Source organism: Amaranthus tricolor, chromosome 10, assembly GCF_026212465.1.
Source record: "Amaranthus tricolor cultivar Red isolate AtriRed21 chromosome 10, ASM2621246v1, whole genome shotgun sequence".
Lineage (NCBI taxonomy): Eukaryota > Viridiplantae > Streptophyta > Magnoliopsida > Caryophyllales > Amaranthaceae > Amaranthus > Amaranthus tricolor.
The window spans coordinates 10,331,675-10,403,763 of record NC_080056.1 but is presented as its reverse complement, the minus strand read 5'-3'; the positions used below and the strand labels follow the sequence as shown (position 1 = coordinate 10,403,763).

The 72,089-nt window shown below is 36.4% G+C and overlaps 2 protein-coding genes across 3 annotated transcripts; both read right to left on the bottom strand.

Annotated features, from left to right (window-relative positions):
• Positions 1-87: 87 nt before the first annotated feature.
• On the bottom strand, positions 88-8,241 carry LOC130825440 (cellulose synthase-like protein D4). The gene is made up of 6 exons (XM_057690676.1): positions 7,690-8,241; positions 2,973-4,161; positions 2,493-2,900; positions 2,038-2,378; positions 975-1,537; positions 88-479 (listed from the first exon to the last, which is right to left on the bottom strand). Exons 1-6 carry the CDS (start codon positions 8,166-8,168, stop codon positions 88-90), a joined length of 3,372 nt encoding a protein of 1,123 aa, XP_057546659.1. The 5' UTR covers positions 8,169-8,241.
• A 35,778-nt stretch (positions 8,242-44,019) lies between these two features.
• On the bottom strand, positions 44,020-65,939 carry LOC130825439 (isocitrate dehydrogenase [NADP]-like). 2 transcript variants are annotated; one of them, XM_057690674.1, is made up of 16 exons: positions 65,663-65,923; positions 64,223-64,421; positions 57,113-57,156; positions 56,907-57,016; positions 56,416-56,453; positions 55,750-55,827; positions 54,545-54,598; positions 54,365-54,466; positions 54,083-54,174; positions 53,706-53,809; positions 53,549-53,617; positions 53,344-53,459; positions 53,222-53,256; positions 53,004-53,146; positions 52,816-52,938; positions 44,020-44,457 (listed from the first exon to the last, which is right to left on the bottom strand). In XM_057690674.1, exons 2-16 carry the CDS (start codon positions 64,269-64,271, stop codon positions 44,364-44,366), a joined length of 1,251 nt encoding a protein of 416 aa, XP_057546657.1. In that variant the 5' UTR covers positions 64,272-64,421; positions 65,663-65,923; the 3' UTR covers positions 44,020-44,363. The 2 variants fall into 2 exon arrangements, with proteins under 2 accessions (XP_057546657.1, XP_057546658.1); XM_057690675.1 differs by lacking the exon at positions 44,020-44,457 and having other exon boundaries at positions 53,004-53,136; positions 65,663-65,939.
• Between the last annotated feature and the right edge of the window lie 6,150 nt (positions 65,940-72,089).

Here is a 72,089-nt window from a genome sequence, read left to right as displayed (position 1 = left end):
GTTTGTACATAAAAAAAGTTCCTAATTTTATTGACCTAATTACTAAAAATTACAATAAAAAATTAATTATCATGTTTTAATTTAATGTCAAGGGAATTGAAAAGCTGCACTGGCTCCTGAACCAGAGGGAGGATTAATAGCAATGTAAAGTAAAGAGATTGTGATGGCAATCAATCCAGACCAAACAAACACAATTGTTGGAGTTTTTCTTCTTCTGCCCATCAATCCTTTAGCAAAAGGGTACAAATGAGCCAACACCCAAAAAGCAAAAAATGCACCACCCATAAATTTGCTCCATGAAGGTGTTGTGCTATATATGGTCTTAGCAAAACCATACATTATTGCTATAATGTTTACCATTGCTATCACTATTGGTGGAAGCATCAATGAACTCCATTTTACTAGGTAAAGCTCCGCAAATACATCATCTTCATCTTCTGATGCTGATTTTGAGGTTAATGTGAACGAAATTTCAATACCTACAACAAATCAAACCGAAATGTTAAGGCTTACACAATTGAAAATTTTAGGTCACATACTAAATTTGAGCAATCTCATACTGAATCTTAGGTCACATAGTATAGCTCGAGTCCTATATCTTCCTTATAGGTTAGATTCGGGCTGAACCAAGTTTGAGTATATCAGAATTGATCAAGTCACTATTGAAGATATTTGCCAAAGAACCAACTCAACTAAAATCTTAACGTTTGAGACCCAAGATATGTTAGACAGTATATCACACCCCCTTACACGAGAGCACTTTACGCTAGATAAGCTAGATATTCAACTGGAATTAAGAGGTGGATGAAAAAAATCATGAGCTTTTGTCATGTTAGTTTCTGTTAGCATGTCAAGGAACCAACTCAACCGAAAGATTAAATTGATGTTTAAGGCCTCAAGATATATTATATACTATATCAACATTGAGTCTCGTTCATCCTAAGCGTTAAAATTCTTATTGCATGAAAGAATACCTGCAATTACTTTTAGAAGCCCTTGAACAACAGCAGCAAGATGAGAACTAGTTCCACCAATGAGCCAAAACTGCTCATTTCTCCACCATTCCTCTAACTCAATCCCTGACCATTTAACCTCTAAAATAGCCAAAGCTATCAGACAGATGGTCATAATTAATAAGTAACACAAGAATGTAATACTAAGTGTCTGCACAATAAACTGGCCGGAGAAGAGTGAGAGTGCAGGAAGAAAACAGTACATGATGAGAAAAATAGAGGTGAAAGGGTATATTCCAACATTAATATACGCCATCCTTTGTAGGAGCTTTAAGTTGCGAGTAGCTAAGAAGGCGTTGTTTCTTGAGAAAAAGATTTCAACAGAACCTGTAGCCCATCGTAGTACCTGGTGTAGCCGATCAGTCAGGTTGATTGGAGCAGATCCACGAAAGGCATCTCGTTTTGTTATGCAGTAGACTGACCTCCATCCACGGTTGTGCATCCTATAGCCTGTTACTACATCTTCTGTAACTGAACCATAGATCCATCCAACTCTGTCTCCCCATTCTGTTTTGTCTTCATACCTGTGCAAAGTACAATAAGAGCAATTATATAGTCATACAATTAATTGGAATGATAACTATTTGGATCAATCAACCTAGAACTCACAACAATGCTTGAAATGATCTAAATGTTAAGTAATGGGCAAGGTAGCCCTGTAATAGCTGTGAGCTATGTAAGTAGTCCTTAGTTGTGGCTAGTTGTAGTTGTGTTGTGAATGTTAGAATGTTCAGTAAAAGTTGTGGTCATTGTAGCTGTTGAAATATAAAGTTTGGAAAAATTATAGTGAAATTTTAAAACTCTACTTTTGATTTTAAAACCTACAAGTTTTAACGTTTCGAAAAAAGCAAACCGCACCACTTATGATACTTAAAGTGCTACTAGACCAGACATTGAAATTTTTTCTAAAGTGGTATTTTAGACTATTGAACCACTAACAACTAAATTGTTATGCTAAACACGCCCATAATAATCCTAAAGTTTGGGATTGGTCTAAACTTATTAGAAAGGGATTAAACATTACCAACAAGAGATTACAGAGACAGCTTCAGCTACAATACTAGAGTCAAGGGGCTCGCGAGGGACTCGAAGAGCACCAGGAGGCCTTCCATATTTAACTGCAGGGTGATCAGCCAATGGCCGCCCTTGATACTCTGCAATGGGTATTGATTCTGACAGCATTGTCGAGTTGCCAAACCTCTTTGGCAGTAGATTCACATCCAGTTCCGTGTCAAGTTCTAACGTATTCAATGCTTGGGTTTCTATATCTTTGTCTTTGTTTACATCCTTTTCTGTATTTGGTGGGAAGAACCCATATAATGCAAATCTCCTGAACATTGTACCCGTTCCCACATAAACCGGACCCTAACATTGAGAGCTATGTTAGTGAAATTTAAAGCAATATATTCAATGTTTTAGATCATGTTCTCTTCACATTAATCTTGTTAATTATAACTTGTAATTGCCAAAGTTACAAACCTGGAGACCATCGAGAGCACGCATATTCCCATCAAAGAACACATTGTTTCGATTAGCATATCGATCAGAAGGATCAATGCCTTCAAATCTTTGAGGAAACTGAATGTAACAAATATCTTCACCCCCTCGATCAAGCATGAAGCACATGCCTTCTCGAATGGCCTTACAATTGTAAAAGTAGTGATCACAATCAAGATTAAGAATAAAAGGGCCATTTGAGAGGATGGCTGATGATCGCACCAATGCGTTCATGGCTCCGGCCTTCTTGTTGTGGTCATAGCCAGGCCGCTTTTCACGTGACACGTACACAAACATAGGGAGACGTACGTCGGTGTAAGAGTAGTCAATGAGTTGCTCCTCGTCCTGTGTCCCCATGATCGGATCTGGTGGTGGTGGCTTCAACATTACCTACATTTGTATGAATTAATGAGTATGTTCATAGAGATAGAGAGAGTTTGTTATTAATATTAGTGTCCATACCTGAAGGATTCCTGCATGGTCACCTCTACTATGATCACTAGCAGAGAAAACCCAAGTACCAGGCCAATGAGTTCCATCTGCCATCCAAGTTGCCTTTTGTGCTCGAAGAGGTTCAGCTCGATCTGTACCACTATCCCTCATCTGTTTCATCATCTTCATCTCCTCTCTCGCATTGAATGCATCAGATCGCCTTCTAATGGAATCTGGTAATCCATTAATCCGAACCTTAAATTCATCATATTCTCGCTCAATCTTCCTTCTATCCTTAACAAAATCGGGTTGCAACTTATTTTTAGTCGGATCACCCTTCAAAGCAAAATACGTCTCAGGATTCCTAGGTTCAATATCATGTTTTCTACAAAATGGGACCCATAATTCCGCAAAGCTAGCTGCTTCAGCCATTGCCTCAAAGGTTAAGAGGGCACCCCCATCATCGGACACATAGCATGCTAACTTCTCAACAGGATAATCAACAGCTAAGATTGAGAGGATTGTGTTAGCCGTCACAAGCGGAGGTTCTTTCTCCGGGTCAGCTGTCGAGACAAAAAGATCGACACCAGGTAGGTCAGACCGTCCAGTAGGATTCAATGGTGATGGTGATTCAAATTTTTCTTTAAGGGCATTGAGGTCAGTGGATCGGTTAATAGGACATAGTTTAGGAATGATGTCAAGTAACCAAGAAATAGCAAACCATATTTCGCATATTATCGATATAAGCCATAGCCATACGGCATCCTCATTAGGATGTTGTACACGCCATACTAAAAATAGGCATAGAAAAACTAAGCGTATCAATATTAGTAACCTGTAAGGACTAATAATACCACTAGGAATAGGAATAACCCTACTAAGAGGCTTAAAGGGCTTATCAGCAGCTTCAAGAACACCACTTATACCATCATCGTTACCATCATATGAATCCTCTGGAGGCCAATAAGCTGTTCCATGGCCATAAGTCCCTTGTGTTTCATTAAACAACCACTTATTATGGTCAAATTCACCACCTTTGTTTCGGCTTGTCATTCGACGATCTCCATTTCCCTTGTTTGGATCTGGTAATGGAAGGGCTCCACTAACGAAATCTGGTGTGTCGTCATCATAGTCTCCTAGTCTGTAGGGCTCCTTACATCCTGGGCATGCCCCACTGCTCTTTTGTGCATCGATAAAGCAATCATTACATATTGAAAATCTGCATGCATGATCAAAAATTATGTTGATTAAGTATATAGCACACTATGAGGCTACAACCATAAGGCAAAGCTATCTTATGACAAAGGCCAGTCATATCCCTTCAAAAATTAAGGAATAATATGAGTAGTGCCAGGTATTATTTCAAATTATTTTAGTTACATATTTGTAAAGAAACCAACTCGACCAAAAGTTTAAGCTGATGGTTGAGGCTCCATAATGATATGTTATATACTCTAATATATCCTCTCACATGATAACTCTTTGGTCTAAAAGTATGGATGCAACACATACTCTCTTCAGACCTAGTGTTGAATATTTCACTTTGAATGAGGGGTGGTTGAGTTTCGATCCCATGACCTCTTATTGTTGATATGACATAAGACGCACAAGTCATGAAGAGATCATATGTGTTACATTTCTTATGTGATAGGGTGTGATTAGGGATGCAGGCGGGGCGGGTCTAATAGGAGACCCGCCCCATCCCCGCCTCGTCGGGGCGGGGATGGGTCCCGGTTTGATGGGTCATGGGGCGGGTACGGGTATAAAATTCATACCCACTGCGGGGATGGGGATGGGGATGGGTTTTAGGTGATATCCGCCCCATCCCCGCCCCGCCCCGCCTCAAGAAATGTACAAATTTCGGGAATAGGAATACCCTAAATTATTTTTCAAATTTCTGAAAACCTTGAATTATTTTCAAATTTTTTTAAAAATTTTTAAAAACTCCGATTTATATTTTTTTAAAAAAAAAGTTTCAAAACCCTAAATACTTTGGGCCTTTGAAACCATCAATAGGGATGCTGGCCGTCAACCCGTCATTTGCTTCTTCTTCACTCTTCAGAATCTTCACTGCTGCACTGTTGAAACCCTCCAGAGCACTCCCATCTTCTTCTTCTTCTTGAAACACTCTCATCTTCTTCAATCTTGTTGCCGTCATCTTGAAACACTCAAGAGCACTCCCGTCATTGGGTAAGTTTCTTTCAGTTTTTGATTTTCATCGTCTCTGTCTTATTCCCCATTTTATGATTTTCATTTCAGTTTATTTTCTTGTTTATTTTATTAAGGTCCTTGTTTTTTTTTAATAGCCTATCAACCCTAGATGAGTGTGATTGAGGCCTGAAAAGCATTATGAACTGGGTGGATTATTTAGATCTTTTCTTCCGTGGTGATTTGGATTTAGATTAGAAGCCAACTTCATTGAGATGGGTGCGTATGATACTAGGGTTGCTATTTTAGTGAAGGTTATGTCTTTTTTTATTTTTTATGTTTGATGTGATCTGATGTATACTTGGTTTCTCTATTGTCTTGCAATCAATTGAAATGTTCTACTCGAGGGCTATGCCGACATTCATTGTGTCTATTCTTAACTCAGTCTTGAATTGGTTATCATTCTGAATGTTTTAAACATTTTCTTGGTGAGATGCTTCATTTATAGTATTATGTAGCAGATGCTTCATTCAAGTGTAATGCCTAAAGATTTTGACCTACGAGTTTTGGCATAGTGAAATGGGTTTGTAGAAATTTGTTGATTGTTAAACTTTGGTCTTAAGTTATATGCTTTATGAGGAAGATATTTCTTTATAAATAGAGGCATGGATGGTTTCTGCCATCCCATAATTATTTTTGAACGGAAGTAAGTGGCACATTTCGAAAAATATCATATTTTTTCCTTCCCTTTGACTTTAACAAACTTCAAAATTCAATGTGAGAGCTATTTGAGACAAGGATGTCAAACTTCAAGAGACAGAGATAGTACATATTATGAATTAATTGGAATCCTACTTGAAAATGACCTTTTGAGTACATTGGTTTGATGAAGCATTTTTTGGAATATCAAAAGCCAAAGTATATCTCTTTAACATTGATGCAATATTGAGAACTTGATCCACACCTATCATGATGGGTTTAGGGTCTTAAATGTGACCTTAATGGGTGTTAATCTAATTGTTAGACAATTCTTACTTGTTAGATAAATATGGCTTCAAACCCATCAACTACTGCAAGTTGTACTCCTATTAGCGTCGATGAGTATGAATATAAATATGTGGCACAGATGGGTATTAAGCGGCGATTTGACGGGTGGTGGGGCGGGTAAAATGGGTATTAGATGAGGATGGATACCCAGATGGGTGGCGGGGCGGGGATGGTATTAGGTACAAACCCATCGGGGCGGGGACGGGGAAAAAAATTATACCCGCCGCGGGGATGGGGATTGATTTACCGGATGGGGATGGGGATGGGGATGGTAACGCCAATACCCGCCCCGCCCCGTTTGCATCCCCAGGTGTGATAGAATATAAAATATATATTATGGAATATAACCATCAAAACTTTTGTTGTGTTGGTTCTTTTTAAGTGTGTCAAGTTTTTTATTAACTCATTAATAGCGTGATAAAAAATAAAAATATAAAATGGTTGGTCAGATGGAAATGAAACAAACAAAAGTTGTGTGCATTATTTACAAGTAATAACACTACAAAAAAACAATGTTTGGCAACAAAATAAGTCAAGCTTAAAAGTGGCATTTTTTATCATTAATATTGTTGTTCAAAATTTTTAAACGGTTGGTAATTATTTAAGATAATTTAAAACAAAAAGTAAAAATACTTATGCTACAAATTCTTAGTGGTCATTTTCTCTCTCTTGAAAGTAGGTGACAAAGACCTTTGGTCACCAAATGTGACTCTACTTTTTGCGACAAACATGGTTACAAAGCTTGTCACCAAAATGTTTTTGCTATTTTCTTTATAAGCATAGTCTCATATCTCTCTCAGCCATTTTCACATATAATTACATGAACTCGTTCGTCATATTTACATTCTCTTCCCAATCACTCCTCTATATTTACATTCAATGAAGCTTTCTCCATACTATTTTCTAATCTTTCCTATCTCAACATTACATTCAATTGAAGCATTCGCACACCCAATTAAAGAGCTCAAATAAATCAATCATCTACCTTGCTAGAACATAAATCACTAATTTTTCCCTTTTTTTCTCTCCCTTATTTTTTAATTGATTCTAAATAATTATTATCATAGAAATTCAGAAAAAAAAAGAAAAAAAAAGAAAAAAAGTTAAACATTTGAAATTTTAAATTCTGAAATTTGTGTTGAATATGCCTATAAAAGAGGGATAAAGCAAGAAATGGTGGTGGGTAGTTGGAACAATTTTTTTTTGTAATCCTTTTTCACATTTTTATTTTGTGATTTTTCCAAAAGTTTGTTATCTCTCATTTTTTCATCTCATGTTGATTTCTTGATTTCTTTTCATAATGGTTTTTATTTCATTCTTATGTATTTGATTTTGTTTAGATTGGTTTGGCTAGATATTGTTAATAACTTCATAGTTTTCCATTGTGTTGTTTGTATGTATGCTTTTATATCTTTATATATGCTTTTATTCAAATAATGGTTGTATTCAACGAATTATATCTTTATTTATGATTTATTAGAATGTTATTTATAAAAAAAAATTATTTGAATATTTTTTATTATTAATAAATAATAATAACAAATAATAATACCTGCATTCACAAGGGTACACCCGATTCCCTCGATCATCTTTCAAAGCAATCCCATCACAAACAGGCATTTGACAATAACCCGCTTTCCCACGAGCCACATTATAAGCTTGAATGGAGTCAGAATCTGTGACTTTATCCATAAGATGAGCCCTTGTTACGCTATTAAATCCTCCTGTGAATAACGAGTTCGAAACATACTGTTCTTCAGCCTTAGCTGCCACCGTGGAGGAGGTATCCATTGGTTGATGATCCGGTGTAGGAGGAATGTGAACTGTGTAATTCATATAATCCCCCGAAAATTCTCCAGACATGTCTAAGTCTTCCCTCGATAAGGTGACGTACCTACCACTCGATGTCCTCCTAGCAAACTTCACCCCTTGGGTGTTGCCACCTGAGAAAGTTTGAGTATTTTGGGACTCAATATTCCCTGAGCCTCCTTGACTCCGTGTATTTTTCTTTGAATGATCAGAAGATGCCATTATTTTATTATAATTTAATGTTTCTATAAATTTTGTGTAGTTATGTGTAATGACATAGAGGTTAATTATACCTTAGAACATAATGGCAATATATAATAATATGATTAAGTAATTAATTAACCTTCATGCTTGTTATTATTATTTTGTTGGAAAAATTATGGTTTTGGTGAATAGAAGAGAAGATAATGAATGATAGGTTTGCATGAAGAATGTTATTTTTAGCTTGTGCCTCCACTATTTTTTAGGAGACTAATTTGCATGCAAAAAATATTGAAGGCTGAGTTCATATTCTTAAACGTAAATCTAGGAATATTGTTGTTTTTCTTGAGCAATGTGTGAAGTCTTGGCAATATTGTAGTACTTTAATAATCCAAATTATAAGATAGCCGGACAATAAAAAGGGTCCTTTAATTTTGAATTTTGTTTTACAACTATATAATAACCGTGATATTATTATAAATTTTTTGCAAATTTAATTTAATATAAAGTTTAAGAAATAAATTTGTATATTAACACTAACTATATTTCACTTTTTCAATTTAAATGCATTGTAAAATATTTCACTTATAAAATAAGAAAATGGTTAATACCTTAATAATATAACAATATCTTATTTTTATAAAAATAATAGAAAATGAAGTAATTTTATAATAGAATATATATATTAAGGAATCTTTTTACAAATAGCTCAACTAGTAATAATATTTTTGGACAAACTAAATATCTAAAAACTTTATAATGTCCAAAAATTAAAAGCTACACAAAAATAATCAAAACTATCATCCACCAGAAAAACTTAAAAGAGATTTTGTTGGACAATTTAGAGTATATAAATACCTAGATTATATATATATACTACATATTAAGTATCTTAGTGGGACAATATGCAATATATAGCAAGTCCAAAATATGCCTAATAAATAAAAACGTAAATTGAAAAACAGTGGGAAAGTAGCGACTTGTCGCTTGCTTGTTGAAAGCAGGGTCTCAAAATGAGACAGAACCCAAAGTCGAGTTGACATTTAGGTGAATGCCAAGTTGGCTTTATTGGCGACGACTTGTAGCCTGTCTCCTGTCTTGTTTTTGCGGTTTTGTTAGTTTATTTCGTTAATGTTGTTTGTTATCAATCATCAATAATGTATGTTGACTATTTCTGGTGGTTAATAATGATGAATCATTATATTGATTCATTGATAAGCTTTGGTGAAACAACCTTTTGGTTCTTAGGCTTTGTTTGAGAAAACACACTTGTTTCATAAAAAGACATTGATTGACACTTTACTCTATAAATAGAGGGAGTGTGCAAAGGGCATTCAACCCATCATTCTTAAATATATTTTCTGAATTTATTTATGAACATACATTGTTAATGCTTCTCTTTTGCTTGTGGCGTATCAAGAGACTTATAAACTCTTTATACATTATCATAAGTTAATTATCCATCTACAACACGTGTCTTTATTTTTGTAATGTTCTTTGTGCTAGTAGATTGTTGTGTAGGTACATCTCATTGTGAATTTCATCATCATCCCAAGCACCTTTGTGGGAGAAATATCACAATAGGAAAGTGTATGAACGCCTCCTACAAATATCGAGTTTCCGAGCGACATTTATTGTTGCAACCTTATCTTCATGGTGTCTTGTTGCAACCTTATCTTCATTGTGTCCATTTTGGTGATCTATAAAGTAATGAGTTCCATTGCCATTCACAAAAGGGAAATACAAATCATTTTGTTTTATTGGTATTTGCATTATATTTTGAATAGATTTTACTCGATGGTAACTTTGAGCTTTACTTATTGAACGTTTAGCTTACGTGAACATATTATCATAGTGGATTACCATTAGGTCAACATACAAATATAAATATGACTAAAGTAGAGTAATTGAATTATTCCCATCTAAAATTTCTTTAAATGAAGACAATGTAATGAGGTAGATTATTGAAAGGTCAAGTTCAATTAATAACAAAAGAAGTTAGGAAATGATTATAAATAGGAAAAAATTACCTAGAATAATCCAACTTATTTCTAATTTCTCTATAAAGATCTCACCTATTGATCAAGCATGAATAATACGAACTTTAAAAGATATTTTCTTATAACATTATTTCCAATTAGGTGACCTACTACAGTTAGGGGTATTCATAACCGGGTACCCGAGATGTTGGTACCCGGTAACTCGGGTACTTGTTTTAGCGGCCCATGTCCCGACCCGATTTATACGGGTACCCGGATATCGAAGACCCGGATAAATCGTTATAAGTTCTTTAATTTTTTTTCCTACTTTGTTCTTTGTTTTCCAACATTTTAGTATAATACTTTCAAGTTTGAAGAGTGATTATTGATTCATCATCATCATCATCATACCCAGTGTATCCCGCTCATAGAAAACTATGGTTAGGTCTGAGGAGGGAAGAAAGACGGCAGCTCATATACATAAAGGATAGTGCGGTCAAAGAGTCCCTCGGCTCGAGAAAGGTCTTTAAATAGAGAGAAACCTGCAACTTACAAATAGAATAAAAAGAATAAAAAGAAACCTGCAACTAAAAATAAAGATAAAAGTAAAGAAGGAGGTAAATAGCGATAACTAAAGGCAATGAAAGATTACAAACGATGGGTAAAAGGTGCGGGTTTAGTAATCTAAAACGAGGATAAGGCGCTGCCAAATGCCCGCATCCCTGGTTAAGTCCTTGGATAACAAATGATAGAGTGATTATTGATTAACAGATGAAAATGAATAAATTAATTTGAAGAATAGTGTATATTTTTTGGTATTTTTGTTAATTACTAGTTGTGGGGCCGCGTGCGTACCCATCCCTGGTCAAGTTCTTGGATAACAAATGATAGAGTGATTATTGATTAACAGATGAAAATGAATAAATTAATTTGAAGAATAGTGTATATTTTTTGGTATTTTTGTTAATTATTAGTTGTGGGGTCGCATGCTACGCACGCGATCCCCTAAGTTACACTTTTGGATTTTATAATGTTATTTTATACACTCTTATTAACAATAATACGAATAAAAATATTGAAATGCCAATGTTCTGCAAAGCTGTACAACATCAAAATAAGGCATGAAAACACATTGAAGGCTTTATATGTTCAACCATAGAGCATAGCTAGGTTGTTCAAAAGAACTAACCAATTCAAATTCAAATGTAAATGTAAATGCTATAATATTATTGTAAACCATCAGCTTGTTCAGTTAAAAAATTTAGAAATATACCTTTAAACAAAAAATATAGTCATGTGCTGAAGCTAATTGAGAACATAGACGAATTATCTTAAATCTTTTATCGAATTTAAGTACGAAATAGGTTGGACATATATCATCATTAAGCATATTTATTGAAAGTCACTATCGATTCTGTTACCGATTTTATGGTTCAAAATTATTTTTTTATTTATCATTATTGTGTACTTTTATTGTAAGTCACCAACAAATCAACTTAGAGTTGCTCCAATGCTCTCAGTTTTTATACTGATGCTAGGGTGTAAAATTGATATTAGATATATCATAATTGAGCTATTAATATAACTTGCGACAATAAAACAACTTTTACATCAACTGTTTCCATTCCTAAATGCTGAATAGCGTGCTAATCAACAGTTTGGAATGAAATCAGTTGATGTAAAAGCCTTAAGTGATTCATGCAATAAGAAACTTTTCATCTTTTTTCCAATTGATACAATTCGCATAAGAACAATACAAAGTGCACCACAAATTAAGGAGTGAATGTTAGATAAGAAGGAGCAATTGTTAATCAAATTGATTCTCTTTTTCAAATTGGTTCAACATAAATAAAAAAAAAGTCCTATTTCGCTAAACCACAATAAAAAAAAAAGTCCTCAAGATAGATTAAATCATGATCTTATCTTCAAAGTGGTTCAACACAAATAAAATCAAAGTGAACATCCTGAGCAACTAAGCTAGTATCCATCTAAAACTATATATCATGAACTTTGATACAATATTGAATATAAGTATAAATATATCACTTATAATATAAATATATATATATATATATATATATATATATATATATATATATATATATATATATATATATATATATATATATAATAAGAAAATGGTTAATACCTTAATAATATAACAATATTTTATTTTTATAAAAAAATTGAAAATGAAGTAATTTTATAATAGAATATAAATATTAAGGTATTTTTTACAAATAGCTCAACTAGTATAATATTTTTGGACAAACTAAATATCTAAAAACTTTATAATATCCAAAAATTAAATGCTACACATATATAATCAAAACTATCATCCACCAGAAAAACTTAAAAGGAATTTTGTTGGACAATTTAGAGTATATAAATACCTAGACTATATATATACTACATACTAAGTATCGTAGTGGGACAATAAGCAATATATAGCAAGTCCAAAATATGCCTAATAAATAAAAACGTAAATTGGCAAAACAGTGGGAAAGTAGCGACTTGTCGCTTACAAGCAACAAGTCATCGCTTGTTGAAAGCAGGGTCTAAAAATGAGACAGAACCCAAAGCCGAGTTGGCATTTAGGTGAAAGCCAAGTTGGCTTTATTGGCGACGACTTGTAGCCTGTCTCCTGTCTTGTTTTTGCGGTTTTGTTAGTTTATTTCATTAATGTTGTTTGTTATCAATCATCATTAATGTATATTAACTATTTCTGGTGGTTAATAATCATGAATCATTATATTGATTCATTGATAAGCTTTGGTGAAGCAACCTTTTGGTTCTTAGGCTTTGTTTGATAAAACACACTTGTTTCATAAAAAGACATTGATTGACACTTTACTCTATAAATAGAGGGAGTGTGCAAAAGGCATTCAACCCATCATTCTTAAATATATTTGAATTTATTTATGAACATACATTGTTAATGCTTCTTTTTTGCTTGTGGCGTATCAAGAGAGTTATAAACTCTTTATACATTATCATAAGTTAATTATCCATCTATTTGTAATGTTCTTTGTGCTAGTAGATTGTTGTGTAGGTACATCTCATTGTGAATTTCATCATCCCAAGCACCTTTGTGTGAGAAATATCACAATAGGAAAGTGTTTGAACGCCTCCTACAAATATCAAGTTTCCGAGCGACATTTATTGTTGCAACCTTATCTTCATGGTGTCTTGTTGCAACCTTATCTTCATGGTGTCAATTTTGGTGATCTATAAAGTAATGAGTTCCATTGCCATTCACAAAAGAGAAATACAAATCATTTTGTTTTATTTGTATTTGCATTATATTTTCAATAGATTTTACTAGATGGTAACTTTGAGCTTTACTTATTGAACGTTTAGCTTACGTGAACATATTATCATAGTGGATTACCATTAGGTCAACATACAAATATAAATATGACTAAAGTAGAGTAGTTGAATTGTTCTCATCTAAACTTTTTTTAAATAAAGACAATATAATGAGGTAGATTATTGAAAGGTCAAGTTCAATTAATAATAAAAGAAGTTGGGAAATGATTATAAATAGGAAAAAATTACCAAGGATAATCCAACTTATTTCTAATTTCTCTACAATGACCTCACCTATTGATCAAGCATGAATAATACGAACTTTGAAAGATATTTTCTTATAACATTATTTCCAATTAGCTGACCTAGTACAGTTAGGGGTATTCATAACCGGGTACTTGAGATGTCGGTACCCTGTAACTCGGGTACTTGTTATAGCAGCCCATGTCCCGACCCGATTTATACGGGTACCCGAATATCGGAGACCCGGATAAATCGAGTCGGGACATTAGTGATAGAATTTTAAATTAATTTAAACAATCATACAATGATGTAAGATCTGTATGTAATTTGCTTAACATACAAGTTCTTTAAGTTTTTTTCCTACTTTGTTCTTTCTTTTCCAACATTTTAGTATAATACTTTCAAGTTTGAAGAGTGATTATTGATTCATCATTATCATACCCAGTGTATCCCGCTCATAGAAAACTATGGTTAGGTTTGGGGAGGGAAGAAAGACGGCAGCTCATATCCATAAAGGATAGTGCGGTCAAAGAGTCCCTCAGCTCGAGAAAGGTCTTTAAATAGAAAGAAACCTGCAACTTACAAATTGAATAAAAAGAATCCGTACAAATAGCTAAAAATAAAGATAAAAGTAAAGAAGGAGGTAAAGAGCGATAATTAAAGGCAATGAACGATAACAAATGATGCGTAAAAGGTGCGGGTTTAGTAATCTAAGACGAGGATAAGGCGCTGCCAAATGCCCCCATCCCTAGTCAAGTCCTTGGATAACAAACGATAGAGTGATTATTGATTAACAGATGAAAATGAATAAATTAATTTGAAGAATAGTGTATATTTTTTGGCATTTTTGTTAATTACTAGTTGTGGGGCCGCGTGCGTACCCATCCCTGGTCAAGTTCTTGGATAACAAATGATAGAAAGATTATTGATTAACAGATGAAAGTGAATAAATTAATTTGAAGAATAGTGTATATTTTTTGGTATTTTTGTTAACTACTAGTTGTGGGGCCGCATGCTACGCACGCGATCCCCCAAGTTACACTTTTGAATTTTATAATGTTATTTTATACACTCTTATTAATAATAATACGAATAAAAATATTGAAATGCCAATGTTCTGCAAAGCTGTACAACATCAAAATAAGGCATGAAAACACATTATAGGCTTTATATGTTCAACCATAGAGCATAGCTAGGTTGTTCAAAAAAACTCACCAATTCAAATTCAAATGTAAATGTAAATGCTATAATATTATTGTAAACCATTAGCTTGTTCAGTTAAAAAATTTAGAAATATACCTTTAAACAAAAAATATAGTCATGTGCTTAAGCTAATTGAGAACATAGACGGATTCTCTTAAATCTTTTATCGAACTTAAATACGAAATAGGTTGGACATATATCATCATTAAGCATATTTATTGAAAGTCACTATCGATTCTTTTACCGATTTTATGGTTCAAAATAATTTTTTTATTTATCATTATTGTGTACTTTTTTTTTAAGTCACTAACAAATCAACTTATAGTTGGTCCAATGCTCTCAGATTTTATACTGATGCTAGGGTGTAAAATTGATATTAGATATATCATAATTGAGCTATTACTATAACTCGCGACAATAAAACAACTTTTACATCAACTGTTTCCATTCCTAAATGCTGAATAGCGTGCTAATCAACAGTTTGGAATGAAATCAATTGATGTAAAAGCCTTAAGGTATTCATGCAATGAGAAACTTTTCATTTTTTTTCCAATTGATACAATTCGCATAAGAACAATACAAAGTGCACCCACTAGTGGAAAAAAATGTATTTGCTGCTCATCATTTGCTGCGGTTTTTGTGTATTAGCAGAAAAAAGTAGGAAAGTGTATCAGAAAAAAATATATATATATATATTAATTTCTGCGGTTATACAGTTGACCGCAGCAAATAAGCTTTCACATTGCACTAATTGCTCCGGTTTATCCACAACCGCAGCAAATAACTCTTCAAAGTTTGATTAATTGCTCTGGTTATGCTTGAACCGCAGTAAATATATCTTCATGAAAATTCTAATTGCTCCGGTTATGCTTGAACCGCAGCAAATAACCCTTAGCAAAATTTTTTATTGCTTCGATTTTGTTTTGAACCGCAGCAAATGACCATTGGACATTTGATAAAACCCGCCAGTTTCTTTTTAATTCGCATATCAGCTTCTCAAATACGTTATACAGTTTGCTTTGTTCCTCATTGAAAAAACGCTTCATCTTCATCTTCATTTGCTTCGTTCCTCTTCTTCATCTTCACAAACGTATAAGAATAAGCATCAAGATTTGTGTTCGTTTCTTGTGTTCATCTTCATTTTCACAAACGGTCATTTGCTGTTATTCATCATTCTTGTTGCTGTTCATCTTCACAAACGGTCATTTGCTGTTGTTCATCATTCTTAGCTTGTTGCTGTTCATCTTCACAAACGGTTTCTGAAGGTAAATCCTTGCTGCTGTTCTTGTTCATCATCAAACTTCGAATTTTCATAAACCCTACTATTCTTCTACTGTGTTCTTGTTCATCATCATCATCATTCTTCAAAACTTAATGTGAATGGGATGTACGGGGCATACTGATAATAATAACATACATGATGCCTTAAAAATCACCTCTTTGTTCTAGTTTTCTTTACCGTCATTAACCCATAAAAATCAATTAATATCACAAAAATAAAAGAGAAAAATTCATCTTCAAAACTCACAAATTTAGTAATTTCTTCATTTTATTTATAAATGTGTGGGGTTTTTAAGTTTCAAATTTATCGTAGTTTTTTTCCTATTTTGTAAATTAGGTTTAATTAGGGTTGTTTATAGTTAAATGAATGCGTTGTTGATATGAATGTTAATTAGTTGTCTAAGTTTATGAATGTGATTTTATTTTTATTGTTTTTATATGAATATTAATTATAGTTACTACAATAAACATCATTTGGACAGTTTAAAAAACATTGTGTTATTATTTGGGTTAGTTAGTGTTAAATGAATAATTATTACTTAATTTTGTGGTTAGTTAGAGTTCGTTAAGTATATATGTTTAAAAGTTGTGAATTAATTTTGTTTTAAATTAATTAATCGCACTAATTAGGATGACAAAAGATCGTTCTTGGATGTATGGAAGCATTGAATCGTCGGAATTCATTGATGGCGTATTAGAATTTTGTAGTATTGCAGTTGAACATCAAGTTAGGACGGGGGGAGTTGGTTTTTATTGCCCATGCGTCAGTTGTGGCAATGTATCAAAGGTAGATAGTGTTGATATCCTTAGAGAGCACATACTTCGACGTGGGTTTAGGCTTCAATATCATGTTTGGGTTTGGAAGGTGAGGAGGGAGTTCACAAAGAGAAAAGTGTTGTTGAGGACGTCAATAATGTGGCCGATGTCAATGAGGATGTAGTAGATCATGTTGATGGGTATGAGACAGATGAAGAGAATGTCGATGAGGATGTGGATCGTGTTGATGAGATGATGGAGGGAGTCGAGGATGAGTTAGGAAAACGTCCTCGTGTTTTTGACTTGTTGACAGAGGCTTCTCAAAAGCCTTTGTACCCTGAATGTACAAAGTTCACCAAACTAACAGCAGTGTTGACAATTTTCAACATTAAGTCAAAGTTCAATTGGAGTGAAGCTAGTTTCACAATGTTATTAGAAACGTTAGGTTAGATGCTTCCTGAGGGAAATGAACTTCCAAAGTCGACATATTATGCCAAAAAGCTCATGTGTCATTTCAGCTTAGAGTACCAGAAGATTCATGCGTGTCCGAATGATTGTGTGTTGTATCGGAATGAAAATGAGAACTTAGAAGAGTGTCCTAGGTGTGGGTTATCGCGCTACAAGCATAAAGGGGCTCGGGATGCTAAAGAGCCCCCGGCTAAGGTATTGTGGTATCTTCCAATAATACCTAGATTCAAGCACTTGTTTTCTATAAAGAAACATGCGTTAGATTTGAGGTGGCATGCAGATAGGGTGAAGAAAGGTCACTTGCTCACACATCCATCTGATTCTCCGGAGTGGAAGAGTATTGATAGGTTGCATACGACTTTTGAGGATGACGTTCGTAATTTAAGGCTCGGACTGTGTACGGATGGAATGAACCCATTCGGCAATCTTAGTTCTCAACATAGTACTTGGCCGGTACTTTTAGTGATCTATAATTTGCCACCTTGGTTGTGTATGAAGCGTAAGTACATAATGCTTTCGCTTCTTATCTCGGGTCTTAAACAACCTGGCAATGACATAGATGTGTATCTTGCACCTCTCGTTGAGGATTTGAGAAAGATGTGGGATGAAGGCGTTTCAGTGTTTGATGCATATGCTAATGAGGAGTTCACCTTGCGTGCAATGCTTTTATGCACCGTTAATGATTTTCCGGCATATGGCAACTTATCGGGGTATAAGAACAAAGGGAAGAAAGCATGCCCAATATGTATTGATGACATGGAATCCACGTGGATTCCTAAGTGCAAACACGTATTCATACACCATCGAAAGTGAACCATATTCGGACCCTTCAGAACATGGTTCAAGCCTAGGGGAACTACAAGCTGTTCCCAGCAGAGAAGTTGTTCCTACTAATCCTACTGTTCCTGTTCCTACTGTTCCTGTTCTGAACCATACTACTAAGCACTCAAGTCTTGAGCATGATGAGAATAACAAGACACGTCATGATCAAGATGTCCAAGCCCAAGGAATACACAAGAAGCCCAGAAATCACAAAACATACTCAAGCAGCCAAGGTACTGACCAGCAGCCTGGTTGCGACAAGGCCACTTTGCACCTGTGCTTGAGATCTGGAAACACGTGCTCCGAGACAAGTCAACCTGGAATTGGCATCTTTGCACCTAGGTCTAGCCATCTTGGACCTAGGACCCTCCTAGTGATCATCACAGAATTCATAAAGTGTTGTCCAAGGTGCCCCGGTCAGAAGAACAACTCGAACAAGCCTTCCAGTACTTAGCCTAGTTTCTGTTTTCTGTTTTAATAAAGCTTGTGCTAATCACGTGTGTAAACTAGCCGTTAGCCTTAGAAATCTATATATAGGTGCATAGGCCTCGTGTAATCAATCAATCATAGCTTAATTCAGATTACAATTCAGATTTCATTCAATTTCAAAGTGCATAACTGAGATTCTCTTCTTTTCATCCTTGTGTGTTTGTGTGTTCATTATTCAATCAACCGGAACAAAGAGAGCGTGGAACGCCCCTGAGCAATAGGTTGTGGAACAACTATTGTGTAACCTTCAATCTTTGGGAGTGAAACTCCAAGGTGAGGGAGTGGGAACATCCTGAAGGTGAGTGAAGCCGGAAAAAGGGAACCCACAGGTTGGCCTGAGAATCAAGAATTGGTTTCTTGGGTGTATTTTGGTGATCGTAAGTGTTGGAAAGAGTCGAGCAATCTGTCTCCGAGTGAAGGGGCTGATTGTGTGCAAGTTTGTGAATCCGGAGGAGGCAAACTTGGTGCAAATTGGTATCAGAGCGTAAGTAACGAGAGGGCACAAGACACCATAGTTGAAGAAGAACGAAGAAAAATCGCACAGGAGTTTCAGAGAAGATTGAGTTGTCAGCGCACGTGAAATTGGTAAAATCGTTCCAAACTTTGTATTCAGGTTACATGCAATTGTTAATCTGAATAGAGGTGATTTCTAACTAATCTTTGTGATAGTTTTCATCATTCAATTCAATTTCTAATTGACGCAAGCGAAGTTTTCATAATCTGGGAAGAAACGTATTCTGACGTTTTGATTTTTGATTTCTGGTTAAATTGGATTACATTGATTCCTTTTGTTGTTGTTTACGTTTTGTTTTGCATCATTTAATTACGTTTTCATACATCTTCATTGGTAATAAAGCATTACACGATTCTGGTTTCAGAACAAGCAGTTCGTATTATTGCATTATCTAGGTTAACCTTGATTTGGCATTTGTCTGCGAGTCTTGAATCAATACAATTGGTTGTTCATCTGTGGATCTTTATTCATTTTATGCTATAATCTCTGTGTTGATCTTGGATTTAAATTTTGTTTGATTGTGCTTTGCGTGCTGGAACATAGCTGGGAGACCTTGAGCCTGTTGTGCATTGCTTGCTTGTGTGTGTCGTTGTTGTGTTGGTATCTAGCTGTTGAGACCCATACCATGGATGCCAGGTTAGAGTCCATTGAGGAAACCCTATATGATATCACCCAACTCTTAGCCCAGGCTGGAATAGGCAACCAAAGGAGACCTCCTGTCCACCACCATGAAGACCATGAGGACAGAACAATGAGGATTGACATAAGTGATTTTAATGGTCAGTCCAACAAGCTTGAAGAGTACATCGAATGGGAAGCAAGTTTGGATAGATATTTTGAATATAAAAACACCAAACCTGAGGGGCAATACAAACTAGCTAAGATCAAGCTTACAAAGTTGGCTGCTATATGGCTCGAGGGTATGCAGAGACAGAGGAGAAGAGAGGATAGGCCAAGGATTGATACATGGGATAAACTGAAAAAACATTTGAGGAGGAAATATGTGCCAACCAACTATAGCCATCAACTATACATTAGATGGAGTACCTTGCATCAAGGGGGGAGAAGTGTAAGTGAATACATTCAAGAATGGGAGAAACTGATTGTGCTTTGTGAAATAAACGACACAGAGGACCTGAAGTTAGTGAAATTCATGGCTGGTTTGAGGGAAAATATTAGGGAACAGCTTATGACTATACCTAATCTTGACCTACAGCTAGCTTTCAACATGGCCCAAATTTTTGAGCAATCTTATGCCAAAAGTAAAATGTTTAAGAGCAATCAACCTAAGTCCCCTAAGAGCCTCACACCCAGGAGCAACAGCCCTAGCCCACCCAGAATGCAGAGGAAAACAGAACAGCTCCTTAGTGCACCTGGAAAGGCCACTGTACCCATGAGGAAAATAGTTTGCTTCAAGTGTCATGGCCATGGGCATTACAAAAATGATTGCCCTAATGCTAGAGTGTTCACTGCTCAAGAATGGAAGGAAATCAGGAAGGATACTAAACCTAAAGTGATGTTGGTAGCTAGAAATGGCAGAATAGAAGAGGATTGGCCTCCTGTACTTGAGGATGAACCTGATGGGTCATATAGAGTTAATGAATCGGGAAGATTGATCAGATATGAGCATAGCACCGAGGAGGAAGAGTTAGAAGAAGAGATGGAGAGAATTATGCCAGAGGATGGCCATTATAGTTTGGTCATAAGGAGGAGCTTGCACTCAGCATCTGAGGAAAAGGAGAACGATCAAAGAGAAAACATTTTTCGGACCAAGTGCAGGATTGAGAATAAAGTGTGTGATTTAATCATTGATGGTGGAAGCGAGTCCAATTGTGTTAGCCTTGACCTGGTGACTGATCTTAACCTCAAGACTAGGCCTCACCCACATCCTTATAAGCTCAAATGGCTGAATAATAACACTAGTGGTTCTGTGACCAAGCAGTGCCTTGTGGGATTTGCCATTGGGTCATACAAAGACAAGGTTTTATGTGATGTTTTGGGCATAAGTGCTTGCCATATGCTCTTGGGAAGGCCGTGGCAATATGATAAGAAGAGCACACACAATGGGTTCACTAACACCTATACAATCAGACATGAAGGGAAACTCAAAGATTTGATTCCTTTACCGTCTCATCGATCCATGCCATCTACTGTTAGGAGTCCTGTTCATTTGATGAGCAGAAAGATTTGTGAGGAGGAGTTCAAGGGCAAGAATGAGATCTGTGTGTTGAGAAATAAGGAAGTAGGCCAAGATACAGGAACACCAACTGAAGTTAAACCCCTGTTGCAGCATTGTACTGATGTGCCTCTGGATAAAATGACTAAGGCACCTAACCCATCCTTACATTTGACCTATGGAAGGAAGCATGACAGAGAGGTTAAGGGAAAGAAAGAGCTGTATCCGGTATCCATTAAGGGGGACAGTAGCCATACAACTGTATCACTTGAGTTGAGAAAACTCAAGAATCAGTATAGGGATGTTTCTTCTAAAGGTTTACCACCTGGGCAACCACCTGAAGACCTACCTAATAACACCACACATCATTCATCCCTTCAACATGTATATAGGGAAAACCCATTGATTCCTTTTAATCTCACACATGTTAATTTTTGTGACAGGAAGCAAAGGAATACCAAGGAACAAGCTGAAAGATTGCTGAAGCTGCATCGAGTGACTCAAGAGAATATCAGCAGGATTAATGAAGAATACAAAAAGGAAGCTGATAAGAAGAACATGGGCAGAGAATCATTGAAGGCTGGAAATCTAGTCTGGGTGCATTTAAGGAATGAGAGGCTCCCACAACTGAGGAAGAACAAACTCATGCCCAGAACAGCAGGACACTTACTTATCACTGCTATGCTTGGTGACAATACCTACCAGGTGGACTTACCTGCAGAATACAATGTCACCAACACTTTCAATACCGGAGATCTGCAGATATGTACGGAGGAACAAGAATTGAGGACAATTCTTCTCCAAGAAGGAGGGATTGAACCATATTCGGACCCTTCAGAACATGGTTCAAGCCTAGGGGAACTACAAGCTGTTCCCAGCAGAGAAGTTGTTCCTACTAATCCTACTGTTTCTGTTCAACTGTTCCTGTTCTGAACCATACTACTAAGCACTCAAGTCTTGAGCATGATGAGAATAACAAGACACGTCATGATCAAGATGTCCAAGCCCAAGGAATACACAAGAAGCCCAGAAATCACAAAACATACTCAAGCAGCCAAGGTACTGACCAGCAGCCTGGTTGCGACAAGGCCACTTTGCACCTGTGCTTGAGATCTGGAAACACGTGCTCCGAGACAAGTCAACCTGGAATTGGCATCTTTGCACCTGGGTCTAGCCATCTTGGACCTAGGACCCTCCTAGTGATCATCACAGAATTCATAAAGTGTTGTCCAAGGTGCCCCGGTCAGAAGAACAACTCGAACAAGCCTTCCAGTACTTAGCCTAGTTTCTGTTTTCTGTTTTAATAAAGCTTGTGCTAATCACGTGTGTAAACTAGCCGTTAGCCTTAGAAATCTATATATAGGTGCATAGGCCTCGTGTAATCAATCAATCATAGCTTAATTCAGATTACAATTCAGATTTCATTCAATTTCAAAGTGCATAACTGAGATTCTCTTCTTTTCATCCTTGTGTGTTTGTGTGTTCATTATTCAATCAACCGGAACAAAGAGAGCGTGGAACGCCCCTGAGCAATAGGTTGTGGAACAACTATTGTGTAACCTTCAATCTTTGGGAGTGAAACTCCAAGGTGAGGGAGTGGGAACATCCTGAAGGTGAGTGAAGCCGGAAAAAGGGAACCCACAGGTTGGCCTGAGAATCAAGAATTGGTTTCTTGGGTGTATTTATGGAGGAGGTTGAGCAATCTAGGTAATTTTTCACGAGACCACCAATATCGTAAGAAGAAGAAGTTGTTCAATGGGGAGGTTGAGGACCGTGTAGCTCGTCGACCGTTGACCGGTTATGAGGTTTATGAACAGGTTAAGGGAGTTGAGACTGTATTTGGTAAAACGGGGCAAGTGCAAGGGGGTGAAGATCGATTATGGAAAAAAGAATCAATCTTTTGGAAGCTTCCATATTGGAGAGATCTACAGGTTAGGCATTGTCTTGACGTTATGCATATAGAGAAAAATGTATGCGATGCCATACTCAGGACTCTCATGAACATTCTGGGTAAGACAAAGGATGTTAGGGCCGTGCGAGATTGGTTTGAATGTAAGGGTCTTCGTCCGGAGTTGTGGGCACATGTTAAGGTGAGTAAGAAAAGAAATAGAGTTGATGAAGTTGGTGGCAGTAAGAAGAAGATGAGTAATGACAAAGTTTATTTGCCTCCAGCTTGCTACACATTATCCAAAGCAAAGAAGCGGACATTTTGTGAGTGTTTGTATGGCATTAAGGTTCCGTCTGGGTACTCATCCAACATGAAGAGATTTGTGAGCCTAAATGGTGAGCTGAAGTTGGGAAGCATGAAATCTCACGATTGCCATGTAATGATGCAAATGTTCTTACCAATTGCAATCCGTGGAATACTGCCAAAACATGTGAGATATGTTATTACCGAGCTCTGTTCGTTCTTCAACACAATTTGTAGTAAAGTTCTTGATCCCTTTAAACTTGATGCACTTCAACTCGACGTGATTGTAACTTTATGCAAGTTTGAGATGTATTTTCCACCTTCTTTCTTTGACATAATGGTTCATCTTATTGTCCATCTCGTTCGTGAGATCAAGCTTTTGGGTCCAATTTTTTTAAGGTGGTGTTATCCTTTTGAAATACACATGGGTGTTTTACAAAACAAGGTGAGGAATCCAGCACAACCCGAGGGGAGTATGATTCAAGGCACTGTGAGCGATGAGATTAGTAACTTTATAGCCGAGTATTTGGTCATGGCAAAGCCTATTGGACTTTCCACCTCTAGACATGAAGAGAGGATTGAGGGAAAAGTAACAATTGGCTCCAAATCGGTCACACCTCCTCGAGAAAGCCTTCTACAAGCACACTTGTATGTGTTGCATTTTGATATCTTTCGCGCAAAACATCCTTCTAAAGGGGATAGGGCATTGATGCAGTTGCATAACAAGACATTTATTAATTGGTTTCATAATCGAGTAATATGCGAAGAACTCAAGGGTGTATCCGAAATTGTTAAGTGGTTAGCTTTTGATCCTCGTGATGATGTCAACAAATATGAGGGTTACGATGTCAATGGCTTCACATTTTGGACTGAGGGTCAAGACAAGAAGTCATCGTATCTACAGAATAGTGGGGTTTCTATTTTGGCGTCATCTACATTTTACGCGAGTGCGAAGGATCAAGTGCCGGTTGATGCTAAATTGGTATACTACGGGCGGGTACGTGAAATATGGGAGCTTGACTACTCTACTTTCAATATTGGTCTTTTCAAATGTAAGTGGGTAGATAATAATCGACGATGCATTAAAAATGACGACCCTTGTGGATTCACTCTTGTAGACTTAGCTCGTTTGCGTGATAGTGAGGAGACATTCATACTAGCTACACAAGCCAAGCAAGTATTCTACATTGTCGACCCGTCTGATAAAAAATGGTCTATTGTTGTACCGGAAAAAAGAAGTATCCTTGGTATAGGTGATGTTGAGGATGAGGAAGAATATGATGCTTTTGAAGATTTCCCTCCCTTTATCAATCCAAAATCAGTGGATCAAGATGATGTAGATGATGTAGATGTTGGTTATATGCGTTGGAAGGGAGGTAGAGGGGCTGCCGGTTTTGGAGGGTATGGGAGGAGTCTTGTAACTCCTCTCATAATGGTGTAATTGGGATTAATTAGGTTGGTCCTTAATTTTCCTATTAATCCTAAACATCATTTGTATTCCTCACATTTCAAAACCTCAAGTGAACAAAGAAAATTAGAAAAATTCTTTCTCTTCCTTGTGCCTTGCTTTCGGCATTCACAAAAAAAAATAAATTTGTTCTCTTGTTTTTGTCATTCAACCTTTTGATCAAAGGGGTAAGTTTAATAGAATTGCTAATTGTAGATTTTATATGCAAGGTTTTCTAAGATGAATTATATTTTATGTATGATGATATCCTATGACTTTGAGGAGGATTGAGTATATTTTTTATGTAATTTTCTTTAACAATCCTTTAATAAACCTTAATCTTGTAATAAGGATTAAGTTATGTTCTTGATTTATATTCTTTAACAAAGTTTAAATTTGTTATAAGAATTGAGTTTTGTTGATATTCAAATAAATTTCTTTTATGGTTTAAATTTCTCTAACTAAATTTCAATTTGTTAGTAGAAATTAAGTTGGTATGGATTAAGTTATGTAGTCATCCAAGGGTTTAATAATCCTTTAGCAAAATTTGATTTGTTAGAAGGATTGTGTTATATTTATATATATATGTGTCTTGATTTTTTTTTAAAATGGTGATTTGGTTTTATAATGCTCTACAAAATTTAATTTTTTAAGAGAATTAAGTATTTAATTTAGTTATCATAATTTATGAAATTTCAAGTCTCTTGAAAGATTTTGTGGATGAGTTCTTGCTAGAATTATTTTGGTCACGAGATTTAAAAGAAAACGGGGGTGATGATGTATATATAAAATAATAATAATGATGAATAAAAAAAATATATGTATATGTATTCGGGCAGCAGCTGATCAGCCTTGTTAAAGGTGCCGACCCGGAAACGTTAGTTGTTTTCCGTTGTTTTGTGCACCGTTGCGTTAAAAACTCGTTAAACGCTTAAAATAATAAAAAATAGTAAATGGATGTTAGAAGTTATGAAAATTGGTACCCAAGGTAATTGACGCGTTCTGAACGCAATGGCGAAGTCGGATTGTTTGTTTAAATTTTCTAATCTGTTCGAAATGGCCCTTAAAGTTTCTGGTCAGAATGTTAAATTTGGAACCTTTGGGAATTGAATGTAAACAATTAAAAATTATCTAGTCTTAGTGATATTTTGGCGTATAGAGTGGATTAAATGTGTAAACACGTTCTAATACGTGATCGTTTTGTGTGTGTATTATTTAGGACCTCGATTCATAAGAGGGCGAAATTTCTGTCGTGCTTGAATTTTGTTGTTGCAGCGCTTAAAGGTACACGCTTAGACCATACTGTTTATGTGGTTGTGCAAGTAGTGTTGTTTCATTTCTAATCGAGGCTTTGTAAATCACATAAGGATTAGACACCTCAAATAATTTGAAGGAAATTAATTGGAAATTGAGAATTTGTGTGATTGTCACCCAAAGAGGTTGACGTTTGGTTATGTTACCCAAAGGGGTTAAAAGTTTGGTTTGGATTATTACAATTATTGTTCCCATGGCAGTTTTGGATCATTACGGTCATCATGGGGGTATGCATACTTTAGCCTTTGACGACCTGAACAGAACGAGCAACGTCTTAGGTCGGTGGTTGCCTTGGGATTAGCTCTCCCAAGTGTATTCCTCCAAAAATATTTGAATTTATACTTGAACGACTCGAACAGGACAGGCAACGTTACAAGTTGGAATTATCTAATAATGAATGGTTTATACTTGAACGACCCGAACAGGACGGGCAACGTTACAAGTTGGGTTTTATTAATAATAAATGTATTAGAGCCTATGCATGCTAGGATGAACATTTTGCTTGTTTTCAACCTGATTGATAATTGTATGATGTCTCTGACGTGTATTGGTTTGTTTCTTTGGAACCTACTATGTGTTGTCTTACGACGACTAGTAGGTTGATTGCAGGTGGGGCCTGGAGTGAGATCTCGGTTTAGAACCCGTAGTTATCAAGACTATGCTTTTATCTTTTGAATTAGATTATGAGTAGAAAGAAATTCTGTATTTAAGAGCCAGGCGATTGTGTAGTTTTCTTTTCGCTTTCGCTATTTTCAATTAGTTGGTTTAGAGGCCTTTAGGCTCTCGAGTTGTATGTAAAGACTTCCGCTGACTTGTTGTTTTATTTCTTTACGCTTGAGTCTGTTTTCCGTCTTAGTTATATTCCTTTATCGATGGAACGCTGTCGATCCAAGTAGAGGTGGTTCTTTAGTGTCCGCTATGTGAACCGGGATCATGTTTTTATATGATTGCCCAGCTCACTTGAACCGGGCCGTTACAATTAGTATCAGAACCAACGTTCCATAGATGATAAAGGAATAAATGACCTAGTAGAGAGAGTTGGGGAATAGTCCTTTAGACGTATTTTTGTTGAAATGTGTTTGTGTTGTAAGTTGTTTTGTGATAGTAATGTTTTGTTTTGTACTTTCATGTAGAATCAGGATTTATGGATAAGGAAAAAACACCATTGGACTCACACACCCCCGGGGAGTCTAGTAGGGTATCGATGTTTGACCCAGAGGTTGCCTGGAAAGAAGTCTCCATTGCTGATATTGTGAGAATAAGGGATGGTGAAAGTATTCGTGATTATAGGGAGAGGATGCGTATGGTTAAGGCAAAAGCCGATAGGGTATGTTATGATTTAGATTTAGACCTAAATGAGTTACAGCGTTTGTTCGAATCTAGGAAAAATGTAGATACCGAGGAGGAGGGCGAGCCCCACATATCGGACGACGCTGATGTGGTCATGGAACCCTTGAAGGAGCGGAACCTACCCGACCCTCCACTAGTGGAAACCGAGGTTCAGTCGGAGAGTGATGTCAAAATGTGGGAGCCTAAGCGGGAACCACCTAATTATGTAGAGATTTCCATCGATGATGAGAATGGCAATTACGGGTCGCACTATGATTTGTATGACTATGCAACTGGGTTTGATAGGGGTTGCTCAGATGAAGAGGATCCCGAGAAAGACGTGGAGGAAGTACCAATAGACCACCCTAGGAACAGTGATAGTGAATCAGAAGAAGCGCACTCGAACTCCAGCTCTGATTCTAGGGAAGATACCTCCTTTGTCAAGAAAGAGACTGTCTAGAAATGATGCTAACCGTACGTTAAGAAATCTGGTGAAAGCATTATCAAGTGTAAGCGCACCACGAGAGAGGTGTACGTCGGAATTAGCATCTTAAATGAGCAAACGGATTAGTCAGAGCAAACCCTCGACTTTCGATGGTAAAAGAGAACCGTCGGAACTTGAACTCTGGTTAAGAGAATTTGACAAACTTTTTGATGTAGTAGAATGTCCAGAAGAATTGAAAATCAACCAGGCTGCTTTTTATTTCGTTGGAGAAGCCGATTACTGGTGGGCAAACAATAGATCGGGGTTGTTGGAGCAGGCTGAGGGGGATTTTAGTTGGGATTTGTTTAAGAGGGACATGCGAGAGAAATTTTACCCGCTGCACGTAAGGAAAGATAAGTCGAACGAGTTTGCGCGATTAGAGATGGGTGGTATGACTGTTGATGAGTATTGCCATAATTTTATGGAGTACCTCAAGTACTGTCCTGATGATGTACCTACTGAAGAGAAGAAATGCAGCGATTTGAGCTGGGTTTGTCGTATGACATTTAAAAACATATCGAAAGTGATCGTTATAATAACCTGGAGCAGATGTACAAGCGAGTGTCTCAAATAGGGAATATTTTGAGGAAGGAGAAGTAAAAAGAAAAGGGTAACGTCCCTGAGAAGATGAGAGAGGTTTCTGGCCAGACATCGGAGAACTTGTCGGGCTTTTATCATAAGAAAGCAAGAAATTTCGGAAATTTTCAGGGAGGCGGGTCTAGTACAAATTCTGGGTCTAGAGGTGACGCGAAGCCTGCTAAGCCATTACTAGACCGAGATGGTAATGAAAGGAAGTATTTCTTTAGAAGATGCAAGAAAAATCACCCGGGAAAAGATTGTGATGGGAATTTGATCGAGTGTAACTTTTGCCACAAAAGAGGACATAGGAAGTTTGAATGCTATATAAAAAAAGGGGGTAGAAGTCAACAGTCGGGTGGACAACACCGGCAACAGAATTTAAACAACACCGGCAGTCAAGTCAGCCAACAGTACGGGAATGGAAACCGTGGTAATGCTGGTCAGAGGTTCCAGTGACCTTATAATGGGGGACAAGGCCGGGTAGATGGAAACCGGGCTAAAGGGTCAGAAATGCATCATGGGGGCAATCACGTGGGAGGAATTAATGCACAAACGGCTAGTGGAAGGGTATTTGCGGTCAATGCAAGAGAAGCTGACCAGGCGACGGATGTGGTTACAGGTACGTTCGCCATTCATTCTATAGTTGTGAATGTATTATTTGATTCGGGAGCTACATGTTCATTTCATACAGAGAGTAAAGTAGAAGAGTTGAGTTTAGAAACTTTTGAAAAAGTTTCTTACACAGTGGCTGTTCCATCGGGAAAATTGTACGGTTGTGATAGACTATATAAGAATGTACCCTTGAAGATAGGAAAAGTTGTCTTTCCAAGTGACTTGTATGTGTTAGATATGGAAGGCTTAGAGGTAATTTTGGGGATGGATTGGTTAGAAAAATATAAAGCCACTATTGAATGTAGAGAGCAGAGAGTATTGTTGGAAGGATCACTAGGGGAAAGCGTTAGATATAGGAAGTTTCCCAAGGGGCCCAGGACGAATTTGGTGTCGACCTTAGAGTTGCAAAGGCTCGTGAGGCAAGGACACCCTTTGTACTTATGTCATATCAGCCGGGGAGAAAGAAGGAGGAGGATCCCAAGAATATTGCGGTAGTGAATGAATTTCTGGATGTTTTTCCTGACGAGATTCCCGGTATGCCACCTCAACGGGAGATTGACTTCACGATAGACTAGGTACCTGGGACTGGTCCGATTTCTAAGGCCCTTATCATATGGCTCCGAAGGAGATGGAGGAATTAAAGTCTCAGCTCGAAGAGTTGCTGGATAAGGGTTATGTTCGACCTAGTGTTTCACCTTGGGGCGCTCCAATTTTGTTTGTGAGAAAGAAAGATGGTAGTTTGAGATTATTTATCGACTACAAAGAGTTAAACAAGGTAACTGTTAAGAATAAATACCCGTTACCCCGAATAGATGACTTATTTGATCAATTGAGATGAGCTGGGATCTTTTCAAAAAAACTGACTTAAGATCGGGTTATCATCAGCTAAGAATAGCTGAAGGGGATATAAATAAAACAGCTTTTAGGACACGTTATGCACATTATGAGTTCACCGTGATGCCTTTTGGGCTGACAAATGCTCCAGCTGCGTTCATGTGTTTAATGAATCAAGTATTTAGTGCGTATTTGGATAAGTTCGTGGTAGTCTTTATTGATGAAATATTGGTATATTCGAAAGACCAGGATGATCATGAGAAACATCTACGTTTAGTCCTGCAAACTCTGCGAGAAAATAAGTTGTATAAGAAATTTTCAAAGTGTGACTTTTGGTTGGAAAAGGTCTCATTTTTGGGTCATTTTGTTTCTAAGGAGGGTATTTCGGTCGATCCGGCGAAGGTAGAGGCAGTTCGAAGCTGGTCGTCACCTAAGAACGTCACCAAGGTACGAAGTTTCTTAGGTTTAGCCAGGTATTACCGTCGTTTTGTCAAGGATTTCTCACAAATTGCTCGGCCTATGACTTCATTGATGAAGAAAGAAAAGAAGTTTCGAGTGGACTGGTGAATGTGAACAGGCCTTCATGACTTTGAAGGAAAGGTTAACTACGACCCCTGTTCTTACTTTACGTGACCCGAAGATGGATTATACTGTTTACAGTGACGCATCGAAGAAAGGATTGGGTTGTGTACTGATGCAGGACCGTAAGGTGATTGCTTAATCATCACGACAATTGAAAGTACATGAAGTTAATTATCCCACCCACGATCTGGAGTTTGCTGCTATAGTGTTTGCTCTCAAAATATGGCGGCATTACTTGTATGGTGTCAAATTTAGGATCTACACGGATCATCAGAGTCTGAAGCATCTCTACACTCAGCCTGATATGAACATACGGCAACGTCGGTGGCTAGAGTTGATGACAGATTATGATTTGGAGTTCATATATCATGAGGGACGAGCGAACTTGGTAGCCGATGCGTTGAGTAGGAAGTTTAATTCCTCGCAGTCCGCCTTAGATGGAGTTGAAGATTTGCATCGGAATTTAGCCAGATTAAATTTGGAAGTGGTACGTAAAGGTGAGTTACAGGAGTGTCTGAATGCCTTGGCTATTCGACCTTCGTTCTTTGAAGAAATTTTAAACTCCCAGGATAAAGATCCGAAACTTTTGAAGTTAAAGGAACAGGCATGGGAAGGAAAAGCGAAGGGATTCTTTGTTCAGGAAGATGGAAGCTTGAGGGTACAAGGGTCGCTGGTGTTTACCAACAGGGGAGGAATCTTTGAAGGAACGTATCTTGGATGAGGCCCAATGTACAAAATTTTCAGTCCATCCGGGCGGTGATAAAATGTATCAAGACCTTAAGTCAATGTTTTGGTGGTCTGGGATGAAGAAGGCTATTGTGGATTATGTCTCGCGCTGTTTGATTTGTCAAAAGGTTAAAAGTGAGCATAAAAGACCAGGAGGTTTACTACAACCTTTGGAGATACCGGTATGGAAGTGGGATGATATCTCTATGGATTTTGTTGTAGGTTTACCCCGGACGAAGGCAGGAAATGATGCATTATGGGTCATAGTGGATCGTTTGACTAAGTCAGCCTGTTTCATCCCTATGAATTGTCGTTGGGAGATGGAACGGTTAGCTCGAGCTTACATTAAGTATGTCGTGCGATTTCATGGTGTGCCCCGTACTATTGTGTCCGATAGAGATACACGATATTTGTCGCAATTTTGGAAAACCTTGCAATGGGCAATGGGTACTACGCTGCTTTATAGTACGTCGTTTCATCCGCAGACGGATGGGAAAACAGAGCGGACATATCAGATATTGAAGGATATGTTGCGTGCAATTGCCATGGAATGGCAAGGGTCGTGGGACGAACACTTGGATCTGGTCGAATTTTCTTACAATAATAGTTATCAGGCGTCTATACAGATGGCTCCATTCGAGGCTCTGTATGGACGTCGTTGTCGTAGTTCGGTTTATTGGGATGATTTCACCGAAGTGGTGACCTTGGGACCTGAGTTGTTATTTCAGATGACTGAAAAGGTGAAATTGATAAGGGATCGCTTAAAAGCGGCACAGGATCGTCAAAAGTCTTACGCTGATTTGAAGCGACGAGCAGAAGAGTTCACCGTGGGAGAACAGGTATTACTTCGCGTATCACCCATGCGCGGAGTAGTACGTTTTGGTGCTCGTGGAAAGTTGAGTCCTCGATTCATAGGGCCATATGAAATTTTGGAACGTGTAGGTAAGGTGACTTATCGGTTAGCCCTTCCAAACTCCTTGGAAAAAGTACATGATGTATTTCATGTATCTCAGTTAAAGCGATATCATGTCGCAGCCTCTCATGTCTTAGATCCCGAACCTTTAGGTTTGGACACATCCTTGTCTTACTCTGAGAAACCGGTTAGAATCTTGGACACGAAGGTCCGTAGTACACGACGGAAGGATATATCTATGGTAAAGGTCCTGTGGTCAAATCATGAGCGTGAAGCGGCTACATGGAAAACAGAAGACGCTATGCGAGAAAAGTACCCTCACCTTTTTTAGGTTAGTAGCGTTACGGGCACGTAACTTCTTAAGGGGGGTAGAGGGCGATAGAAATTTCGCGCGAGTATGTTAAATCTTTTGGTTGGTAGTTTTGTTTTGCAAGGGTTGTGTTATGATTACATGTGTGTTCTGCGTTATCCGTTGCCATGCAAGTTACGAGGACGTAACTTCTTTTAAGGGGGGTAGTCTGTGACACCCCGTAATTTGTCGGGTTTAAAAATAAATAAAATATGATAAAATAAAGTATAACAAAATAAAATAAATAAGTAATATTAAACTATACTATTTTATATAGTTAATTATAATAAATAAAGTAAGTTTAATTTTATCGGTAACAAGTTTTATCGCGTACGATGTTATCCTGTGACGTTTCTTTGCTGTTTTAACAAAAGTACAATAATTACTTAATTAATTTAAAAAAATATATATTATAATGGAAGGGAGGTGAAGGGGTTTTGGAGGGTATGGGAGGAGTCTTGTAACTCCTCTCATAATGGTGTAATTAGGATTAATTAGGTTGCTCCTTAATTTCCCATATTAATCCTAAACATCCTTTGTATTCCTCACACTTTAAAGCCTCAAGTGAACAAAGAAAAAATCAGAAAAATTTTCCTCTTCCTTGTGCTCTTGCTTTCGGTATTCACAAACAAAAAAAAAAATTGTTCTCTTGTTTTTGTCATTCAACCTTTTGATCAAAGAGGTAAGTTTAATGGAATTGCTAATTGTAGATTTTATATACAAGGTTTTCTAAGATGAATTATATTTTATGTATAATGATATCCTATGACTTTGAGGAGGATTAAGTATATTTTTTATGTAATTTTCTTTAATAATCTTTTAATAAACCTTAATTTTGTTAAAAAGATTAGGTTATGTTTCTTGATTTATATTCTTTAACAAAGTTTAAGTTTGTTATAAGGATTGAGTTTATGTTGATATTTAAATAAATTTCTTTTATGGTTTAAATTTCTCTAACTAGATTTCAATTTGTTGGTAGAAATTAAGTTGGTATGGATTAAGTTATGTAGTCATCCAATGTTAAATAATCCTTTAGCAAAATTTGATTTGCTTGAAGGATTGTGTTATATTTATATATATGTGTCTTGATTTAAAAGGTTGATTTAGTTTTGTAATTTTCTACAAAATTGAATTTGTTAAGAGAATTAGGTATTTAATTTAGTTATCATAATTTATGAAATTTCAAGTCTCTTGAAGGATTTTTGTGAATGTGACCTTGCTAGAATTATTTTGGTCATAAGATTTAAAAGAGAGAAAGGGGTTGTTAATGTATATATAAAATAATAATAATGATGAATTATATATATATATATATATATATATATATATATATATATATATATATATATATATATATATATATATATATATATATATATATATATATATATATGTATATGTAATCGGGCAGCAGCTGATCTGCCTCGTTAAAATGCCGACCCCGAAACGTTAGTTGTTTTCCGTTACGTTAAAAACTCGTTAAATGCTTAAAATAATTAAAAACAGTAAATGGATGTTAGTAATTACGAAATTTGGTACCCAAGGTAATTGACGCGTTCCGAACGCATTGGTGAAGTCGGATTTTTCATTTGAATTTTTTAACCTGTCCGAACTGGCCCTCAAAGTTTCTGGTCAGAATGTGAAATTTGGAACCTTTGGGAAATCGATGTAAACAATTAAAAATTATCACGTCTTAGTGATATTTTAGCGTATGGAGTGGATTAAATGTGTAAACACGTCCTAATACGTGATCGTTTTGTGTGTGTGTTATTTAGGACCTCGATTCATAAGAGGGCGAAATTTCTGTCGTGCTTGAATTTTGTTGTTGCAGCACTTAAAGGTACACGCTTAGACCATACTGTTTATGTGGTTGTGCAAGTAGTGTTGTTTCATTTCTAATCGAGGCTTTGTAAATCACATAATGATTAGACACCTCAAATAATTTGAAGGAAATTAATTGGAAATTGAGAATTTGTGTGATTGTCACCCAAAGAGGTTGACGTTTGGTTATGTTACCCAAAGGGGTTAAAAGTTTGGTTTGGATTATTATAATTATTGTTCCCATGGCAGTTTTGGATCATTACGGTCACCATGGGGGTATGCATACTTTAGCCTTTGACGACCCGAACAGGACGGGCAACGTCTTAGGTTGGTGGTTGCCTTGGGATTAGCTCTCCCAAGTGTATTCCTCCAAAAATATTTGAATTTATACTTGAACGACCCGAACTGGACGGGCAACGTTACAAGTTGGAATTATCTAATGATGAATGGTTTATACTTGAACGACCCGAACAGGACGGGCAACGTTACAAGTTGGAATTATCTAATGATGAATGGTTTATACTTGAACGACCCGAACAAGACGGGCAACGTTACAAGTTGGGTTTTATTAATAATAAATGTATTAGAGCCTATGCATGCTAGGATGAACATTTTGCTTGTTTTCAACCTGATTGATAATTGTATGATGTCTCTGACGTGTATTGGTTTGTTTCTTTGGAACCTACTATGTGTTGTCTTACGACGACTAGTAGGTTGATTGCAGGTGGGGCCTGGAGTGAGATCTCGGTTTAGAAACCATAGTTATCAAGACTATGATTTTATCTTTTGAATTAGATTATGAGTAGAAAGAAATTCTGTATTTAAGAGCCAGGCGATTGTGTCGTTTTCTTTTCGCTTTCGCTATTTTCAATTAGTTGGTTTAGAGGCCTTTAGGCTCTCGAGTTGTATGTAAAGACTTCCCCTGACTTGTTGTTTTATTTCTTTACGCTTGAGTCTGTTTTCCGTCTTAGTTATATTCCTTTATCGATGGAACGCTGTCGATCCAAGTAGAGGTGGTTCTTTAGTGTCCGCTATGTGAACCGGGATCATGTTTTTATATGATTGCCCAGCTCACTTGAACCGGGCCGTCACAACACGGAAGGAATACAATTGAATTAAGTGATTCACAAGGTATGAATTTAAAGCTTTTTAAATTTTTTTTGGCACTTGGTTTGTTTTGCATGAAACATTGCACATAACACTATTTGTTATATATTATTGGGTTGAACGTATTAGAATTGTTTTAGTCATATTCTTAATATTACTTAGCTTATGTTCCAATATATTTCTATTCATACTCTTTCAGGTACTGATATATAATGCATCTATTCGGAGACGAAATTGTCCCCGAGATTGAGACCTCAGATAATGAGCATCGTAGTTATGACAGCGAAGAAGACCAAATTGTGAGATAAGAGCGTATGGCTGAAGACACTCCACCGATTGACAATGATTCTGAAACTGAAGACGCCCCACCAATGGATGCTCCCACTACTAGTAAGAAAAGAAAAGGGCAAGGTCCTACGAAAAACCTCAAAGTCACAGAACCCATGCATTTGGAATACAATGCATTGGGTCAACCCTGCGGAAAATGGCGTAGGAAATATGGAAAACAAGTGGGTCTATGTATCCGCAAGCTTTCCATATTGCACGCATGGAACGAGGTTCCAGAGGGTTTGAAGAACTCTCTATGGAATGATACTGTGGTAAGCAACTTTACTATTAGAATGGGTTTAGGACCTTGATAGCTAGATTCAAGTACCTAGATTCCATTTCCACTTTATCCTAGGTTCTGGATGCATAGGTTTGGTCTCCACGTGTCGTGCAAGGTGGTCTGGTCGCTAGTTTGCTGCTGTGTCAATTTCGCGCGTAAAGTAGGTCAAACTTGGTTTGTTATGCACAAAACTTGGCACACAACACTATTTGGCATATATTATTGTGTTGAAATGGTTAGAATTGAACATAATAGTCATATGCTAGAAATTAGGTGTTAAGTTGCGATTTTAAAGGTTTTTAAGCGTTTTTGTCAATTTCGCGCGTAAAGTAGGTCAAACTTGGTTTGTTTTGCACGAAACATGGCACACAACACTATTTGGCATATATTATTGTGTTGAAATGGTTAGAATTGAAAATAATAGTCATATGATAGAAATTAGGTTTTAAGTTGCGATTTTAATGGTTTTCAAGCGTTTTTGTCAATTTCGCGCGTAAAGTAGCTCAAACATGGTTTGTTTTGCACGAAACTTGGCACAAAACACTATTAAGTATATATTAATATGTTGAAGTGGTTAAAATTGAAAATCGTAGTCAGATGCTAGAAATTACGTGTTAAGTTGCCATTTTATGCGTTTTAAATCGTTTTTGACACTAACATCTATTTTCTTTTAGTGCTTTCAAAAACCTTCTTCTTCCTTTGACTGCGGCTACTACGCGCTGAAGTATATGGACGATATTATACAATCCGTGAAGGAGTTTGGAGTCGAAAATATAGATGTCGTAAGTATTTGTTACGTTCTTAATTAAATATATTATTGGTAAAATATGTTTCTATATTAATCTTTTATTTTTATATTATATTATAAGTTTTAAACGACATTCCGAGGGAAACACGCCCTTTGAGAAGTGGCGAGATGCGCGAATTAAAAGACAAGATTGCCGCGTATCTTGCTGATATTTGTCCTTGATAAATTGTAATTATTATAGATTATTTTTTATACTTTAATGTATATTATATATATATATATATATATATATATATATATATATATATATATATATATATATATATATAAAGAAAAAAAATAGAAGTATTTGCTGCGGTCAGGGGCATAACCGCAGCAAATAATGCCGCTTATTTGCTGCGGTTATCCCCCTGGCCGCAGTAAATACCACTCCTTATTTGCTGCGATTTTGCCTCTGAACGCAGCAAATATTGCTCTAATTTTCTGCGGTTTTTAACCGCAGCATTTAAAGTCGGACATTTGTTGTTATCGCTATTGTTGGGGGCCAAAACTGCAGCAAAAAATGGCCAAAAAACGCAACAAACGAGGTTTTTTCCACTAGTGACCACAAATTAAGGAGTGAATGTTAGATAAGAAGGAGCAATTATTAATCAAATTGATTCTCTTTTTCAAATTGGTTCAACACAAATAAAAAAAAGTCCTATTTGGCTAAACCACAATCAAAAAAAGTCCTCAAGATAGATTAAATCATGATCTTGTCTTCAAAGTGGTTCAACACGAATAAAATCAAAGTGAACATCCTGAGCAACTAAGCTAGTATCCATCTAAAACATATCCCAAACTTTTAGGTAGCAACAAAGGAATGATAATGACTAACAAATATCATTTATATGTACTCAATTTGGCATCAATCTCATTGTATCCTCATCTCAAAAGCAACTCTCACATACACTATGTCTACCATTTGGATTAAAGGCATTGGGTCTGCAAAACGAGAGGCAATTTTCTGGATTGATGACGTGGGTGAGATGTCTAAGTGGTCGTTGTGTCATGATGGAGGTCATAGGTACCATTTCGAGGTATGCCCTCTTATATTTGATAGGAGCTATCTTGTTTGCTGATAAAACAAGCAACCAAGTTCAGCTTCTATATTTGACATTACTTGATGACCCCTGGGAGCGCATCGCTGAGTATAGTTGGGGCTTTGCAGCCCTAGGATACTTGTACAAGAGGCTTTGTGCTGCTGCCAAGAAGAACGTCAAGGAGATTGCAGGACCATTATTCATATTACAGGTAATAACAATAACATCTGATTCTAATTTATACTTGGTAAATGACATACTAATTACATTTATAATTGTTAGTTGTGGGCGTGGGAGCATATTCTGATCGGCCAACCTTACAGAAGTGTTGGTCGTGGTGAAGCTGCTCCTCCGCAACAACCTCTACCAAATGATGCATATGGATCACGGTGGAATTTTGCGCGCCGAACGCGCAAACACAAATGGACCGGTCTAGGATTCTACCGGGATCAATTAGACCTGCTGCGACCCAACCAGATAGATATTTCAGTACTCATTAACATTACTGCAATTTAATTAATACGTCATTTACATTTTCATAACATATATTATAGTTTTTGTGGGACCCGTACCCTGCCGAAGCCTACGCAACTGTGCTCGAGCACTCGGGGATTCAATCAGGTGCGTGGAGGGCTTCTGTGCCACTCATATGCTTCGACATTGTCGAAGTACATCTACCGGAGCGCGTACTGCGCCAATATGGGTTGGTACAGGGCATTCAACCATCTTGTGATACTGAACCCGAGTTGCACCTGATTTCGCGCAAGAATCAGGGTACGGTGAATTGGACGGAGATCAACGGGTGCCACATCGCTCATTGAGATCATAGACTGGAGCTGCTAGCCTAAGGTGCGCCAATCGATGTAGTTGGCGTGTTCTACTACACGTGACTACATGTCGTGGTTCCTCTGCATCACTCGCCAATGGATGACACCACGTGGCATCATTGCAACGGCCCATTACGCTCCTGCAGCACCTACCATGACCTAATTTGTAAGTCTTCATTCGCATTTAAATGATTAAGTTGCCGATTACATAATATAATATTACATTAACTAACTATTAATTGAAGGCACAGGGTACGGCAGCCGTGATCTGGTCTAGCCACGAGGAGCCGATGAGGGAGATTGCGCAAGGCGTGCTCCTCGGCACGTAGTTCCAGTACTTCATACCGAAGATCGTTGCGGAGTCATCATCGGCTACCGCCGATGTGCACGTCTCATGTTCTCCTTATGACGTTCATTTGGAGGAGATGGACTTGTCATACCCCGGTGACGTTGCGGGGACCTCGTAGGCTGGCCATCCCAGCCATCAAAGTACCAGTTCCCTCCCCTACCAGTGCGACAATGCCTCTTATTACCATAGGAGGCGTAGAAGACCAACTCAGTTGGATAAGATAGATGAAGGTGATGATCGTTAGCGTTAGGTTTTTGTGTATTTTGATTGGCTATGTATATATATATATATATGTTTATTTTGTTGTATATTTCAAACTTTTGTATATATTTAGTTGTATATATATGTTTATTTAGTTTATCATAATCTCCAAGCTTTGACTTACAAATGCACGGACTTTTGGCGATAATTCATCACGCCTGGAACATATATTGACTTGTAAAAACTTATGATGATGTCTCTATTGCAAATACGTCAAACAAAAATGACTCAATAATTAGGGAGAATGATGCCAAAAATTCAACATAAATTCATTAACAACGATTACAAATACATAGGTAGTCCAAGAGTGGTTTTTGAAAGGGGAATGTCGAGTTTTAATAAATTAAGGTCTTAAATTTGGGGAAAATGGGGAAGAAGAGACCTGCAGCTGTTGATAGTATTCGCAGTAACTAACTGCGAACAGGGTCAAACAAGTCAACATGCAGCTTGTTTGCATTTTTAAAAAATTAAGCACATGTTCACAGTACTAACTGCGAACAACACCAAACCTGAGGTTTGAAAATTAAACACACATTTTTTGAAATAAGTTGATTTTTGTGTTATTTTTTGTTTTTTTTTATAAATTATCTTATCTATTTCATTTTTTCGATTTTAGGCTTACATATTGACTCATTAATGGAAAAATTCATTGATGATAAACCAGTAAGTTTGATATTCTTCCTTCTAAATGATCCCTCCACAAATACAATATGCAGAGTTTATTCTTGTGCCTAGGGTGATTATAAAACTAGCCAGTTGTTCTAATATTCAAAATTTGTGTTTATTTTCATTTGTAGTTTGATTGCTGTGTTGTGCAATTGGGCTATAACTTTGTAGTTTCTGTTTTAGTTTTCATATCAGTTTATTTGTATTTTTTATATATTCTTGTGTATATTTAAAAATCTTTTTATTAATACAAGGGAAATGTTCTGTAATTGAATCATGTGAATGATAGTAGCATAAATGAACCATATGTGCATAGTTCAAGGTTAGAGGCATTCCATGTGTTTGCATTTTATTCGTATTTTATCCCCATTACTTGGCTTTATTATATTGGAATTTTGCATAACTATGCTTGCTTTATTTGGGATTTTACGCTTGGATGGGTATTTTGGTGTTTTTGTGCATTATAGGTAATATTCAACAAAACTGATCACAAACCAAGTACATTTGGTGCATACAATACTCACTTAACTCCAAAAGCTCAAGTAATCAAAGCCTTAGTGACCCAAGTCAAGGAAACAAGGCCAAAAGGAGCTAAAGTAGACCTTTCTAAGCTACTCGGCCAAAACTGGGTCGAGCCAAGCTTGCTCGAACATAAAATAAAACTTATATTAAAGACAAAAGCTGAGCAGGACCATCCTGAAGGCTGCTCGACCTGGTCGAACGATGTTGGCTCGGGTCGAGCGAAAGTACTATTCACTTCCAGTAGCTTTAGAATGTCGACAGAAGCATTTTCAATGGGTCGAGCGAGCTCGCTCGGTTGAGCGGACAGGTCGAGCGGATTAGCTCGGGTCGAGCAATTTGGGTGGTTAGAAATAATTACACTTTTAAAAGCTGCTGATTGCATGCCTACCCATTTCTTATGCCTCTCATACTCTACTGCTCCACCAACCCTATTTGCCACCTATCTATAGCCTACCTATCTCACACATAGGGTGGTGGAGAAATCATGAAGCCACCACCCACCACTTGTCCTCCCTCCTATAAATAGAAAAGAAGAAGGCTCAAGCAAATCATCATCAAATCCTTCTATTACTCATTTTTCTATACTTCAAGCTTTCTTTGGTATTTGTTAGTTTTAAACTTTCTTATGTACTTTCCATGATTCTGGTCTTGTATTCTTAATTGCATTTTTCTACTCAAACACTTATTAGATAGTTAAAGCTTTTGATTTATCATTTCATTTGATACATTAATGTAATTGAGATTAAGTTAATTATATTGAAGCATTTCATCAAGCATTTGAATTGCAATTGAAGCTTTATGGAGTTTATCATTGGTATTCATTAATTCTTCATTTGGTTGTCTTCCTTGGATTGAATTCCAAGCTACTAATTCCTATTCTCTACACTTTACTACTTTTGATTTTGTTATTAATTATCATGAATTCAATGTCTTCAATTATGTTCAATTTCAATATGGGTGAGTAGTTCAATTTGGCTTAGGCCAGGTATTATCACCATGTATGTAGTCTAAATTGATTTCTTTACCTTTGGCTTGGTTGTGTTGTTTATGGTTTGAGATAGATTTTGCTATTATTGTAGTGTCATTGGATTGAGGGCGAGAGTCAATTTCTTGAAAATTAAATTATCTCCATGAGAATAGGTAGATGTTTAGATTGGGAATGATGAATGTGTGCTCCATGTCTTAAAATATGCGTAGCTCCATGAGAATAGGTAGTTGAGTATGTTTTAGGAAGCTTTTATTGCTCGAGAGAGAACATTAGTATCCAAGATGCGTTCTTCCCCATAACCATATCCATGACCTTAGGTTGAAGATTAGTAAACACTACTTTGGTGAGAAAGCCTAGCCTTTGCCTCTTCATCATCATATTACCTTTTGATGTGTTTGTATTGCTCTTGGTTAATTAGCATCTTTACTTGTTTTATACTTTGTTTTGGCTTTAGTCTTTATTTGCTTGTTTTAGTTAATTATACCAATAAACATCTATATATACATTGTTGAACCAACTAATTGATTGAGAATCCCTTGATATACAACCCACTCCTTGTGGATTCGACCTGTACTGTCGACGTACTACGCTACGCGGTGCACTTGCGATATTACTATTGAAGGACGTAAAGTCCCTATCACCATGACCATGAGCAAGTCCAAAGCCAAGACAAAGATCAAGCATTGAATTCAATAGCAACATCCATTTCTCAAAACAACAAAGAGCCGCAGCAAATGAACTAAGAAAATACTCAGGAACCGCAACAGATAAAGAAAAAGTACCACAGCAAATAAGGAGCCATCTACCTGCCAGCCCACCTTGCAGCATCATCTGAGCCCTAACCAGATGAGCCAAACCTGAGCAACCAAGGAAACATCATCTCTGTACATGGACCAAGCCACGAAGGCCCAAGGACCATGTTGAGTGCACACAGCCCACTAAGGACCTAGCACAAGGAGGCCTAGTCAGTTGATCAGACTGCCTATACATAACTTAGTTTATGTTTCTATTTTTAGCATGTGATGTATAGCACGTGATGGATTGAAGGTAGTTAGCAACTAGCCGTTATGAACTTAAGAAACCTGTATACAGGTTACTCCTTATTGTACAAACAACTCAGATTCAGATTTCATTTTGATATTCAGATTTTCCTTTTTCACAAAATATTCTAAGTTTTGAATTTCTCTCTTCTGTTTCCTTGTGTGTGCGTTTGTTTTGATCATCAACCATTTTAAGAAAGTGTGGAACACTTTCTGATTTTCTAGATTGTAGCACTTCCTAATCCTTGAGTGAAACTCAGAGGGAAGAGTGGGGAGTCATCCTAAGTGGTGAGTGAAGCCATTAAGGAGAAACTGAGGGCTGGCCTGAGAACCAAGAATTGGTTTCTTGGGTTGATTAGTGATCATATTGTGTGATTGTGAGGCATTCAACATTATTACAATTGAAAAGGCTGATTATGTGCAAGACTAGGAGTACAAAGGACCCTATCTTGGTGCAGTAAAGGTACAACACATTAAGCTAGGGACTAATAGTGAAGGTGATGATGATGAAAATGATGATGTGTATGTAATAGTCTTAATTGATTTTTATCTTCATTATGCTTTAAATTTTATACAAACATTTTATCTTCAAATTAGCCGTGGTGTTGATATGCTTCCTGAGAAAATGATGGTGAAGTTGTTCGCGATGAAGTCTTTGAAAAGATAAACTACATTAATACGAGCTTGGACCAATTTTCTAATAGATAGGCTTGTACGTATTTGTAATAGATGCATCAGCTCTAGAATTTCATGATGAATTCATTGTGGGATATGCTAATATTAATGTTGGTTTAGTATTTGGAATGGCGCACTTTGGTTGAAGAATGGATTAGAAAATCAGTAGTTGATAATGTTTTCTTAATATGATAAGTTATTTATCTTTTTTTTTTTATGGAGAACAATTCAGAATACCCGTAATCAGAAATGTAGTTGATGTCATTCTTTTCGAGTGTTCAACCCACTTATCCTCAGACAATAGGATTCGAATGATCACTTGTGTCTATGAATGCATTCCATTGGACATTCTTACAATAATGTTGTCTATTTTATTTCAATTTAAGTTACATTTAAAAATTACTTATCGTAAAATTTCGGTGTTATAAATATCAATCCAAATTCAAATCATATTAAAAAAAATCAAACCAAATTCCTTATTCGATTCGGTTTTGTTTGGTTTGGTTTATGATTTTTAACCGAATAACTTTTACCCCTACCCGTGAGCTTGGATTGTATTGAGTTGACTTTGAGGAGTAATATGAAAAATGGTTCGGCTTTATATTACATCACACACCAAGATTAATTGTAACAATTTTTTTTGATTTGCTTATTGCAAATAATATGATTGAACTTGACTATAACAAAGAAAACATGAAATGTAATGAACAAAGAGTAATGTAGTTCCACTGAATTAGAGTATAAATAATGGAACTCGAAATGGTAGAAAATAAAAATTAGAAGGCTAATAAGTAATAAGGCCAAAAGCCCAAATCATGTAACAAATACACAGATTTTATTTGTACTCACTATACTTGCAGACATCGGATTTTATCTGCAAACGATTTATCACTATAGTCATTGCCATCTCTCGGTTGAAGTTTTTACATTTTTGCTCTGGCAGTTAGCCTTGATTTCAGCTCCTCGGCCACAGCATCGATAAACTCTTCGGTGTTCAAATACTGACATCTTTTGGCTCTAAAGTAGTGGATTTTGTAAATGTCAACAAAAAACATAGCACATTTAGCTTAGGATGATTAACAGATAACCAATTCAAACGATGCTTTTGAACAGAAAACCACTGAATGAATGCAAATAAAGAATAAAAGAACATTATTACAAGTCATTTCCCAATCAAATCGGCATCTAACTCTTTATAACATAATTCGTCAAATAAATCTCTTTATGAATTCACAAATCGCAGAAATTGACCCCAAAAAGACCCTAAACAGACCACAATTTGATTTTCCAAATCGTGATTCGCGAGATGATTAGTGTATCATGTGATAATAGTCAAACCAATCAATGAAAACTATGAAATGGTGGCATCTAAAACAGAAAATGTACTTCAAGGTGTTTACATGTGAATTCTGTAATGGGTGATGGTTTTCCAACGAGTTCGACTAATTTAAAATAATGATAATGATGCACTAAGGCTACAAGAAAGGGGCGAAATGCCCCTATTGTTTTGAGCCTTTGGCTGTGGTCGAATACATGTTTTGTATAAAAATTAAAGGTTATTTAGGATATTTCTTCCCGTTTGAGTACCTAATTACTAATTAGTTAGCCCTAAAAAAACCTTTTTCCAATTAAATATTTTGTAACCAATGTTATATTAACTTCACTTAATATTGATGTTTTATTTAGTGTCACCAAGGGTAACAGAGGAAAGAGAGAAAGTAGGAATATTTCAAGTAGGGGCGAATCTAAGATACTAGTATAGGGTCGGACTAACAGTCACCTCTGAACCAACTTGGCTAACATTTTTATGTGTTATATGTTACAAAATTCAATAGTATTGGAGTTTTTAATCAAATGACTCAAGTCATGACCTAGGCAAACTCAAGCCTAGATTCTATTTGTCTACCCTGCTTTCTGTTGGATAAGTTAGATATAAAAGATATAAAAGTTTAAGTATAATTATAAGTTTTAGTTTTACTAAGGTTTAATTCTATGAAAATTATTGACAAGTACTATGAAAATAGTAGGGCCAAGGAGATTATAAAATATTAATTTTATAATTAAGGACAAGAGGTTAAAAACCCGTGTCCAAAAAGAAATAAGAAAATAGTGCTAAATATTGGAAAGGAATAAAGTGGGCCGAAAATTAGAGCACGAAAATTTGAAAAAAATTAGACGTTTTAATGACTTTTTTAAAGAAACAAGCTTCGTTCAAACTTTATTCCCAAAATAAGAGTCTTTGGCTCCAAAGCTAGGCTTGGTATATACTCGCTCTCACTAACAGCGAACTAAAACAAATGGTCAAAAAATTAGTCAAGGGTGAAGTCGCTGTTATTAACAGCGACTTAAGGGTTGACTAGTCAACTGTGAAGTCGCTGTTATTAACAGCGACTTTAGGCGTGCCTAAATACAGCAGTCTTCTTCCTCCTTCCTCATTTCACTTTACTTCGTTTGAGACCCCTAATAACCCACGAAAATCTCCCTCTTCTTTCCACCATTAAAATCAACTTCAATCCTCCAATTAATCTCATCAAATTCCAAGTTCCTACTACTAATTAGTTTTGTTATCTTCTTACAATCACTTCAGGTAATAATTTTTTTGTGTTTTTTTTTTATCTATTTTCGAAAATTAAGGTTTATATTTCTTCATGAACTTTCAATTAAATGCAGGTTCATAAACTTGCAAATCACCACTCCTTGGTGATCTACAGCTTATTAAGGTACTCTTTTATTAGAAATTTTTTAGTTATTTTTGTTTTTAAAAAATATATCATTTATGGTGGTCATTTACACTTGAACTCTATAAATATGTCAAACGTAGTTGTTATTTGCCATGATCTTCATAATGAGGTTGTTTGTTCATGACTTTAATGTAGAAAATGTTTGAATTTAATGTAGAGAATGTTTGAATGCAAACCCTAAATTTGTAAATTATATATATATATATTTATGCAGTCAATAATCAATGTGCCTTGTTTTTAAGTGTTGTTATGAATGTTGTGAACTCTACTTGTGAGGGTTGTTGAATAATGTACTTGCTTTCTTATGAACTTGATAGAGATGTTGATTTTGTACGTATTCTTGTAGAAATGGCTTCATTTTGTATGACTGTTGTATGTTTTTGGAATGGTTCAATTCGAACAAGTAGTAGCAATGTTAAGTATGTTGGGGGAAGACGTAATGTTTGCATGCAACTCAAACATGGATTTGAATGAATTTAAAATTTTATATGCTCTAAGATTGGCATTGACACTACAAGAAGTACTGTTAATGTAAGTTTTAAATACAATATGAATGGAGAATTGTTAGCTCTTCCGGTTGAGGATGAGAAGGCTATAGATGCAATGTGGGAGTATTCAAAGTCTACCTCTATTCCTTCTTTAGAGTTTTATGTAGAAGAGGTACCCCTAGGGAATCAAGATGTCAATGTTGTAGAAACAAATGCATTCCTGAATGTAACTTCTTCTGCTCCTTCTCCTACGCCCTTCCCTACCCAAGAAACCCAAAATCCAATTATGACATCTTCCTCTTCTCCTTCTAATGAACCCAAACAACTTCATATTCAAGTCTCAAATGATGATACTTTTAACTTAGATGATACAAATGAGCCTTGGGATGATGTTAATAGTGAGAGTAATGAATTCGTTGAAGCTTCTTCTGAGGACGATGTAGGTGTTGATGAGGAGGCTCTAGCTAATGACATGACCTTAGGCAACATTCTAACAATCGTTGCTCCTACACCTCATGCACCAGTTTCCCCTCTAGATGAACACGTTGAGGACAACTCTTGGAGGTCTTAGGCATGTGATACAACCTACAACGATGAAGGAGAGTTTCAAAAGGGTATGATGTTTGATAACAAGGATGCCTTGTTGGACGCTATTAAATTGTATCATATTCGTAGGAACGTTGAGTACCGAACTGAGACTTCAAATCAAACCGTGCTTACCTTGAAGTGTAACAGAGGGTGTGTTTGGAGGCTAACGGCTAGGAAGAGCTCCTATTCATCTTCATGGAGATTGTTACATATAAAGGGAAGCATGGGGGTTGTGTATTAAGTACTGAAAATGTGTCAGCTGGACACATTCATTTGACATCTTCCGTGATTAACAATGCTATTAAAAATTGTGTTGCTGAAGACCCATCAATTAAGGTCTCTGTGGTGCGACAAATAAGGAAAGACCAATTTGGTGTCGAAGTGACCTATAAGCGGGCATGGTGTGCTAAACAGCAAGCCCTTCTCTCCATCAATGGGACATTGGAAGACTCTTATTCTCTCCTTCCACGCTTCTTGAAAGCAATGCAAGTTTCTAACCCCGGGACTGTAATTGAGTGGTTCTTTAAGGAAGATAATGATGTTGGTGTGTACGTCCGTCCTAGTATTAGAACTTTCCAACGTGTGTTCTGGGCTTTTAAACCTAGTATTGAGGGGTTCAAGTATTGCAAACCCCTTATTGCTATTGACGGAACACACTTGTACAGTAAGTATCGCCATACATTATTGAATGCGATTGCTCAAGATGGCAACAAGGGAATCTTCCCGCTTGCCTTTGCTTCGGTAGAGAAGGAATGCATAGCTGCGTGGTCTTGGTTTATGGCGTGTATTTGTAAGCATGTGATGCATAGTCCAGGTTTACGTGTTATTTCTGATAGACATGCGGGCATTCTAGCAACCATGGAGGAGCCGGAATAGCAACCTACAATGTCCATCATAGGTTTTTCTTGCGGCATTTGTTAAGTAACTGCAACCGTCAAATGGGTAATGTGAAGCTGAAGAAGATGTATGGTAGGACTGCAGAGCAAAGACACCACATAAGGTCATCGAGGGATTGAAAGCTATTGGTGTTGCCAAACGAGAATTTGTGGAGTTCACTTTCTACCGTGTTAATGATTATTTTGTTAAAAGACGCGAGAATGCAAATGCATGGCTAATTGGGGGAATTAAGTACACTTCACCCGCCACAAGAATTATCACCCGTAACACTGGGAAGGCAAACTTCCATGAGATCGTCGCATTTGACTACAGACGAGGCCTTGTCAAGTTAAGACTTGACGTGGTAATAGAGGATCCACCAAGGGTGGTAAAATACAAAGTGTGGATTTGAGAGAGAGGAAATGCACTTGTAACAAACCCTCCATATATCACTTAACTTGTTCTCATGTTCTTGCCGTTTGTATTAAAAGACACTTATTGTATGAGTGTTTTGTGGGCTCCTGCTACACTACAGAGCTATGTGAATACATATGAATCCATATTCATGCCGTTGATTGATAAGAGGTCATAGCCTCAATACACCGGCGTTGAGGTGATACATGATCCAGATCACATTCGTGGACTAGAAAGACCTAAGTCAAAGAGGATCACCAACGAGATGGACGAAGGGTCAAGGAGACGCAACGCTTGTCGACGGTGTGGTAGTGAAGGTCACAACACTAGAACTTGCAAGTCAAGGTAAACTGTATTTGAGTATAGAAACATAAAGACTATGGAAACAAATAAATAACATAAGTAAACAATTTGAGTATTTGTTAAGTCTTTTACGTATAATCATAACTACAACTAAGTTATTATTGAATTACAGTAGAGATGGATCCAGCAGCTCTAGGCCCTCGCGACCCTAGTATGCTGACGATGCAGTCAGATCACTGGAGCAGTGTACTATGGAATGTCCAGGTTAATTAACTTAAGATTTTGAATGTATATGCCTTAATACTTTAACTTTATGCTAATATAATCTTTGCGTTCAGGTGTCCGACACAGAGACCATATACACTAGGCATCTCGACTCTGCTCCGTGGCAGATTAACGCACGGATCATTCCCTACATTCAGCGAGCGAGGTTGTACGACTTCCACCTCATCGCTTAAGGGAGAGTCGATCGGGCTTTAGTCACGGATTTAGTCGAGCGGTGGCGCCAAGAGACACATACCTTCCACCTACCTCTAGGTGAAGCTACTGTCATTTTACTTGACGTAGCTGTGTTTACACGGCTTCCCATCGAGGGACATGCCGTCTGTACCGTTGGACACCAACTCGATAGTTGGCAAGATATAATTCAGAGTTTTAGGAGTCCGACCCCCCCCCCCAAGAGGTATCCAAAGGGAGTGGGTTGCGCGTAACATGGCTTGCGCAGAACTTCTCGCACCTCCCTGAAAGTGCTGATGAGGCTACCATTGAGAGATACGCTAAGGTGTATCTCTTATATCTGATTGGTGTTGTCTTGTTCTCCAATAAGACTGGCAACAAGGTATAGTTTTTGTACTTGACGTTGCTTGATGCGCCGTGGGAGGTCATCTCCGGTTACAGCTGGGGTTCCGCAGCTCTAGGTTATCTGTACAGGAGACTATGTGACGCTTCACGGAAGAACGCGAAGCAAATCGCTGGGCCCCTAATTATTCTCCAGTTAATACTAACTTTACATGTTATTGCTTTGTTTCTTGATTTGTTCTTATGTTTCGTTTACTTATATCTGTAATTCAAAGCTTTAGGCGTGGGAGCACATTCTCATTGGGCAACCGATGAGGACTGTGGGACGTGGTGCATTTGCGCCACCAATTCTTCCACCACCAGATGTGCCATATGGATCGCGGTGGTCTTTTGATAGACGTACAAGGACTCTCACAGGATCTGGCGTGGGCTTCTACCGCGATCAATTCGATCTACTTCGAGCTGACCAGGTAAAGGCTTCACTTACTAGTCTTGTAACTATCACATTGCATATTTTATTAATTACATTTTCACGTGTAGTTTCGATGGGACCCTTTCCTCGCCGAGGCATACGCTGCATTACGTCAGCGCTCAGGGATATTGTCAGGGAGAGCAATTGTATCTTTGATATGCTTCGACATAGTCGAAGTGCATCTCCCTGAGCGCGTACTGCGCCAATTTGGGATGGTACAGGGCAACCCGCCGCCTTGTGACACAGTGGCGGATCTCCATCACAGCTCACGCAAGGGTCGGGAACCTAAGAACTGGTTGAAGATCAACTTGCGCCATATCGCTGGTTGGGATCACAGGCTAGAGCTGTTGGCCTAAGGTGCGCTGATCGATGCTGTAGGCGCACCTACTTCGGTGGATTACATGTTGTGGTTCCTCTCCATCACTCGTCGATGGATGACACCACGAGGTTTCATCGCAGCCGCCCAGTACGCTCCCGCAGCACCGACGATGACACAGTTTGTAAGTATTCTTCCATGTTGATTATTATCCATAGAACTTACATGTTATAGATTTCATTAACTCCAAATTGAATGCAGGCACAGGGCATTGCAGCTGTCATCAGCTCCAGCCGGGAGCAGCCTGTACGGGAGATTGCCCAAGGCATACTCCTAGGGACACAGTTTCAGCACTTCATTCCAGAAGTCGTTGTGCCTAACACCACTATAGACGCTCAGGGTCATCTCCTCATCATGCCGACGTTCATCTTGAGGAGGTAGACTTAACGTGCCCCGACTATGGTGTCGGGTCCTCACAAGGGGCTAGATCATCCCAGTATCAATCACCTCCCCTACCCGAGCGTCATGCGACCGCCTCTAACTATCGTAAGAGGCATCATAAACCGTGACAATTAGACGGGGTACAGAAGGAGGATTAGCATTAGTATACTGTTTTTATATATTAAACATTAGTAACATCTTGTATATATTGAATATTTGTAACATGTGGACTATTGTGTATATTTTGTAACATATATGTAGATGTGTATATATGTTTATCGTATAATCACATGTTTATTATGAATGAAATGATGTTAATTACTCAGAGTTTTCGGCAATGAATCATTCCACCAAGAATTAGGTATGAATTTAATCAAAATCAAACAAACAATCACATTCAAATAGGGAAAATGCTCTCAAAAATTCAACACAATTTCATTCATGTTCAACGAATCCATATCAAATTACATAGTAACATAATAACATTCAAAAATCATATTAACATTTATAAATTGAGAATAATACTAACATAATACCTTATGTTACCTTCAAAATCGATTAACTAGAACAAGAATGATGGAGTTTGGATACAATGAAGTAGGGAAAATGATGGAGTTATTCATAGAACATAATAACGGCTATTTTTAACTTTATAACAGCTATTTTTCAATTTTACAACGGCTAGTTTAAATCATACAAAAAAGTCAATAAAAGTCAAACCAGGTCAAGCCTAAAGTCGCTGTTACTAACAGCGACTTCACAGTTGACCAGTCAACCCTTAAGTCACTGTTAGTAACAGCGACTTCACCCTTAACTAATTTTTTGACCATTGGTTTTAATTCGTTGTTAGTAAGAGCGAGTATACACCAAGTCTAGCTTTGGAGCCATAGACGCTTATTTTGAGAATAAAATTTGAACGAAGCTTGTTTTTTGAAAAAAGTCATTAAAACGTCTTATTTTTTTCAAATTTCCAAATATTGGAAAGGAATAAAGTGGGCCGAAAATTAGAGACCGTAAGCTTCAATAGAAGTCAGTAGCTTGTAGGGCTTGAAGAAAGCTTCATGGGGTGCTAGAGCTGGCCCAATTAGTGGCTGAATTGATTTCAGCATTAATTTGCGGTTGGGCTTGAATTTTTCCAAAACAGTTTGTATCAATAGCTATTTTCTTGGGCATTAATATTAAACGACTAAATTTTAGCTTGATTTAATTGAAATGTAGTGGTTATTTTTAAAAACTATAACCTAAAATTAATTTTCTATTTTATTTTCTAAAAAATAGAAAAGTGAGGAAATCATGGAATCATGGGTAGTTAATTCTATCATTATATACATATATACCCAATTTCTCTTATGTGAGATACACAAAAACAATTCATAAGTGCAATTTCTTAATTATTTTAAATGATTGCAATATTATTCCTCTCAACCTCCCCAAGTTAAATTCTCTACAAATTATTAAGTTTGAAGGAAATTGATCAATTCTTTTCATTCTATTTCTAAGATTGCTCAATATAATCTTTAATACTTCACAAAGATGAATTATATAGTGTTTATAATTAATTGCAAACTGTTGTATCTCAAAAGTGTATTACAGGTTTTAAGCCTAAGCACCACGTAGAAGGAATAACGCTTTTAGGAAAACTAGATAGTGTCTCGATTTGGTATCAAGTTTCCACAGCCAGTATTGTCTTAAAGTATCTTCGATTTAAGATTATTTATTTATTTTAAGTTAATTAAATTCGTTGTAATTTCAATTCCTAGAAATTTGTATTGGGTTGCAAAGACTTGTAATCTCTTCAAGTTTTATTCACATAAAACATTTAACAATCTAAAAGTGTTACTTTAGATTTAATACTTTAGCAAAGGGAGAACATCAATTTGCAACATAGAGAATAGGAATTTTTCTACTGAACGGTTTTAAGTAATTGTTTGAACTTACTTAGGCCCATGTACAAGGAGTGCCAGGTCTTTAGTCATCTTCCCCGATTCAACAGTTCCAACACATGCTGCTTCAAGCTTACTGGTGAAGTCCAAGAGCTTGGTGTTGTCATCCAACTTAGCCCTGGAAATGTCCCCTTTAATAGTTTATCATGAACTTTTGGAAACTATCACTAGACGAGTTGATACCTGTGTGCAAGCCCACGTGTCCAGGCAAAGATGGATGCTATACTGTTGGTACTTGTTTCACCTCTTTTTTGATGAACGCGAAAGTGGCGAGTAACAGTCCCATGAGCCGCTTCAGCTTCAATTGTCCGTCCATCTGGACATACCTGGATTCCACCATTAAATTATTATGAAAAATATAGACACGTGCAACAAAAATTAAAAAATGAAAGAACACGAACCAAAACAGATGTCATCAGCCCAAGTGACCCAAAACCTGCATTAGTAGAACAAAAAATGTTGAAAATTCTCAACAATTACTTGAACGACATCATTAAGTTTTTAAGCAGAATTGATTTGTAACCTTGAGCCAAGAAGTCACTTTGGACATCTCCATCATAATTCTTGCATGCCCAGACATAAGCCCCTTCACTCTTCATAGCATAAGCAACCATGTCATCTATTAGACGATGTTCATACCTTAAAAATATAGAAATTTTTGTTAGATTGCCAAAATTAAAGAAGTTTGATCAATAATGCATGCTAAGAAACAAGAAGTTAGATCTCACCATATTCCTATAGCCTCGAACTTCGACTTCCACTTTGTTTCATAAACTTCCTGGAATATATCCTTGAACCTTCAACAAGGACATCAGCACCAAGGAATCATGGAAGTGAAGTAACAATTTCCGAAAGAACACACTTTGTAAAGTTCTAAATCGTTACCTCCCATCATATTTCTTCAGAATGGTGTTTTTTGTGCTGAGATAAAGTGGCCATTTCTTTTGGAAAGCAGTGCTCATAGAAGAGTCAGCAAAAGCCCGTATTGACTGTTGCCAAGAAAATATTACACACAACAATAACGTGACAACATTTCATTACCGCAACGCTGGCTCCCACCTAAAGTAGAGTTTAGGAGGGTCGGATATACACAATTTTACCGTTAATGATAAAACTAGCAAAGAGGTTATTTCCGATTAACCCTTGGTAGCAAATATCATGTCCAAGTTCACATGAAACAGTGCACAAGAAAATATAATACTTGACGTAAATTAGTGTGACAGTTAGTCAAGATAACAATTTCCTGACGGTTGATGAAGTACCTCATTAGTATTATACATTGACATCGCAACTCCTCCGGGATTTTTAAATCGAAAAACTTCTACTTCTGTCTTCTCACCTTGCCCATCTGGAACTGCAAACATTCACACTCTTATCATTTGAAAGGTCTGAAAAAAAAATGAAAAGTCATGGAACTTTTATCTGTAAGGGTAAAAAAGAGGCCACATGTATCACTGGACAAAGTGTCAACTACTATACGCTAATCTCATTTTTAAAACACTAAAAGTTGGAATAGCAAGCATCCAGAAGAGACAGGGATTTACCAAATACCATCTTAAGAGTTCCTGCTCCCCGAATGACTTCCTCCGATGCACGGTACTGATCTCCAAAAGCATGTCTTCCAATGCATATAGGTTTTGTCCAACCTGATTGAAATATTCCTAACTTTTTACAACGTGGTTGGACTTTTTGGGGGGAGACGTGCAAAAAGGCTAACTGATTACCTGGAACAAGCCTTGGGACATTTTTGCAGATTATTGGTTCCCTGAAAACGGTACCTGCAAGGATGACATAGAATTTCAGTTTGAAAAATCTTTCAGCAAGAGCAACTCATATCATGGTGCAAAATTGCGGTCCCAGTAGCGATCGCAGATCATGGGAACGGAAAAAAACTCAATCAACAGTCAACTCATACCATGATAAATATAAAAGTTATGCTGGATGATAAGTTTTTAATTTGTTTTTGAACTAACTTTTTAGTAATGTATATTTTAAATGTCATATATTATCACTTTCTAAATAATTAATCAAATAATTCTAAATTAATCACAAATTTAAAACCATTACATACATTTATTAACACCATACTCAAGTAACAATTAAAAAAATTACAATTTAAACATACAATTAAAAAAACTTTAACTATTAATACATATATGACATTGATCCCTTTAAACACTCCCCCCCCCCCCCCCCCCACCCCAAGGCAGCCCCACGTTCTTTGACTTTTCATTTCCAATTTCTTCATCTCTCTCTATTCTCTATTCTGTGATTTCCAACTTTCAACATTCAATTTTCAAGTTCAACCCTTAGTTCTCTCTTTTTTCTTCTCTAATTTCTATTCCATAATTCTGTCATTCATGTCAATCTCACTTATTCTAAACTTCAATTTCTTAAGTGAAAGAAGTCGTAAGCAGGTGCTTGCGGGATTCAAGCTTGGAGGTTGGCACTAAAGCATGCAGTTATCAGGAACTTAGGTAGCACTAAAGCAATGTTTTTATAATGTTGCGAGAAAGTTCGGCATGTTCGCAAAGAGATCAATACATTTGGAACATATAGGACAATAGAATTCCTTCACACCCCCACCCACCCCCCACCCCCCACCCCCCCCCTCTAAAGTTATAGAAGATTCATTAAGCAAAGTGTTTCCCAATATGAGTATGAGAATGAACTTGACATCTAAGAATTCAGAGATGGGGAACGAAACAAATTCTTCCCCATCTTCTACTCAACAGCTCACATAGAATGCAAGGACAAGGGTAAAATAGAAGGGATTGAAGTGACATCCATCCCTTTAAGCGATCATCAGTAAATTAGCCATATAAAGGTAGAACTTGAAATAACATATAAATGAACTAGAATTCTAAACCCCAAGTACTAAAGATACAGATTTCACAACTAGAAACAAACACATAAGCAACATTTTTACCATTAAGGATATTTCTTAATGTCCCATTTGGACTCTTCCACATCTGTTTCAAATTAAACTCCTGTACACGACCTTCATCTGTTGAAAACCAAAGAAAATGATTAACAACATAAAATGCTTTTCGAACAAGAAGTGTCAGAAATTATAGAACCACATATGAAAACCAAAGTCCCTTCTTCTCTATGAAAAACAATCAGGCAATCTTGTATCTCATACAAGAATTCCAACTAAGAAGATACAACAACATTGTATTACTCCAGACAGGTTAAAAATGCAGCTCGCCCTCCATGATTTCCTTGTTCAGTGCTAATTTATCAACACACCAGCCTATATCACATCATTAATGCTCAAGGCTGCTACCCTCTTAACAACTTTCCCAGCCCCATAGGTGACCTAATTTGAAGACTGAACAACTAGTGGCCCATTGACAGAAATATAGTTTCATTACTTGCTCCTAGACGTTGATCACGCCTTTACCATTGGAAGATTCAAGGATTTGAAAATAGTATGAAGTTAAAAAATAACTAAGTCGAAAGTATTCATATTAATTTAATTTAAGGAGAATAAAATATTTAGATTAAAAAACTACACAATATTACAGTTATCAATATCATTCAAGGGAAAGGTTCCATCTTCAAAAAGAGGGAAAAATTAATAAAGACATACCAGGTGTTATAGTTGCGCATTTGATAGCAACATTATACCTGATACAGATGAATCAAGATAGAACTATGAAAAAGTACAAACTGCACAAACAAAAAGAGCATATTACATGCATTTTAACAGCAATAAACCTGAAAAAGTAGTTAAAAGTAATTAGGTTTCCATCATTAGAAAATAGCAGAACAAAACAAATTTTTGCATGTAATATCAATAGACTAAGGTACATTTACTAGTTCCATACTGATACACGACGTCCAGGGACCATTATCAACTAACTAAATCATTAGCAAGAGTTTATAGCTTCCTCGGGGCTATCTTATTCCTCCACGTAGATGACAATTATTGCCAGGCTACCAGCAATAACAAAGAACTTCTGTGTTTCATCCCATCATAAATGAAACAAGAAGCCATTTGAATTTATTCCCAGGGATATACTGGTGGCATAATGTGATTTACAAGGTAGACAATAGCATAATTCACAAGACGGAAATTACTTGAGTGTAGCTTCTGCACTTTCTATGGTGACTTTGTCATTGGTTGCATCACGATTTGGGAGACCGAGATCAAAGTACTTTATATCCAGCTCCAGAAAGGGGTATATAAGCTGTCTCACATTTATACAAAGAGATGAAGTTGCAATCAAGATATTGCCTAAGTTACGTAACAAAACAAAGACATACATACAGCATTATAATCTAACCTTCTCTTTAATAGATTTCCATATTACTCGAGTCATTTCATCTCCTAACATGTCAAAGATGCAAAAAGTTATAACGTTGAATGTAGAGATACATCTTAAAAAGTAGCGTATCTTGAAACCTGAAAGTGCTATATGTTTAAAACATGTAGGTTAATTCCATAAAAAGAGGATGATTCACAGTCCTCATACTCCTTTTGCTATGTATCTATGATCATAAATGATTATGGTGTTATGACTAACATTGCCATGTGTGTTAATGATGAATATTAGGAAGAATCTAGAGTAATTGTAAATTAAGAATTGTTCAAAAATGTATGGAATAGATCGATTCGTATGAATAACGTTCAAAATGTATTCATGTGTGTAGAATGTAAATACAAATCGTAAACTGTAACCTAAGAATGATTACAATAAAATGAGATAGTAGTCAAGCAATTCGAGAAGTTTTAGGTCTCCCAAAATGAGTCATAAAACTCATCCAATTTCTATTACAAGATGATTGAATCATTATTTCTTATCTTTCCTCCCAATTTATACTACTTATTCCTTAAACTAACTATTTGCTTATTACTCTCTTTGTCCCTCTCATTTCGGTGAAATTTAGTGGAAAGGGTAATTGGGGTGGAGAATGAGACAAAAAATAAGTGGGGGATAGAAATGAGTGGTTAACATGGGGAGAGAGTATAAGTTTGTGGATAAGATTAAAAGAATGCTAGTGGGACTATTGCCAAAAGAAATGGTGTAAAATCAATAGGATAAATCAAAATGAAAAGTTGTGCAAAATGAGAGGGAGAGAAGGAACACTATTTATTCGGTAATTCTTATGCCCCTCCTACCCATTCATTACATTTTCAGCCCCAAAAAAACCACCTTATCCACAAGGTGGGTGAAAATCGACTTGAACTTCAACCTTGCGCAAGAAATAGATTTGTTAACAAATGGGCTTGATCAGATATACTCCCTCCTATTCAGCTTATGTGTCCCATTTAGTTTTTTTACACTTGTTTAGGCAACATTTTAACCCTTAATATCTCAAATTATTCTTAATTAACAATTATAAAAAGCTGATATTAATAATCCTTGTATTGAGACGAATCAAACAAGATCCCACATGACTATGTTTTAACTTATAGATTAAGAGTAAAATACAAATTAAGAGTGATAAGTGAATAGTACCCAAAAATAAATGGGACAATTAGGCTGAATAGGAGGAAGTATTAGCGAGCAAGTGATAAATTTTGACAAAGACTGAGAAAATGAATCAGCGAAGTGAGTTTACTATTAATGTTCACATCATCATTGATGTGTAGGTAATATTATTGCTATGAGCTTTCCATGAGTTTCTTTTCTTTCAAATATGCCCCCACCGTTAATTGTAACCATAATGGGCAGTAACCCATAATGAAACACTCCCTGTACAAAAATTTTCTTCCATCATCACCATCCATCATCATCTTCACCAAAATTTTCTCTCTCCACTCCTTCTAATCCTCTTAACCACGAAGTCGAGTTCTTCCCCCAAACATGAGCTCCACTAACATGTAGGGATGGCCATATGTCGGATCTGGATTGGCTCCAGCTAGACCCAGATCCAGACCCTAGTTTTTTTTATTGGACCCAAACCCGGATCCAAGTCCATAGGGTCTAAAAATTTTAGACCCGAACCTAATTTTAAAGGTCTAGATCTAAGTCCAAAACAATTTTTTTTCTTGAATTTTTTGAAAAATTATATATTATACAATTTCGACATTCGTACAAAATTATTTAAAGTTTTTCGACTAACAAGGATCTTGTAATATTTTATGCTAATTGAGCGAATAAATATATAAAGCTTTTCAACATACAAGTTTTTATACCAAAATATTTATCAAGTCTTTTAATTTTAAAAATATATATACAAAGACCACATTTCAAATTACATGAACCGATAAAGTTTAAAATCAATTAATGTTCAAAAATATAAAGAAATTCCAAATCAAACAAGTAAATACACATGATAACTAATATATAATTTAGAAAAAAAGATGTAAATGGGTCCACGGGTCGGATCTGGGTCTCAAACGTGTGGACCTTAACCCCAACCCTAAGGTCATGGACCCAGATCAGACCCGGATCCATAGACGAAGATGAAATGGGTAAGGAGGAAACAGTGGAGGAGGTAGAAGAGCAAGCTGAGCTAGAAGATCCCATGACTGGGCTTTCGTTACAATCCATAATCGGGTTTACAAAACCCAAGACCATGAAGTTAATTGGCCAAATTGTTGGAAAAGAGGAACGGGTGTTGATTGATTCTAGAGCTAGCAGTAACTTCATCTCCACCACTACTGCTTGACAATTGGGACTATCAATTTTTCCATGTAAGCAATTTGAGGTTACCTTGGGTACGGACATGGAGGTTTTCGGAGATGGTATTTGTACCGAGGTGCTGCTGTCCTTACAGGGGATCGAAATTTGTGATCGATTTTTTGCTCTTGAGTTGGGTAGTTTGGATGTCATTTTGGGTATTCAATGGCTTGAAAAATTGGGTACCGTAGCCATCAATTGGAAAACCCAAACTATGAAACTTCAATGGAATGGAGAAATGTGTGACACTTCAAAGAGACCCGGGCCTTCAATGCTCCAAGGTCTTACTAAAATCTATGTTGAAGCTATTGAGGGCTGAAAAGAATGGAATCTTGATAGAATGCAATGGATTACTTGAATCAGTGTCTACCCCTAAACATCCCAACCCTATACCAGCCTTCCTTACTGCCACATTAACCAAATATCCCCAAGTAACCCAACCCCTTCCTCACCTGCCTCCTCCACGTTCCAAGGATCATGCCATCGTTCTTAAGGAAGGGAGTGATCCTGTGAGTATCCGCCCTTATAGATACCCGTATGCATAGAAGGCTGAAATTGAACGAATGGTGCAGGTTTGTAGGATATGCTCAAAGCTAGCATTATTCAACCATCCACTAGCCCTTTCGCTAGTCCTGTTATCCTTGTTAAGAAGAAAGATGAGTCATAACGTTTTTGTGTAGATTATCGTGCTTTGAACAAAGTTACCGTGCCGAACAAATTTCCTATTCCCGTTATTGACAGGTTACTGGATGAATTGATGGGAGCTACCTTTTTCACTAAGCTTGAATTGAAATCAGGCTATCACCAGATGCGAATAAGGGCTGCTGATGTGTGCAAAACAGCTTTCCGGACTCACGATGGCCATTACGAATTCTTGGTTACGCCCTTCGGACTCACGAATGCACCGGCTACTTTTCAATCTCTCATGAACGAGGTATTTCGGCCTTATTTACGCAAGTTTGTACTTGTATTTTTTGATGACATCCTTGTTTATAGCCCCGATGAGCACACCCAGCAAACTTATGCAGATATTGTGTTGCATACATTAGCTACTCATTCACTGATCATTATCTCAACACAAGGGGTAGCAGTCGATCCTGAGAAAATTCCGGCCATCATAGGGTGGCCTATTCCCAAAAATCTATGGGAGTTACGCGGATTTTCGGGCCTCAACGGTTACTACTGTTATTTTGTCACCGGATATGCTCACAAAACCCACAAACTTACCAATTTACTGAAGAAAGAAGCATTTTGCTGGGATGATTTTGTAGCGGCAGCTTTCGATGTACTAAAACAAGCATTGACTCAAGTTCCTGTGCTAGCAATTTTCGATTTTACTAAGCTCTTTATGGTGGAAACAGACGCTTCGGGACATGGTCTTGGCGCCGTTCTTCTTCAAGATAATCATCCAATTGCCTACTTTAGTCGCACTTTGGGTCTTCGTGCTCAACAAAAATCTATCAATGAACGCAAATTAATGGCGATCGTGTTCTCCATCCTACGATGGAAGCATTATTTGATGGGTCGCAAATTTGTGGTGAGGACTGACCAATTTAGCCTCAAGTTCATTTTGGAACAGCAGGAAATCAGAGCCGAATACCAAAAATGGGTCATGAAACTTATGGGTTTTGACTTTACTATTCAGTATGACCCGGGCAAATCTAATACAGTGGTTGATGCTTTACGACGCCGTGAAGGTGACCCTACTGCTCAATTGGAGTTATGTACTGCTCTCGGTTCCATTTCAATTGATTAGGAGTTGTTGAATCGTGAGGTGCACGCCGACTCCACCTTATCCAAAATCTCTCAAGCAGTCCAAACAGAAACTGATATTCCTTTGGGTTTCACCATTCATCATGATAAGCTCTTTTATAAGGGCCGGTTCGTTTTGGCAAAAAGGCTTCCCCATTTATTCCAATTATGCTCAAAGAATACCATGATACTACTATTGGTGGCCATGGGGGTGAAGTTAAAACGTACCAACGTATTGCTTTGGAGTTGTATTAGGAAGGTATGCACCGACAAATCACTCAATATGTCCGAGAATGTTCCATTTGTCAACAACAAAAGGCTTCTTATCAGACTCTCGTTGGGCTTCTTCAACCCCTCACTGTTAACACATGCGTATGGGACAATATTACCCTGGATTTTGTTGAGGGTCTTTCTAAATCTGAGGACATGGATACGGTTTTGGTCGTTGTTGATCGCTTTACCAAATATGCTCACTTCCTGGGATTGAAGCACCCCTTTACCGCCTCATCTGTGGCTGCCTTGTTTGCTAAAGAGGTAGTTCATCTACACGGTTTTCCTTCCTCCATAGTGTCCGATCGAGATCGTATCTTTTTGAGTGCTTTTTAGCGTGAGCTATTTCGTTTGCAAGGTAATAAACTAGTCCACAGCACTGCTTTCCACCCGCAAACCGATGGTCAGTCCGAGATCGTTAACAAAGCTCTCGAAACTTACTTGTGATGTTTCATTAATGGCCAACCCAAACATTGGGAAAAATGGCTATCATGGGCTGAATTCTGTTATAATACCGCTCCACATGCTACCATCAAGATGAATCCGTTTCATGCCTTATATGGACGGCCACCTCCCCACCTCGTCCGATTTAGTCATACTCGTACGGTTGTCAACAGTTTGGAAGCAATGCTTCAAGAACGTGATGCCATGCTTGATGAGATTCAATTTAATTTGCTCAAAGGGCAACAAGTTATGAAACACTTTGCGGATTTGAAACGTCGGGAAGTCTCTTTTGTTGAAGGTGACCTGGTGTTCCTCAAGCTCCAACCATACCGTCAAAAGTCCTTGGCCAAACGACCTAATGAGAAATTAGCTCCTCGATTTTTTGGTCCATACTCCGTGCTCCAAAAAATCGATAAGGTGGCTTACAAGCTTGATCTTCCTCCCTCTAGCTTGAATCATCCGGTCTTTCATGTGTCTCAACTCAAGTTGGCTCAAGGATTCACGACTCCTTCAACCATTCCCCCACCACTCTCTAGTGACATGGTTCTTGATGTTGTGCCTGTTGCTCTCCTGGCTATTCGCCACCCAAGTCCCAACCTTACTGAAGTACTTGTGCATTGGCAAGGTCTACCAAGATCTAAAGCTACTTGGGAGAACTACGATAAACTCCTCTCTACCTTTCCTTCTCATCACCTTGAGGACAAGGTGAAATCCTAGCCGAGAGTATTGTCGTACCAGCTGATCCAGCTACGGCTTGAAGGTTTACCACAGACGTAAGAAGAATATGAGCTGAAAATGGGCAACAAATGATGAGGTGGCTGCATTCTGTTATAAAGTATATCCTAGAAGGCATTTTTTGTAACCAATCCCTTTGGCAGCAAGTTTTGTAATAATTGTGTAGCTATAAATATATGATGTAATAATGTGATTGGATATACTGGAATATACACTAAACATTCCCCTCTTTCTGTACTCTTCTCTCTCTCTCTCTCTTCTAAATTCTACTGTCTCATTCTTCATTCTCCTCTCTCTCTTTCTTTTCTTTCTTCTTTACTTATTGATACTTGCTGGGTCACCACAGTGAAGCTAGTAAAGCTTAAGGGGGAGAAATTTTTCAAAGCTTCTGCATTGATGTTGGGTGCGGGTAACTCATGTTGTGAGCTTGTTGCAGTTATCATTGAGTGCCCAATCACTTGTGAGGGAGTAAACACAAGAAAGCTAGAGAGAGATCTTAGAGTGTGCTTGTACTTTATGTATGTGACCACACACCATTAAAGGTGTTTGAGGTTAAGTAACAAACACATTGTCAATGTGTGTATGTGTTGTAATCTTTATGTATTACTTAATAATATAAATTTGATGATTACAGTGGTAACCTAAGATACCCAAAATTACTTGTCTTCCGCTTCATTTCTCTATTTTGACCTATGCCATTATTGCCCCCTTTGTTCTTGAAAAAATTTTCCTCTCATTTCTATTGCTTGTATGTCTCCAATACAACATATATCATGCAACATAGTGGCATTAATGGAATTTTTTTGTTTTGCACTCCGCACCATAAATTCTGACACCAAATTATCAAAAAGGTTGTATATTAAAAATATGAGCTAGATTATATTTGAGTTGAATTAGTTGTTTAGTTTGAGCTTAAATTTCCGGCTATTAGAAATCAATAATTCAACAATTCAGTCTTGAGCCTAGGGTTTTACTAAGTGCAACTCTTTTGATAAGGGTATAGTCTACCGTCATCCGAAACTGATGAATATACTAGGTATAATGATGATTGTCAACTGAATCTAAGAGGCCGAAAAAACAACCTCCATAGTCTCTTCATTACAGTCAAACAATTCAATCAATAAGTGATGCTTGCAGCTGCATATCAATATCCAATCCCCATATCTTGCCTATACGCAAGAGCATACTGATCACAATTTTTTAATTCAGAGAATTTGGTCTTTACATAGTAATCCCAATTCATGATCACAATTCTTTGCATAAGTGTTAAAAACACATCTAAGTTTCGATCCCAACTTCAAAGTAATCCCAAAAAAGAAAAATGGTTTTTACATAAGTGTTAAAACCAAGATCACAAGTAGTGATTGAAAATGGCGATCAATTGTCCTTAAAAATTGAATCAACCCAGAAGGGAGATAGCTAAATTGCTTGCAGATACAGTAACAATGAAGCAACGCCCAGAGAAAAATTAAGGTGGAATTATCCAGCTTCGGGGATTAATTGATTTAATGAAGAACAAATTGAAGAAGGAATATTCAAATAAAAGGTGGAAGAAGGGTTAGTTACCGTCCATTTCAACAATTGGATTGACCACTTTGATCTTCTGGACATCCATTAGATATCTCTTCCTCTTCGTGCTTTCTCTTTTTCCTCGTGCTATACTTATTGTGAGAGTTATGTCTTCTTTTTCTCATTTAGTAGTCTACTAGTCAGCTAGGGATCGCACTTGATCAGACTTGACCCTAGGAAAAAATTTGATTTGACCCTAGGAAAAAGTTCGATTAGAAATTTTTAATATGTGATGAAAAGTTCAATACTCTATAGTCCATATAATCCAACTACAAATGGAATTTTTGAAATACTTCAAGCAAAAAAAAATTAATTAAATAAACTAAGTTCTAAACTTATTTCAAAAGTAAGTGTAAAATTTTCAAATTTAATGTTTAGGTCTGTTCGCAGTCATCGAACAGGTCAAAAAAATACAAAAATAGTTGTTCCCACTTAGTAATTAGGAACAGCTATTTTGTTCAATTGCTCTTCGCAGTTAATAATTGCGAACAGGTCAAAACAGGTCAAATAGTTGTTCGCAGTCAGTAAGTGCGAACAGCTATTTTATCTTTTTCGACATGTTCACAGTTAGTATCTGCGAACAGCCCCAAACTTCAGATTTAGAAATTTCACGCTTACTTTTGGAATAAGTTTAAAACTTAGTTTATTTAATTATTTTTTTTTTGCCAAAGTATTTCAAATTTTCCTACAAATCCAAGGCGGATCTCAAAAAACACATGTAATTTGATCGAATCATACGTTGACCCTATTTCAACTTAATCCCACAATTAATTTCGAATCTGACTTGTTCTAAATATTTAATTGTATAATTTTCTATACAAATATTTATATTTTAAAATTGATAGTTATATTAATGCTTAAAATCATATGTTATGCAAATTTTTCTATTATAAGATTTTTATCAAGTCTAACCAAATAATTAGATAGTATGCATAAAAACATAGTTGATCATCAAATGCCATATAATTATATTAAGAGATATTCTATATGATAGGCACGAATTATTACAAAAAGTCAATGGTAGTATTTTTAAAAAAACTTTCCACAAGATAACACTCTACTTTTAAATATTGAGCTACAAAATTATGAAGAAAAAACGTTTATTTTTCCGTTATTTTATAAAAATATCATTTTATCCTTCCTCTTTCATTCATCTTCTTCGTCCTCAACTACTTAAGTCATATCAAATTTCATCCATTATTAATATTTCTGCAAAACTAATCACAACTACACAAAAAGCAGAAACAAGATTGACCACTCCCACCATCAACGCAACAATAAGTTATTTACTTTTAATTAACGATTGGTTTAATTATATCAAAATTTTCTTTTTAATTATTTATCATAGTATATTCCTAATTAGAAAAATATGATAGCTTATTGTGAGAACATTAAAATACTGTATATTAAAGAAAAAAAAATCAATACAAGACATACATGAGGGAAAATGGAAGGAAAATGGGAAACTGCTGGGTAATTATAATCATCATCATCTTCATCAATCAAGAAAGAGATTTTCCTATATAAATCAGCAAAGAAAAGATCATCTTCTAAGGTTACATCTAAAGCCATGTTTGTTAATTAAACTTACCAAAAAAGAAAAGAGCTTAAAACTTGTGGGTTATTGCTAGGCAAAATATAGTAGAAAACAAACAAGGAAGAAAATTACAGCTAAGAAAAGCTAAGAAGAAACACTAATCTAAAGTAAATAACTTGATGGAAAGGAGTGGAAAAGATAGGCGAGGGAATGGGAGATCATGTGAGTGGAAGAGAAAGATACAAATGAATGGAAGAGAAAGGTTAAAATGATAATTTCACAACATAACGAAAAAAATAAACTTTTTTCTTTATATATTACTGTAGCTTAATGTTTAAAAGTAGAGTGCTATTTTATGAAAATTTTTTTAAGAATTACTACCACTGACCTTTTGTAATAGTTCGTGCCTAATTTGAGTATTACAAAATTAATCATAAACAAAGTTAGATTAACCAAGTAAAGCAATTTAATTGATGGTAGGAAGGATTGACAATTCAACAACTATGTAAACTAAATATATCTAGCACGTAAATAAAATTGGTAATATCCAAAAAAGTTATGTATAATAGGTTATGATAATCTGTGACATTCGTTGAAGCCAAAAGCTTTTAATTTTTTTTTTTGTGAGTTTATGTATAAGTTGGACGACAAATTTTTTTTTAAAAGAGAAACATAAGTAATTATCCCAAATTTTTTCAGAAAGCTAAAAAAAGGTTTTTGAAAATCAACTTTCAATTATTAAAATGGAAGGTTTTCAAATTAACACCAATTAATGATTTCGTTTAATTATTTAGGTTATTATTTCCAAGATCCCTCAATCAACAATTTCCTTCCCAAATAAAACAAATTTCGTTCTATGAATTGAGCTATATTCTAACTAAGGATGGTCATGAGCCTAGGACCCTCTTGGACGCGCTCTGAATATGTCCTTTTTTTACGAGTCTGAGTCTTATTTTTTTTAGACCCATCGAATCTGAGTCCGAGTCCAAACCAAATCGAATAAGTAATTTGGTTTGAATATATTTTAAATTTGATTTGGTTTGGACTGAATTTTAATTATAATTCGGTGTTTGGTTTGGACTCGGTATAGGGTCCAACAAAACCGAAAAACCGAAAAAACCGTAATGTTAAAGGCATGTTATATCTTCCATTTGATTTGTTTGAATTTTTGCCCTTATTTTTAGATTTTTGTTAAAAGTTTTTACTTGTTCAAATTAAAAACCCTAAAATTATTAATATCTATTTAGAAGTTTTAGAAAGAAAAAGTTTAAAACAATACATGCAAATTTGATTTTCGCTGCAAAATATACAAATCGATATTATTTGGTCTATTCGGTTCAATTTGGATTGGTATTTTTTTGGTTCGGTTCAATTTGAATTATAAATATTATGATTTGATTTGAATTTGCATCGAATTTAAACCACCTAGACCCGACCTCTAGACCGGAACCTTATACCCGCCCCCTCAGACCCCAACTCTTAACTGGATAATTAATAAAAAGTTTGCCCCCCATTTCAATTCATATATATGATATGCTAAGTTGGTAACCTTACATCTTCACTAACGCGGCCAGCCCGCCAGCTCCTCAATCTCATTCCTCTCCTTCTACATTTCTTTCTCAATTTCTTCATCGACGTTTCATTCCCTCAATTTCTTCTACATGTCATCCTTATTATGTCTTCTTATAAAAATTTTTATCACAATCTTGGTCCAGGGTATTTCAAAGAAAAATTGTAAGTTTATTTTACCCGTTTGTGTTTAAAATATTAATTTAAAGGTTATTATGATAAAAAGATGGCCAAAGCAAAACAAACCCGCCAGAATCTGGAAAGATTTCGTGTTAATAAGTAATTATCTGGAAACAATTATCTGGCAGGGTGTTAAAAGGGAAAGAGGAACGCATGAGATCAAACATACAGAAACTTTATTTGAACATAATCAATATAATCCCGTTACAAAACTCATGAAAAAAAGAACTATTTGTATTACATGAAAATGAAAAATAAAAGGGGTAAAAAAGGAATTATATAATATGTTCATGGGCATAAGTGGTATTCTTAACACCCCCCTCAATCTAGGCTGAGGTAACATGCCAAGATAAAGCTCTAGCTGTGTTCAATAGGTGTCTGTGCTTACGTTCAACAACACCATTTTGTTGTGGAGTATTGATGCAGCTAGTATGGTGAGTGATTCCTTTTGTGTAATAAAAATCTTTAATGGGACCTTCACACAATTCTTTGGCATTATCTGTTCTAATAATATGAACATTGCTTTGAAATTGATTTTCAATATATGCTATGAACTTTTGTAAAACACTAACAGAGTCAGATTTGTGTTGAAGTAAATGAATCCATGTATATCTAGTAAAATCATCAACTATAGTGAGGAAAAAATTACAGTTGCTTGGGGTAGCATGTTTATATGGTCCCCATACATCAATATGAAGTAAATGAAAAGATTTATTACTTTTTATTTCACTAGTAGGAAAGGATAATCTGCATTTTTTGGATGCAGGGCATATTTGACAGATAGTATCAATGTATTTTGGTTTGTTTTTAAAAAAAGGAAGAACATAACAGAGCTTCGAAAAAGGAAGGTGACCCATTCTTAAGTGCCAAAGTTTAGCTTGTTGTGTGTAGATGCTTGAAGAAGAGGTGACATTGCCTGCAGAAGGAATAGGAGAAGAGGGCTGTTCTGAATTACTGGAGAAATCTTCTTTAGCATAGTAAAGGCCAGATTTCATTTTACCAAGAACTATCTTCTTGGGAAGGGTAGGACCCTGTAAAAAACAATTGTGATTATTAAAAGTAATTTTACAATTCAGGTTTTTGCAAAGTTTATGGACAGAGATGAGGTTGAATTGGAAATCTGGAACATATAAGACATCTTTTAATTGAAGATTTTTTGTTAAAAAAATAGTGCCAATGTGTGTGACTTGTATCTTTGTGCCATTAGGAATGGTAATAAAGGTGTGTTGATTCTCAATGTTTTTGTATGTGTGGAACATTTGGAGATTAGAGCAAAAGTGATCAGTAGCTCCACTATCAAGGATCCAATCATTTTCAATGTGAGATAAAAGACAAATGTTACCTGCGAGGAAGGCAGTGTGTAGATTTTGATCAGTAGATTGCTTTGGAGTGGAAAGAGCATCAGAATTATGTTTTTCAAGGAGATTGAGGAGCTGTGAGTATTGTTCTTTAGTAAAATTTGTATGCATCATATCAGCAGATCTTGAAGGAGTAGAGACCTCTTCTGGTATGTTAAGTTGGGAATGATGAGCAAACTTCTTTTGGTTTTGAGTTCTGTAATCTTTAGGGTATCCATGGAGCTTGTAGCATCTATCAATGGTGTGTCCAGGACAGTGGCAATGGGCACAATGTAAGATGGAAGTTTTTGTGGTTATTCCTTTGTATGTAGGTAGAATACCTTTGTGAGGGATGTGTCTACCTTTGTTGATGTAAGATCTATTTGAGGGAAATTGGTTGGGTGGGAGTTTGTCAGTAGTAAAAGCAAGAGGTTCAGGATGAGACTTATTTTGTGTGAGAGTGGTGTGGTGTTGCTCTTGTAAGACCATCTTGTATGCTTCTGTGATACCGGGCAAAGGATGCATCATGATGATATTACTTCGAATTTGTCTGTATTCATCTTTTAACTTCATCAGGAATTGCATGAGGCGTTGTTCATGGAGAACCTTAAGGAATTTGGATTTGAGGTTGCAAGTACAGCGGAGGCATTCACAAGTAGGCAAAGGGCTGACCTCATCTAATTCATCCCAAAGCACTTTGAGTTTGGCATAGAAAACAGCTATATCATCATTATCTTGTTGTATAGTGGCTATTTCTTCTTGGATAGCAAAGAGCTGTGTAGAACTAGTATGGCCATAACGTTCTTCAAGATTTTGCCACATTTCTTGAGCAGTCTTGAAGAAGAAAACACTTTTGGCAATAATAGGGCTTAAAGACTTGAGGATCCATCCTCTTACCATATCATTACAGCGAATCCAGGCTTGAAATGTAGGGGCAGTGGATGATGGTTTGTGTGAGGATCCATCAACAAAACACATTTTATTTTTAATAGAAAGACCAATAATCATAGAAGATTTCCAGGTGATGAAGTTTTGCCCTTCGAATTTTTCAGAGACGAAGGATTGGGCGGTGGTGTCGGAGGGGTGGATGTAAAAAACGGTGCTCGGATCGGTGGTGAGATCAATGATACGAGAATTGAAATTGTTGGATGTGAAATCGTTGATGGAATCAGCAAACATGATGAGGAAGAAGGAAAAAAAAAACAAGCAAACGAAAACCCAGAGAAAAAAAAAACAAATGGAAAAAACGAAAATCAAACCCAGAGAACGAGATGAAGAAAACGAAAATCAAACATAACAAAACCCAGAGAAAATCAAATTGAAAGGGGTAAAGAAAACGAAAATCAAATTGAAATCGAAAAAAAAAAACAGAAAAGAAAAACCCAGAGAAAAAAAAATTAATCGAAAAAAGGAAGAAGCAAAATCAAACTCAAGATGAAGAATTGAAAAAGAACGAGATGAATAACAAACAGGATTTATAAAGAAAACAAAAAAATCAAGAACATAACAAAAGAAAGAGGGAAGAAGACATACCTGAGGAAAACGAGAAGATGAAGAAAAAGAAAACAGCAACAATGGTGAAAAGCAGAGAAAAGGAGGAATCAAAAAGGTAATGGGACAAGGATCGTTCCAACTGATACCATGTTAAAAGGGAAAGAGGAACGCATGAGATCAAACATACAGAAACTTTATTTGAACATAATCAATATAATCCCATTACAAAACTCATGAAAAAAAGAACTATTTGTATTACATGAAAATGAAAAATAAAAGGGGTAAAAAAGGAATTATATAATATGTTCATGGGCATAAGTGGTATTCTTAACACAGGGTTATTAAAGGGTTCTGTATGCAGGCTTAGAAGGTTAGTGCATGAGAAACTCACGTGCATGTGAGGACACCTGTCTTTCATTAAAGCATCAATCTTATAAAGTGAGACACGTGTTAAAAGGAGAAACTAGAAACGCCACAAAAGACAAATAAAGTGTTTGATTATAATTCAGGAGTTGACACGTCTAAAAAGGAGAGGGGTATAGAAAATGTTTGGAGAAATCAGCGAAGGAATGTTTGTTCCACAATCATCAGCTATAAATACTCACCAAAGCGCCATAAATGAGGTAATGGATTTTTCTTGAAAAGAAGAAAAGAGATAAAGAATTCAAAGTAATACAAACGATCTTAACTGAATATCAGAATTTCATATTGATTTTCAAAACGACAGAACCATTCGGTTTAATTGACATTTATTGTGATAATTTATTACAAAAGACCTTAAGTCTAAACAAGCCCTAAGCAGTTATCCACCTGGTTGCCACTGTGCACCTTGAAGGACCTGTTAGGCAATCCATATACTGATCTGTATCAACTTGGGCGTAGGCCCCCGGAAAAGAATTTCAGGCCTTTTTAACCCCTTGGTGTGTTTTGTAGGAATCATTAGCATCTTCATCTAAAGATCTTACTACATAAACTGGCAAGGAATTAAACAAGAACATCCACCAGCAAAAATCATCAGATTAACAGGTAATCAGGAGATAAAAATCTTAATTAATTATTCTTCAAAATGTGATGGGAACACCATTTATACCCATTTGTTTGTTTATTTTTCTTTTATAAATGTTAGTATAGAGCTTTAGTTATTTTATTTTATTTTATTTTTTATTCTGCTCAAATTGGTACTTTTTTATGTGCAACGATGAATATATATATATATATATATATATATATATATATATATATATATATATATATATATATATATATATATATATATATATATATATATATATATATATATATATATATATATATATATATATATATATATATATATATATATATATATATATATATATATATATATATATATATATATATATATATATATATATATATATATATATATATATATGTGTGTGTATAATTTATTAATTATTTGCAATTTTAGGTTTTTTTTTTATCTCTTTTAAACCCATGAAAAACCCATTAAGAATCCTAGACCATCAGATCCGGAGGGTCTGAATCTGAAAATTTTGAACCCTTAAAATCTAAATTCGAGTTTATATCTATTAAAAATACATGGGGTTCGGGTCCGAGTCTAGCTGGACCAGCTCCAAACCTGCCCCTAGAGCTGTTCAAAAGTGACCCGACCCGAAAATTCGATCTGAAACCGAAAGTAAGCCAACCCGAAAATGTGTTCTTTTTTTAAGTTTAACGAACCGACATTACCCGACCCGAAGCTATA

What these genes read in the sequence shown, in the direction of transcription:
- LOC130825440 (XM_057690676.1), bottom strand. Translation starts at nt 8,168, where the DNA reads ATGGCATCTTCTGATCATTCAAAGAAAAATACACGGAGTCAAGGAGGC. An exon ending in GTCTCTGTAATCTCTTGTTG is followed by an intron (nt 1,538 to 2,037) that starts GTAATGTTTAAT and finishes TACTTTGCACAG; the next exon opens with GTATGAAGACAAAACAGAAT. An exon ending in GCTTCTAAAAGTAATTGCAG is followed by an intron (nt 480 to 974) that starts GTATTCTTTCAT and finishes GATTTGTTGTAG; the next exon opens with GTATTGAAATTTCGTTCACA.
- LOC130825439 (XM_057690674.1), bottom strand. Translation starts at nt 64,271, where the DNA reads ATGGATGTCCAGAAGATCAAAGTGGTCAATCCAATTGTTGAAATGGAC. An exon ending in TCCAATTGTTGAAATGGACG is followed by an intron (nt 57,157 to 64,222) that starts GTAACTAACCCT and finishes TTGACATGTTAG; the next exon opens with GAGATGAAATGACTCGAGTA. An exon ending in AACTCTTAAGATGGTATTTG is followed by an intron (nt 54,175 to 54,364) that starts GTAAATCCCTGT and finishes GAATGTTTGCAG; the next exon opens with TTCCAGATGGGCAAGGTGAG.